A 60,948-nucleotide genomic window follows, 5' to 3' on the forward strand; every position below is an offset into this window, starting at 1 on the left:
TTTTACTTTTCAGTACAAACAATACCCAAGTAGTGGACACAGACTTTTCTTCCTTAACATTTCATTTGCCCCTGGCATGTGGAATTTCATTTTGCCTCTTAGTTGAGTGTCTCCTCATCACTTTCCCTAAGGTGACCCTTAACAACTGCTCTGGACCAGTTCACTACTTCTGTGACTTTCTCAGCCCTGCTTTCCAGTGAGGCACAAAGAGGTGCGCACAGAGGCATTTTTAAGTGTTCAGAGTAGGATAGGAGTCAAGGGCAGGGTGAAGAGTAATGCTGAGGTCAGGTGGTTAACAACTTAGGGAAACCCAATTTCATAGCATAGATCCCACATTTTCCCCAAGTGCCTATAGCTGTGATAGTCTCCTGTATTTCTGCTTCCTGATTCAGGCTAATTTTTCAGCAACTGCACCCAAGCTGCACATTTCATTCATTTTTATCTTCTGTTTGCAAGCATCCAGGTGCCTTCATTTTACTCAGATCAATTGACTTCTGACCTATTCCTCCTTCTAAATCTTCTTGTGTCTCCCAGAGACCCAGGTGCCACTCCTGCATCTGGATGTCTTGGTAATGAGGAAGCTGTGCTGTTCAGTCATTTATTCAGCCATTTGTATTCATAGAAAAGCATAAAAACAATTTTCTTAATTACAGTACTTGATGCTGCAATGTGTCTCCCAGTTTTCTGTGTGCAGTTTCGCCTGTGTAACAGGCACTCTGCATGAATTCAACACCTTTAATTGCTGGGAACTTTCTCCAATAGAGGTAACATGCAAAAAGGGAAATCAGTTTCCAGAATTCCATTTAAAGAATGCTTATTTGCCTCTGGTCTTATTGGGCTCAGGGAGTCTGACTGAGCTGCTGCTTTGTGATTTGCCTGTACAAATCAAGATTAAGCTTCTGGTTTGCACTGTTCATTTGCTAATGAAAATGATGCTGCTTTCTTTCTTTTTTCTTAATTTACCTGCAGGTGAAGAGTTAGACCTCACTGTCTCTTGATGCCACTGTGAAAGAAGGGGATGAATAATTTGATGATCTTCAAAACATGTGGAGAGAATACTTCAGCCTTTCACCATAAAATTGAATTTTGTGAAATCTATGAGCTGATCATTGCAGAGAGTACAGTGTGGACTTTGTGGCCTCCCTCTAAATGCACTGAAAAGGTTCAGCAGCTCTAGATTTGTTGGATAGAATGCTTTAAAATCTCAGTCCAGTCTAAAGAATTTCAAAAGAATGCTGAAAGGCAAAATAAAAACCACTAAAGATATTAACAGATAAATCTCCCTATGTTTTACAATCCTCCTCAGCTTTATCAGATGTCAGTTGATCAAGCAAAGTGGATCTTTTTCTTTGTCATCATTTATGTAACCTAGTGACAGCCAAATATCTTTCCCTGGGCTCTACCTCTCACTCCTGCCACTGGAATGCTCGAGGCTGATGCTGATGTAATGATGTTGTCTGAGTTTGGGGTCTGTGCTTCTTGTTTGGGTAGGGTTGCACTCACATTTGAAGTAAGCTCAAACTCACATTTGAGTTTTTCTTCCTGTAATATTTGTTCTTTCAAGTCCCCCAAAGAAGGAAACCTAACACGTCTACTTTGTTCCTCAACCTGTTTTCAATACAACTGTTATCTTCACTGAACTTCCAGTGGTCTAGAAGACCAGTCTGCTGTTTGAATGGGCCATTGCCCTCCATTATTTACATTCACAAACTGCTTTATGTTAAGGGAGTAAAGATACCAGAGTTGCAAGTTCTGCCATTGAGTGTCCAATGTCAGAGATGGAGGTGACACAGAGAATGGGCCAAGGCTGGATTCCCTGAGAGCTTCTGCTGATGGAAGCTAATAGTCTATTTTCATAGGAATCATTGCCTGCACAGTACAAGTCCATCAGCAGTGGTATATACAGTCAAAATAATGGCACAAGTGATAGGATACTTATCCGAAAGAGGGGGTCACTTTACATGGAGCAGGAAATACATACTGTTCTTTTGGGCAATGGAAAATCTTTGCACATTTTGAAGTCAACAGATTGTGTTGGTTACATATACGTCAAAACTGATCAAATTCCATACTTCAAATTTGTTCATTTTATTGTGCTTCAATTTTACGTCAGAAAAGCTATGGAAAAAAATAAAATAAAATGCCAAACAAACAAACAAAAAAGTCTGGTGTGGGTATACAACAATGAACAACATTAACAACAAAAACCTATGGATTGTTAAAAAAAAAAAAAAGATGATTCCTAGGGCAAAGCTGTATTATTACGGTGGGACAAGAAGCCAGGCAACTGGGAACTGCTATCCTTTGGTAGTTTGGCATCAGTGAGGAGGCTGAGGCACAAAAACAAGACAGGACAAGTCTTGGGCAATGTGATACAGCCCCAAGGTCTGTAAAAAATAATTGAAGGGGAGAATGAGGACCTCTGGTTAGGAAGGGAGGGTTGATCCACCTTGAAATTGTGTATTAACATTAATATGACTTAATTTGTGTCAATAGACTGTCAAAGCTCAGGGGAATCCATTTACATTTGCCTCTATTTCAGACAGTACAAATACATATTTGTGACCTCAGTTTTCAATTGACTTGGAAACAGAGACATTATACTTTTTGCCTTAGGCACTTTGAGTTATTGTCAAATTATTGGCAGATATCACCTTTTTTATTGCATTTCTATTACCTCATATTTGCATCTGATGACTTTTTCTAAAATCTGATGAGAAAGACTTTTCTATTTGTTTTGGGTTATTTCATATGGTTTGCAGAAAGTGGTTTCCCCCTAGGGGTGACAAAAACTAATACAAAACCTATTTTTTTGGCAGAGGATAGTGTGTGGAATGAGTTTGTTACCTAATTTAACAGGGATGAGAGTTGAGAAGGAGGGAGATGGAAGGGTAACAGGAGTTTTGGTGAAACTACTAGGAAGTAAATTGTAGGAGGAAGTGTGCTATGAGTAACCCTAAAAACAATGAGAGAAAGCATCCAAGTAGGCTTTTAGTAACTTAAATATTCAAAGGCCTAACTGACAGTCTATCCATCCATTAATCCTTCTTAAATATATGGTGTCAATCTCTAATAGAATTAAAATCTATGATTCAATCTGTATGTTCAGAAATAGAAAAGTAACTTTATATGTACATTTTTAAAAATTTTTATTGTTGGTTGTTCAAAACATTACATAGTTCTTGACATATCATATTTCATACTTTGATTCAAGTGGGTTATGAACTCCCATTTTTACCCCATATACAGATTGCAGAATCACATCGGTTACACATCCACTGATTTACATATTGCCATACTAGTGTCTGTTGTATTCTGCTGCCTTTCCTATCCTCTACTATCCCCACATCCCTCCCCTCCGCTCCCCTCTTCTCTCTCTATCCCATCTACTGTAATTCATTTCTCCCCCTTGTTTTTTTCCCTTTCCCCTCACTTCCTCTTGTATGTAATTTTGTATAACAATGAGGGTCTCCTTCCATTTCCATGCAATTTCCCTTCTCTCTCCCTTTCCCTCCCACCTCTCATCCCTGTTTAATGTTAATCTTCTTCTCATGCTCTTCTTCCCTACTCTGTTCTTAGTTACTCTCCTTATATCAAAGAAGACATTTAGCATTTGTTTTTTAGGGATTGGCTAGCTTCACTTAGCATAATCTGCTCTAATGCCATCCATATCCCTCCAAATTCTATGATTTTGTCATTTTTTAATGAAGATTAATACTCCATTGTGTATAAATGCCATGTTTTTTTATCCATTCGTCTATTGAAGGGCATCTAGGTTGGTTCCACAGTCTTGCTATTGTGAATTGTGCTGCTATGAACATCGATGTAGCAGTGTCCCTGTAGCATGCTCTTTTTAGGTCTTTAGGGAATAGACTGAGAAGGGGAATAGCTGGGTCCACAGTCTTGCTATTGTGAATTGTGCTGCTATGAACATCGATGTAGCAGTGTCCCTGTAGCATGCTCTTTTTAGGTCTTTAGGGAATAGACTGAGAAGGGGAATAGCTGGGTCAAATGGTGGTTTCATTCCCAGCTTTCCAAGAAATCTCCATACTGCTTTCCAAATTGGCTGCACCAATTTGCAGTCCCACCAACAATGTACAAGAGTACCCTTTTCTCCACATCCTCGCCAGCACTTGTTGTTGTTTGACTTCATCATGGCTGCCAATCTTACTGGAGTGAGATGGTATCTTAGGGTGGTTTTGATTTGCATTTCTCTGACTGCTAGAGATGGTGAGCATTTTTTCATGTACTTGTTGATTGATTGTATGTCCTCCTCTGAGAAGTGTCTGTTCAGGTCCTTGGCGCATTTGTAGATTGGGTTATTTGTTTTCGTATTGTTTAAGTTTTTGAGTTCTTTGTATACTCTGGATATTAGGGCTCTATCTGAAGTGTGAGGAGTAAAGATTTGTTCCCAGGATGTAGGCTCCCTATTTACCTCTCTTATTGTTTCTTTTGCTGAGAAAAAACTTTTTAGTGTGAGTAATTCCCGTTTGTTGACTCTAGTTATTAACTCTTATGCTATGGGTGTCCTATTGAGGAATTTGGAGCCTGACCCCACAGTACGTAGATTGGAGCCAACTTTTTCTTCTATCAGACGCTGTGTCTCTGATTTGATATCAAGCTCCTTGATCCATTTTGAGTTAACTTTTGTGCATGGCGAGAGAAAGGGATTCAGTTTCATTTTGTTGCATATGGATTTCCAGTTTTTCCAACACCATTTGTTGAAGATGCTATCCTTCCTCCATTGCATGCTTTTAGCCCCTTTATCAAATATAAGATAGTTGTAGTTTTGTGGATTGGTTTCTGTGTCCTCTATTCTGTACCATTGGTCTACCCGCCTGTTTTGGTACCAGTACCATGCTGCTTTTGTTATTATTGCTCTGTAGTATAGTTTGAAGTCTGGTATTGCTATACCGCCTGATTCACACTTCCTGCTTAGAGTTGTTTTTGCTATTCTGGGTCTTTTATTTTTCCATATGAAATTCATGATTGCTTTATCTATTTCTACAAGAAATGCTGTTGGGATTTTGATTGGCATTGCATTAAACCTATAGAGAACTTTTGGTAATATCGCCATTTTGATGATGTTGATTCTGCCTATCCGTGAACAGGGTATATTTTTCCATCTTCTAAGATCTTCTTCTATTTCTCTCTTTAGGGTTCTGTAGTTTTCATTGTATAAGTCTTTCGCCTCTTTTATTAGGTTGATTCCCAAGTATTTTATTTTTTTTTTGAGGATATTGTTAATGGAGTGGTTGTCCTCATTTCCATTTCAGAGGATTTGTCGCTGATATACAGAAATGCCTTTGATTTATGCGTGTTGATTTTATATCCTGCCACTTTGCTGAATTCATTTATTAGCTCTAATAGTTTCTTTGTAGACCCTTTTGGGTCTGCTGGGTATAGAATCATGTCATCTGCAAATAATGATAGTTTAAGTTCTTCTTTTCCTATTTTTATGCCTTTAATTTCTTTCGTCTGTCTAATTGCTCTGGCCAGTGTTTCGAGAACTATGTTGAACAGAAGTGGTGAGAGAGGGCATCCCTGTCTTGTTCTAGATTTTAGAGGGAATACCTTCAATTTTTCTCCGTTCAGAATGATGCTAGCTTGAGGCTTAGCATAGATAGCTTTTACAATATTGAGGTATGTTCCTGTTATCCCTAGTTTTTCTAGAGTTTTGAACATGAAGGGATGCTGTACTTTGTCGAATGCTTTTTCTGCATTTATAGAGATGATCATACGGTTCTTATCTTTAAGTCTATTGATGTGGTGAATAACATTTATTGATTTCCATATATTGAACCAGCCTTGCATCCCAGGGATGAATCCTACTTGATCATGGTGCACAATTTTTTTGATATGTTTTTGTATCCGATTCGCCAGAATTTTATTGAGGATTTTTGCATCTAGATTCATTAGAGATATTGGTCTGTAGTTTTCTTTCTTTGAAGTGTCTTTGTCTGCTTTAGGGATCAGGGTGATGTTGGCCTCATAGAATGAATTTGGAAGTTCTCCCTCTTTCTCTATTTCCTGGAATAGCTTTAAAAGTATTAGTATTAGTTCTTCTTTAAAGGTTTTGTAAAACTCTGCTGTATACCCATCCGGTCCTGGGCTTTTCTTAATTGGTAGTCTTTTGATGGCTTCTTCTATTTCCTCGATTGATATTGGTCTGTTTAGGTTGTCTATATCCTCCTGACTCAATCTGGGTAGATCATATGACTTAAGAAATTTATCGATGCCTTCACTATCTTCTATTTTATTGGAGTATAAGGATTCAAAATAATTTCTAATTATCTTCTGTATTTCTGAAGTGTCTGTTGTGATATTGCCTTTTTCATCCCGTATGCTAGTAATTTGAGTTTTCTCTCTTCTTCTCTTCCTTAGCATGGCTAAGGGTCTGTCGATCTTATTTATTTTTTCAAAGAACCAACTTTTAGTTTTGTCAATTTTTTCAATTGTTTCTTTTGTTTCAATTTCATTAATTTCAGCTCTGATTTTAATTATTTCTTGCCTTCTACTTCTTTTGCTGTTGTTTTGCTCTTCTTTTTCTAGGATTTTGAGATGAAGTGTGAGATCATTTATTTGTTGTTTTTTTCTTTTTCTAAGGAATGAACTCCAGGCAATGAATTTTCCTCTTAGAACTGCTTTCATTGTGTCCCATAGATTCCGATATGTTATGTCTGTGTTTTCATTTATCTCTAAGAATTTTTTAATTTCCTCCTTGATGTCTTCTATAACCCATTGATCATTCAGCAACCTATTGTTCATTCTCCAAGTGATGCATGATTTTTCCTTTCTTCTTTTATTGTTGATTTCCAGTTTCATTCCATTATGATCAGATAAGATGCATGGTATTATCTCTACTCCTTTATAATGGCTAAGAGTTGCCCTGTGACATAATATATGATCTATTTTTGAGAAGGATCCATGTGCTGCTGAGAAAAAAGTATAACTGCTTGATGTTGGGTGGTATATTCTATATATGTCAATTAAGTCTAGGTTATTAATTGTATTATTGAGTTCTATAGTTTCTTTATTCAACTTTTGTTTGGAAGATCTGTCCAGTGGTGAGAGAGGTGTGTTGAAGTCTCCCATAATTATTGTATGGTGGTCCATTAGACTCTTGAACTTGAGAAGAGTTTGTTTGATGAACATAGCTGCACCATTGTTTGGAGCATATATATTTATGATTGTTATGTCTTGTTGGTGTATGGTTCCCTTGAGCAGTATGTAGTGTCCCTCTTTATACCTTTTGATTAACTTTGGCTTGAAATCTATTTTATTTGATATGAGTATGGATACTCCTGCTTGTTTCCGAAGTCCATATGAGTGATATGATTTTCCCAACCTTTCACCTTCAGTCTATGTATGTCTTTTCCTATCAAATGCGTCTCCTGTAGGCAGCATATTGTTGGATCTTTTTTTTTTTTTTATCCATTCTACTAGCCTGTGTCTCTTAATTGGTGAGTTTAAGCCATTAACATTTAGGGTTATTATTGAGATATGGATTGTTCTTCCAGCCATAATTGTTTATTTATGTTAATTAACATGGTTTGTTTTTCCTCTTTGATTATTTTTTCCCTTTACTGTACTACCTCCCACTGTTAGTTTTCATTGTTATTTTCCATTTCCTCTTCCTGTAATGTTTTGCTGAGGATGTTTTGAAGAGATGGTTTTCTAGCTGCAAATTCTTATAACTTTTGTTTATTGTGAAAGCTTTTAATTTCATCCTCCAACCTGAAGCTTAATTTCCCTGGATGCACAATTCTTGTTGGAACCCATTTTCTTTCAGCGTTTGAAATATGTTGTTCCAGGATCTTCTAGATTTCAGAGTCTGTGTTGAAAGATCAACATTGGTTTACCCCTAAATGTAATCTGCTTCCTTTCTCTTGAAGCTTTTAAAATTCTCTCCTTATTCTGTATGTTGGGCATCTTCATTATAATGTGTCCAGGTGTGGATCTCTTATGATTTTGCACATTTGGCACCCTGTAGGCTTCTAGGATTTGGGATTCTGTCTCATTCTTCAAGTCTGGGAAGTTTTCTTGTATTATTTCATTGAACAGATTGCTCATTCCTTTGGTTTGGACCTCTATACCTTTCTGTATCCCAATGACTCTTAAGTTTGGTCTCTTTATGTTATCCCAAATTTCTTGGATGTTCTGCTCATGGTTTCTTAACAGTCTCGCTGAGCTGTCTATGTTCTTTTCAAGTTGAAATACTTTGTCTTCATTGTCTGATGTTCTATCTTCTAAGTGTTCTACTCTGCTGGTAATATTCTCATTTGAGTTTTTAAGTTGGTTTATTGCTTCCTGCATTTCTAGGATTTCTGTTTGTTTGTTTTTTATAACCTCTATCTCTCTATATAGTTGATCTTTTGCTTCTTGGATTTGTTTATGTAATTCATTGTCGAAGTGATCTTTCATTGTCTGATTTTGCTATCTAATGTCTTCCTTGAGACTCCAGATCATCTGAAGCATGTGAATCCTGAATTCTTTATCTGACATTCCATCTGCTGCAGCTATTACCTCTTCTAAAGTTGAGTTGACCTGCATTGCTTGTGGTCCTTTCTTTCCTTGTCTTTTCATATTGCTCGCGTTTCTTTCTGCTTGGTGAAACTGTTGTGTTATTGAATTTTCCCCCTATAAATTTATATTGCTCTTGTATAGTTGCAAAGTCTCCCTTGCAGGGGCGGGCGGCGGCTGTGCTCCTCCTCCAATTGGGTGATCTGTCTATCACGCTGGCGGGCTGCTGGGCCCCTTCTCCAGGTCGCCTGGTCTGCCTACCTTGCGGGCAACAGATGGGCCCCTCCTCCAATAGGGATGATTGTCTACCACACTGGTGAGCTTCTGGGCCTGTTCTCCAGGTTGCAGATCTGCCTACCTTGCAGGCACAGGCGGGGGCTGTGCCCCTCCTCCAATTGGGGTGATCTTTCAACTAGGCTTGCATGCCGCTGGGCCCCTTCTCCAGACGCGCGGTCTGCCTACCTTGTGGGCGGCAGCTGGGCCCTTCCTCCAATTGGGGAGATGTGTCTACCATGCCGGCGGGCTGCTTGGCCTGTTCTCCCGGTAGGTCGCAGGTCTGCCTACCTTGCAGGCGCCAGCAGCGGGTCTGCCCCTCCTCCAATTGGGGTGATGTGTCTACTACGCCAGTGGGCCTTTGGGCCTGTTCTGTAGGTTGGTTGCAGGTCTTCCCACCTTGCAGGTGCAGGAGGCGGCTATGCTCCGCCCCTCCTCCAATTGGGGCTATGTGTCTACCACGCCGGCGGCAGGCCACTGGGCCTGCTCTGCTGGTTGGTTGCAGCATATGTACATATTTTCTGATGTTAAAATTGTATACTTAATTTTAGATGTAGTGCTTTTTTATATTTCTTTTCTTTACTTTTTTTTTTCAGGCAAACCAGTGGTAAATTAAATAAACTTTTAGATTCTTTTCTGGGGATTATTCTCTAGCTAAGGAAATATTCCATAATCAAAGCCAGAAGAGTCTCTTTCAAGGACACCTTACCCCCTTCCTGATATTTGCATGTCATGCTTTTAGCCCCATCCTCTTTGAAGGACCAGGGAGAGCATGAAAAGGAAGAAAATGAGATGGAAGGGCTGAAAAAGATGGCAGAGAAGGAGGTAGGGAAGGAGGAAGAGTGAAATGATATGATCATTAAGTGATCGGTAATTGTTATTACCAAGTGATGTTTGAGTTAAATGTTCTCACCCAATCTTGGTGTCTCAACTCCTTGAATTGTACATTGCACATGGGAGGGGATGAAGATGGTTTGTAAGGGAGAAGTGAAACTCAAGGCTGGGAAGAGCAGGAAGGTGACTACCAGCCACTGTTTCTAGACAAAGCGCATAAAAACCAAGAGGGAGATGCTTACTAGTTTGTTAATGTGAAAATGCACAAACAGAAGCCCAAGTCCATCTTGCTACCAGCTGACACCCGAGGTTGCTCAGGCTCTGTCCATACCCACCTCACTGACCTGCGAGGGAGCCAGGGCCCAACGTAAGCTTGGGTCTGTGTTGTTCCCACACACCCCCTACCACCACCTAGGAGCCCAGATCTAACCCACTTCCTTCTTGAGACACTGCAGCCGTCCCCATACATCCCCATAGCCTTCCCCATGCAGTAACTTTGGGACAACAGACAGGGCCAAGAAGCAGCTGCATCTTGGAGCAGGCATCCCGAAGCCAGTATAAGGTCTGCCCTTTCAACCCTATCTCTGAAAGACATTTCATGCATTTTGGGGGAACCTCCAGTGCTATATCGAGTTATCTCCTGTTATTGCTGCCACCTCCTATAGTTGCAGTAGCATCTATCCTGGAACACTGGCAGAGTCTGAAAGCCCAACACCAAGGTGAGTCTGCACAGATACTACAAGATTATAGGGTAGAAACTGTAATACCTCAGATCCACACTGCAAGAAAAGAAGTTATATAAACAACATGAAAAAAGATGGGAGAAAAGTACCCCCCCCCGCAAAACCAGGATACTATAATAACAGAAACTATGGACAGTGTAATTGATGAAATGTCAGAGAAGGAGTTCAGAATTCATAATTACAATGATCTGTGAATTAAAGAATGACCTAAATGAGAAAATACAGGCAAAAATTTATCACTCCAACAAAGAGATAAGAGAGCAAATACAGGCATCCATTGATGACACCAATGAATAGATAAGGGAGCAAATACAGGTAGCAAAAAATTACTTCAAGAAAGAGATAGAGATTCTGAAACAAACAAGCAAAAAACAAACAACAATCAGAAATCCTTGAAATGAAGGAAACAATAAACTAAATAAAAAACTAAATAGAAAGCATCACTAACATATTAGATCACTTGGAAGACAAAATGTCAGATAATGAAGACAAAGTATACTACAGAGCAATAGTAACAAAAACAACATGGTGTTGGAACCAAAATAGACTTGTAGACCAATGGTAGAATAGAGGACACAGAGATTATAGTCATCTTAGACAAAGGCACCAAAAACATACATTGGAGAAAAGATAGCCTCTTCAACAAATGGTGCTGGGAAAATTGGAAATCTGCATGCAACAAAATGAAATTAAACTCCTATCTCTCATCATACACAAAACTTAACTCAAAGTGAATCAAGAACCTAGGAATTAAATCAGAAACACTGCATCTATTAGAAGAATAAGTAGGCCCAAATCTCTATCATGTTGGATTAGGCCTCAATTTTCTTAATAAGACTCCTATAGCACCAGAATTAATATCAAGAATCAGTAAAGGGGATGGATTCAAACTAAAAACCTTCTTCTCAGCACAAGAAACAATCAGCAAAGTGAATAGAGAGCCTATAATTTGGGAACACATGCACATCAGGTAGAGCACTAATCTCTAGGATATATAAAGAACTCAAAAATCTTAACACCAAAAACACAAATAACTCAGTCAATAAATGGGCCAGGGAACTGAAGAGACACTTCTCAGAAGATGATGTACAATCAACAAGTATATGAAAAAATATTCAACATCTTTAGCAATTACAGAATTGCAAATCAAAACTACTCTAAGATTTCATCTTATTCCAGTCAGAATGGTAGCTATTAAAAATACAAACAACAATAAATATTGCTGAGAATGTAAGGAAGAAGGCACACTGATACATTACTGGTGGGATTGCCAATTGGTGCATTCTATATGGAAACCAGTATGGAGAATCCTTGGGAAACTGGGAATGGAACCACCATTTGACCCAGCTATTCCATTCCTGGATCTATACCTAAAGGACTTAAAGACAGCATACTATAGGAACACAGCCACATCAATGATTATATCAGCATAATTCACAATAGCTAAACTGTGGAACCAACATAGATGCCCTTTAGTAGATGAATGGATAAGGAAAATGTGGTATATATACACAATGGAATATTATTCAGCATTAAAAGAGAATAAAATCATGGCATTTGCAGGTAAATGGATGGAGTTGGAGAATATAATGCTAAGTGAAGTTAGCCAATTCCAAAAAAACAAATGCCAGATGTTTTCTCTGATTTAAGGCTGCTGATTCATAATGTAGTGGTAGGGGGGACATGAGAAAATTAGATGAACTCTCGAAAGGGCAAAAGGGAAAAGGGTAGGGAGAGGAAGGGAGGGGGCATGGGTAGGAAAGATGATGAAATGAGGTGGACATCATTACCCTAAGTACATGTATGAAGATACAAATGGTGTGACTCTACTCTGTGTACAACCAGAGATATGAAAAATTTTGCACTATATGTATAATATGAATTGTAATGCATTCTGCTGTCATATATAACAAATTTAAATAAAAAATGAAAACAAAATTCACAAACATATTCAGCAAAGATGCTGTGTGCTGAGGGCCATTGCCAAGTAGGAATGACGCATCAAAATTTCCTTGCCAGTGTACCCCATGTTAAATGGACTTGCCTTGGAAATCCGCTGTGACCTTGCATGTGTGTTTGAGAAAAGTGATCCTGCTCAAGGACCAGCGTGGATCCAGGTTTAAGGTGTATCCTGCAGGTTTGAGGAAGTATCCTGCAGGTTTGAGGAAGTATCCCGCTCCTTGAGTTTAGGGCGTTCCGGGTTTAAGACAAGTTTAAGGTGTTCCCGGTTTAAGACAATGTGGTTTTAGGGAAATTCCAGGTTTAAGTTTATTGCTGCTGGGAATAGGGCGTTCCTGCTGCCTGAGTTTCCGCTGAGTTCTCGTGGAATTGAGAAAGTATTTTGGGACGTGAATTGGCGGGTAGAACTGGGATTTCCCCAGAATGTATGTAGAGGCCGGCGTGAGTTCGGGAATAAAGAATTGCTGTTTGAATCTACAAGGTGTGGTGGCTCGTGATTCTGTGCCCAGCCAAGACATTGGCAGCTGTGTATCCTGAGAGAATTCCCTGGAACTGTAAATGTCTCCATATCACTATCCATTTGTTGCCTTCCATTAATTATGAGGATGCCATTTCCCTGTTGGACAAAATTTCCTCTTTGCTTCCCTAGATAGGTAGACTCTCACCTCAACTTCTTTTGAGTGTTTGCTTTATGCAGGCAGCAATTTTGATACTGAGTCCCTGATCCCTCTTAGTTTTCTAGGTGTCACTCGATATAATTCTATCATGACAATCATGAGACCTAGCAATATTAAGTTTTTATTAAAGTCCCAAATATGTAAGATATGTCTAACAATGTTCGTGACTATGTATAGCAATGTTCAATGACTAACAATGTTCTTAACGATGTTCAGAAGGAGTCCTTCCTCTTGTGTTGAGGCTTTGTGGTGGTGCTTAGAAAAGGAAGAAGTTGTCTTATACCACTCCCAAGAAGAATGAGCATAAGAGAATGAAGGTTAAGTTGGCTGTCCTGAATATTAGAAGATAGATGAAAAGGGCAAAATTAGCCACCAGAGGAGTATGGTGCTGGAGTGTGTACCACCAACCACTTTGACACATATTATTGTGGCAAGTGTTATTTGACTTACTCCCTCAATAAACCAGAAGACAAGTAATGCATATGAGTTAATAAAAGACATGAACTAATAAAAAAATAGGACTTAGAAGGTAAATCAACTAACCAACAAACATCTCAGTTATTGCTCTTGTTGCCTGTTTTCCTTGTCTTCTTCAGCCCAAGCATTAGTCTTCCATAAAACTTGAAAGTTGCCACTACCATGTTACCTACCATATCCAGGACTTACGAAGTGACACATAAGGTGTGTAGCGTGGGGGAAAAGTTGAAATAGCATTTTAATCGTCAATGAAGGAATATCTCTCAAGATAACATGGGAAAGGTAGAATGAAGTCCTTGGAATCAATGATGAGCTTTCAGTAACACATGAAAGTGAGCTTACATTGAAGGTGCATAATACATTTTACCTGGTGAGTAGTTTGTGCTGTGAAGAAAGAAAAATGTTGGTTTACTCTATACTTCTTATATTTCTGAAAATTTTGTAATCAGAGAGAGAGAGCATGCGAGTGCAAGTGCGAGTACACACATTTGGGTTTAAGGTGGACTTTTCTGACTTATGCTTCTACATAACAAGTATGAACTAAATGAGTCCAGTGAGAACGATTCAAAAGATTTTTGCAAAAGAGCCTTGCTGCACTTGAATTATGATTTGACAATTATGAACATGGTTAGTCATTTTGAAGAGAAGATTTGCATAATTTTGTCATTTGACTAATGTTTCCTTAAAAAAAAATAGAGCTATCTTATCTTGGTGCCAAAATAATTTGGAATTTATAGGAGAAACATTTTGGATTATACTGCTTTCCTTCTGGACTTCTATTATCAACATTTGTTATATTATATATATATATATGTACATATATCTGCATATATAAAAATATATGTACATACATAAAAATATATGTACATATATAAAAATATATACATATATAATTTGTATATAATTTGTTTATATATATACACATACACACATATATAATTTTTGAACATATTTTTTGGAATAATTTTAGATTTGCAGAAAATTTGTGAAGATACTACTACTATTATTTTAAACCAGAAAAAGTTCAGAAAATAATGTTTTTATTTTTATTATCATGCTTTCAGGAAAAATTTCTTAGTTTGAAAATAAGACATAGCCCAACTAACTACCATTTTTGAATAAGCACTTTCTGATTTGAGAGTATTATTTTACTCCTGACATTTCATTGTAAACAAGTAGATACCATGGCTATGTATCTTGTCACTGCTTCTAAATGTAATTTAATTTAATTCTCATAGTCCACTCATCATTTAGTTTTCTCTCTCCATTTTAGATGCAATGATTTTATTTGCTAAGAGTCAGATACTCATAAAGTACATAAGAGAGAATGAGGAGAACAAAATTGAATAGAAATGATACAATCCTTTGTGGTTCAGGAATACAGAGAAATAACTTTTTTTCCTTCAATGCATGACATTTGTGCTCTATCAAGAGTGTAATAGCTAACATACATATTCCATATCAATTCTCCAAGATTTCTGAGGGCAATGTCTGATTGGAAATCAAGGAGATTTGTTCTAAGAGTCATTTTCTGATTTTCAATTCTCAAGACAAAAATATATTTCTGACTACCACTTATATGACATTTTGCTTTAAAAAATTGTAGCATTGAGGGTAGCTCAAACATGAAGCAAGGATTTGGGTACAGATGGCACATTTTGTAGGTTACATCAGGAAGTGGAAGTGAAGGAATTTGGACACTAGAACAGGAAGGAAGAAATGTCAATGAAGGGTGTGTATTTGAGCTAGTTTCTGGGATGGAGAATGAAAGCACAGTCATGTGAGGACCCTTTGAAGAGTCATTTTGAAGATACCTCAGAGTTATTACACAAGAAAATGAGAGAGACTAGAACACTTGTCCATTGGTTTCATTCCCCTTTGCTTGAATGTTGTTCCAATATTAACTGCCTTGAAATTCTTGGTTACCTGTGTTTCCACTGAGTGACTTTCCACAGCTTTGGAGAAGATGGTGAGGCAGTAATGCAGTCACTTTGGTTAAAGGACAGGCAGAGTGATGCTATGTGTGGAACTGTCCACCATAGCTGTGCTGAAACCACTGAGCCAAAAGGAGAAGTGGTAGCAGGCACCTAAGTGGCTGCTACTTGTGATTTGCATAGATACATCTACATTATGTCAACTTTTATCAGTAGAATGGGCAGCTTGTGAAGTGGGTACACATTCATGGATCCTCATGTCACAGGGGATATACTTGAATCACGTAGGTATTCTGTCTGTGGAAATAGACAGGGAAGCATTCCCCCCCCCCCCCCCCCCGTGAGCAAGGTGAACAAACTCCAGGAGTGGGGGTGGGGAGCCGTAATGGGTGCCCTGATTCCCACGAATGGAATGCCCAGCTATTCCCTGCTGAGGCTATTAAGATAACTATGCACTACCTGGTTTACATAGTGACATCCTTTGAAGGAGAGAGGCTCTGTGTTTGCATTAACCTGGACCTTATCTCAGTTAGCTAGCACTCAGGGTTAAAGGAATACTGGTCAAAGTGTAATCGCTGGTGGTGGGTAATATGTTAATTTTGGGGTTATTAAAGATGACTGCAGAGAGGGATAGGTATTCCTTTTGTCTGCCATCCTTCTGTCTGTCTGCACCTGCCGTGTGTGTGTGTGTGTGTGTGTGTGTGTGTGTGTGTGTGTGTGTGTCTGTTCTTTGTGCATCTAGTCCACAGTTCCCCCACACAGGTGTTCCTTTACAGAATCATGAAGTGGAAGATATTATAAGGTTAACAGAAATGAGTGGACATCTCGAGGAGACCTAAGATCTCTCAGTGTCTACATGCTATCTATATAACCTTTGTGATTATTATATGTGATATACAGTGCTTCCTGCTTATTAAAGTTAATTCTTTAATAAACCCATTTGTTTGCAATCATTAACAAAGATTTGTGGATGGTCCACTCTGTTCCAGGTACTGTGCTTTGCTGACTGTGATGAGGGGAGAAAAAAGACTCTTATTGATTTTGTAGCATTTTTAGAAATCCTAGAAAAGAGTGATATGCTATTAGATAAAAAATCCCATGAAATTAATTATCAGAGAAAACTGAGAAAAATTTATAGAGCTTGAGGTGCTGCACATTGCAACATAAGAAAAAATTCTTTGGAAGTGTTAGGGATAGGGCTATGCTTGAGGCATTTAAAAGAATCTTCTCCTGTTCCCTGGATGTTACAGTGTCTCAAGTATATTTTATATTTTCCCCATGTCTTCAAGTGTGAAAGAATGGGTTCATTCAAACAAAGCTTGGGATTTACTTAAGCAGGAATCTCCTTAACCAGACCCAAATGAACCTTTTCAAATGAAGTCTACCAGAGCAGTAGCCCAGGGACCAGACAAGTTTGCTTCTACATAGAGCTAAGCTTTATAGTCCAGGCATTTCTATCTCACCTATTCCAGGTAAGTCAAAGATTATTTGGAATTACAAAGGCAGTGGAACAATCTGCTTTACAATAACGCACAAGTATCAGAGTTTAGTATTTGCTGTTATCCAAAAATTGACAGTAAGAGACATTTGAAGCAATTGCTTTGAATAGTGCTGCCCAGCCTTCGACTTCTTGTTACCTCTCATATGAATTTTGCCTTCATTTATATCAACATTAATGAAACTCGGTATGGATTTGATGAGCTAGTCATATTTGTTCTAATACACATTAAATTAATTATAAAAATTTTAAAGTATATTTGTGTATTGCTTATTTTACAAACCCAGGATTCTTGGTATATGCTGGATGGTACTGAATTAAAATGAGATCTTTTGGTCAAATGATTTAGGGTTGAGTATCACCTAAAATGAAACAATTCAGGGGAAGAAGAAAGTGAAAGAGACAAATATTTCAGTTTGATGCTTTATTGTTTGCCATACACATATTGAAGCAGACACACAGTTTCCCATGGTAGAGCACATAATACTGCACTTTCTTAAAAAAGACTGTCCCACAAGGATGCAATGGTTAATAATTCCCAAGTGATAAAGCCAGTCAGCATACAATTTTCTGAAACTGGTAGAAGGAAGCCAAGACATTCAGAGGCACATCATAAGCAACATGCAAGTCAAGGTTGTCACAGTAATCTGAAGCTAACACTATGTGTTTTTCAGTTTCATGTTTATTGTTGAAGTTTAGGTTCACAAAGGGCCTAGGTCCCCAAGCTAGCTCTGATCTCTATATTTGGCATAATCAGATAATTTCAGAGTTGCCAGGGACCTCTGAACAATATACACATATATAAATACTTTTCAATATATGATAACAATATAATATAGAAAAGAGATACATGTGTATTTTTCACTTGGAAAATTAGGACTACAATAATACTTTTAGAATTTAACATTTACAAGACAAATAGTATACTATCTTTACTATAGATAATAGATGAAATTCACAAAGTTCAGGAAATCAACATAGCTTATTTATATACATTTCTACTTTCTACTCTTGGGTGTGAGTGAATATTTTCTCACCAAGTATAGATAGTTTCTTTCCTTCCTTTATTTTTCCTTTCAACTAATTGCCTTCTTTTGTCTATCCCTGTTGAATTGAACTTGCACTGTATGTGATTTATTTGTGTTTCCCTGCCCTTATTTATCTTATTTCTCTTACATGGATTGTCTTTCCTTTAACTATCTAAATCAATCTATCCTTGAAAGAGACCCTAGTTTCTCTAGAAAGTTCTCTTAGCTACTCCAGGCCTCCCTGAAGTCTCCTTCCCTCTGAAGAATTCAGTTGCTTATAGACTGAAATCACAGTTTGGCTTCCAATTATATATTTTGATTTTATTATCTGACTCTGTGTCAGTGTTGCTCTCCCTAAATAGTGATCTTCTTGAAGAGGCAAAGTTTTACTCTCCTTTTTTTCCTCATTATTAAATTAGGTTATGGAAATGAGAGTGCTATTGAAATTGTCCCACATGATTTACGTAAGGGATTGTTCTGACCATCATCTGGCATGCAATGTAGTACCTTTCACTGAGCCAGTAGAACCATTTAAAGAAATAGAAACAAATCCAACAAGGTATTTTGTTGTGAAGATAGATCTCTATGGGCAAATTTGGCATCATCACAATTTTAGAATACATTTCTTGGTTTGGAATTCATTATTTATTCATTTAACAGAATCTTAGGGACATAATCCAAGTTTGGATAATTTGTAGAATTCAAAGATGAAATAGACTTGCCCTCAAGGAGTTTTCTTTATAAATTTTGGGATAACTAAAAGCCTTGGAGGTTCCACATGGGGGCTCAGAAACCAGAGGTTTTTGAGGTGTGCTCAGAGAACTATAGGCATCAAAATCACCGAGTAAGTGAAAATCTCTAGTGTCAGGGACAAAAAGAAAACTTAAAAAAAAAAAGCACATTTTAAGATGAGCTCCCAGCTAATTCTGTGTATCAAAGCAGGGGTGGGTGGTTTATGATCTGGGGCTAGTACGTAAATACTCTGTTTTCTTACTGGGGCATCTTTTTGCTGTTGCAGGAGTATAGAGTATTCTTACAGACATCTGCATTCAGACCTCTTGTCAGGTGGAATTTTACTCTACTGTCATATTGCATCCGTTTTTTCCTTCCTGAAAAGGGTCCATCTTTATCAATCAGCTCTTTTTCAGGGAGTTCGTGTTCTTTTTTGGCAGAGAACAGCTACATGCACAAGAATTAAGGCCATTCTTCTTTGAAGAATGAAATAATCACTCATAGGATTGCAGGAGCTCAAGCTGACTCTATTGTTTATCTCATCCTTTTAACTTTTATAATTTTTAAAGTGCTTGCATTTCCATTATTCCAGTTGAGAGTCTGTAGTGTGGGCTTGACCTAGATGTTCCTCCATGAGGACTTGTAGGCAGTCATTATGTGGATTTGCGGCTTATTGGCCATTAAAACGATCATGTTTTCTTGCTACATTCAGCTTTGAAGGTTCTGGACAATGTGCTATCTTTACTGTACTACTTTATCTGGCCTTTAAAAAAATTTTTTTTTCAAGATGTAATTCCCAAAAGGTAAATTAATCAACTTATATTGAATTTACCATGAATGTGCTTGGCGTGGAAGAATGTAAATAGGCCTGATGATATTGTGTAAAGATATTCATGATTACTTTTGTCAGAAGAGATTATTTGAATATTAAAATAGGAACTATGTAGATTTAGTTTGCATTAGTGAAGTTCATTTGGTGCTAACTATGTTAATAGTCGGAGTTATTTTGTCATCTCAGTAACAAAATTTTCCCCCAAAGTGTAACTCTTGTAATGAGGCTAGGTCCTGAGTGATTTGAGATCATAACTTATAGACCAAACATACAAGGAAAATATTATCAGGTCTTATTTGACTGTGGTCAGTGAAGTTAAAAATTAAAATGGATGGATCTTCTAATTATAGTTTATAAAATAGAATCAGAATATGTAAATGATCTGTATATGATATCATCTTAAGACATTGCCAAATACACTAATAATTGCTTCCTTAAAATGTATTTCTAATATCTCCAACTCATATTCTAATTAGTACCCACAGTTATATCTTTGAGGTGGTATTATATGGGTCTTGTTTCTCTTACTGGATTGTGAGCTTTGTAAGGATGGGAAAAACCTTTTGTTTTCTTCCATAGGTCCCTTTAGCAGTTTACATCTATTGAGGGTTCTGCTGCTGGTTTTTGACTGAAACCTATGAAATGCAAAGCGTGTGCCTAGTTCTCTGTTTAAAAACAAAAAAGGCTATATTAAGCAGCTCAATTCCACCTGAGTCCTATCATGTAAATGAGGACATCATTAATAGAAATTTCAGAAGCACTACTTTTTCCCATAATTTAAAAGTGATTTAGGAAAAAAAAACTTTCATAGAAAGACATTTTCGCATACATAAATAAATTTGAAGAACACTTAAGAGTTTTACTTAATATATTTGATGTCCAGTTGTTTTAGTCTTGAATGAAGTTGGATGAATCTTCCTGCTCCTAGAAAACTGAAGCTCACAGAGGGAGGAGCGTTTGATTGGGAGGGGGAGACAAGGAAAAAATACCCATCACTACAGGGCTCTATAGGACTTCCTCTTTTGTATTATCCTGACAACAAATTTGCTCAGTCAAATCTTGTTTTTGATGACTATTTACTGTAGACAGCTAAAGAAACAGAAAATTAATTGCTAGAGATTTTTATGATGGTGCTCTCCTTCGTAAGGGAACAAATGATTCCAAACATTTGAAAGAATTTTCTTTGAACTTGGGATGAACTCCTGAGTGCTCAGTGATTTACATCTAGTTTCCTTATTTCATACACAAATATTCCACTCCCTCTGTGAATTGCAGTCAAGAGGCAAAAATAATACCGAATATATTTATACAGTTTGTAGAATCACAGGTTACTCATTTAAAATCTTTTCTACTAAAAAGTTAATGTCTTTCTCTTCTATTATGTTTACAGATTTAACAAACTGTAGAATGATGCAACTCTTTCATTTTTTAAGAGCAGTCTCAAACTGTGTAAACCCACGTTTACCAAAACATTGTCCTTATTATTCCAACAGAGTCTGGAAATATAACAATTCAAGTATCCACTAAAGACTCAGTTACACTGTACTAGGTTTTTATAGCTATCGTGTACTGAGACTTCTCTAGTTTAGCTCTAATCAGTCATTTCTTTTTATTGATTATCAAGGTGCTTTGTTCTGTTTATTTAATCTCTTTAAGAGTGATTATAGAGTTTGGACTTTTTCTATTTATTCTTGGCTTTGAGAATATTTGAGTTGTATGTTAAACTTCAGAAATATACTTACAATATTGATGAAGAAATCCAAAGAGGGAATTTATGTTCACTTGCCCTATTCATGATCTTTACCCCATATTCACATATTTCAGGTAGAAGATGTAACCAATGATACTCAGCAATTAATTAATCAAGTTGGAAGTAATAAAATGCCCCAAGGAATTTTATTAAGGGAATCTCTTAATAACATTACTTCATTCCACCAACAGTTTTTTATTTACCACTTTATTTTTCATGCAACAGCATATTGTTTTAATTATTTATGGAAACACTTTGTGATTTAGTTTAGTGTGGTAAAGAATATTTTAGAATGTTATATCTCTTCTGTGTAAATCCAACTCGCTATTGGACATTATACAGGAACATTTAATGTTATAATGGCATTTGCTTAAGAGATAAAACAGCATGAACTGCATTCTTTTGAATTTCCCTTATAGTCTAAAACTAACAGATTATTAGTGAATAACTTTTTAAAAATTAAAATGGAAAATCTGAGCCCATATATTAAATTTCAAAATGTCAGAGGAGTATATTATGTTCTGTATATCAAGTAAAACTGATCATATTTTTTTCAACATTTGATATTATCATTCTTCAAAGATATTATATATATATATATAGATGTGTGTGTGTGTGTGTGTGTGTGTGTGTGTGTGTGTGTGTAATTAGGCCATCAGGTCATAAGAATTTAATTAGTATGTCAGCTTTAAAAAAGAAAACATATTTTCCCCATTTGTCCTCCTTAGTAGCTATACTATTTAGAGAATGAATGCCTGATTCCTGGTCTTATCATCAGAGAAATCACAATTCTAGTGATACTGTGGTGAAAATAATGTTGATTTCAGTACTTACCCTAGCATGCCTAAGACATAGATACTCAATAATATTGGTTCTTTGCCCTAATTAAAAAAATCTGATATATTCCAATCCCCTTTGTTAAGCAATTTATGTACACATGTGTATGTATTTGTATGCATTTGCATATATGCTTGTAAGATTTGGGACTGGGTCACTTTAGTGTTCTATTTATATGATTCCAAGACTAATATTTAATCCAGGATGAAAATTCAGTTAAAGTTGATTATTCAGTGACATGCAGTTAGACTTTAGGGTATTTTCTATAAGTCTTTGTTTGCATTTACTTACTGATACAATGATAGAATATCTTCCTGGAGTAGATGAGGCAAAGTTTCAGAAGCATATTCTGGAATGAGATTCTGGACGACAGACTCTCCATGAAGTAGTATTTTAGCACAGAAGGTGGAGACAGGTAGTCATCATTAGCAATTAGGTTCCAGAAAAATCTCCATGAAATAGGAATATAGGCTGTAGAGCGAAGATGCTAGTCTATGCATTGCTTAAAAGTACAGGTACTTTTAGATCCAGTTATTAAAAAATCAGTGATTACTGAACCATCATCACAAGTAGTTTATACCCTTTGATATGCTGATTGACCAAATCTCAGTAGGTGAGTCATTTAAAAGGTATTAAAGCAGGGCTGACAAATGTCCGGGGAAGAGTCACATATACACTTGTCTAATAATCCCTGGAATAGCAGGTCTAAGTCAAAACTATAAATATAAGATACTGATGATAGGATGATATCAGTTTTAACTCAATTAAAAATAAAATCAATGGACTTTCACGTTGCTTTGATTTAGAATCGGTAAACAAAATGTCACTAGATTTTGAAAAAAAAAAAATCCAAAAACTACTAATGACAAGCAGACAGGAAGAAAAGACAATTTCAGACATGTTAAAATCCATAGACTACAATGCTCAGTGGGAGTCCTTGTCTTGAAGTGTAATAGCCAGATTTTGGCTGACTTGGAATAACAACTATAACTTTGAGAATGTTTCAGACTTTTATGCTTGATTCAGTTAGAAGGATTCTCTTGACATGGCTCAGTAGTTTATACACAAGAATGTTCAGAAAGGATTTTCTTCCTTAAAAGTTTCAGAGAAAAAGTTAAAACCTTATTTTAAATACTTGGTCTTGTGTTGGTTGTTATATGTCAATATTAATTGTATATTAGTTTGTGTGTTCACGGCTATTTAATGTGAATATTGCTCCTGCCCCATCCATCACTTAGGAGCATTAAATAGTTGATAAGAGCTGGTTCATCTCCAAATCAAATCAATATGTCTCCTCAATTTATAATTTTGGTTATTTTGAGGTTTATTTTACATTAAAGTTTAATGATTATTTTACTCTGTAAGATATAAAACTTATTTCCAAATTTTATAAACAACATTTTTAATATAGTCAACATGTTGGTCAGAAATATCATTTTTACTCAATGAATAAATATTTTTTTCTATATTACCCTATACTTTCAGATATTCATGAAATAACTGTACTTTGTTAAAGTAAAATACCTAATGAAAACATTTAAAAATCTGCATGTTGCCAAATTACTGAGTATATAAATAATTTGGAGGGCTCACATTTGGTAACATAATTAGGAATAATTTAATCTTGATGTCTGGATTTTTTTTTTCTTTTTGGTCCTCGGGATTGAACCAGGGGCACTTAACCACTGAGTCACATCCCCAACCCTTTTTGAAATATTTTATTTAGAGACAAGTTCTCTCCGAATTGCTTAGGGTCTCTCTAAATTGGTTAAGCTGGCTTTGAACTCATAATCCTCCTGCCTCAGCCTCTTGAGCCACTGGGATTATAGGTGGGTGCCACTGCACTCAACTTGATGTCTGAATTTTATTGAAACTTTTATACAAAATTGATTTTCCAAATTAAACAAAAGGGGCCACACTGTCAGTTTTCCCCATTTAGCTATTCCACAGATCTGCCCCCATACTTTTGTGATACTAGTTTTGTAAGAAGAAAAATCTGAATCATTCTCATGCTTTAAATGGCCTAGGGCCAGGACTTGGGAGAGCAGTGGAAAGGCTATCTGCTCTCTCTTCACATTTGAGCATTGGCTGTTTTCTGTCTTTTGTGGATAACTGCAGGGATTCTCATTTACTTTGTGGTCCATTTTCATCTAATTCATCAATCAACTTTGGCTAAAGGTTATCTCAGAAGCCAAGCAGGTGTCATCAAAAGACACTTTTGTAGCAGATAAGTAAGTGTCAGTGACAGTGATGTCATCAAGCTCTGTGCTGAAATGGTCTGACTCCTTGATGACACTGTAATTTAGGGCCACACTGTAGTTAGCAGGCTTTTCTGTTGGCTTCTGCTTGCAGTTGCAGAGCTTTCTGAAGGCTGCACGGAATTTCTGGGACATGAGGTTGTAAATCACTGGGTTGATGGCACTGTTGAGATAAATGCAAATTCTGCAAAAGAGCAAGAACCAATTTTCTTGGAAAGGACTGGAGAGAAATGAGTTGACAACCACAAGAGTCCTGTAGGGCATCCATAAAAGGGCAAACAGAATTACAACCACTGCCAGCATCTTGGTGACCTGTGCAGAAAAAGACAAAACGCAGCACAAACATCAATGAGAGCAAAGCCAAACAGTTCTCCCTCTCTCTACCCAAGCTTTGGTTTCCCAAGATGAAGTCTGAGACAAGGACTTAGGTGTAAGTCATTCATTTGGGAGGTGAACTCAGAAAGCAGGATTGAGGATGTAAGAAAAATGTGATAGAAGAGGAAAAGTCAAAATAGGGAAGGCTATTGAGATGGTTTACTCTGTAGGAAAATGCAGCCCACCAAACTCAATGCATTTCAGAACAAATCATGGGTCTGAAAGGAGAGAGTCTGGGGCATTTATCCACTGGCAGTCTTGAAAGGTGCCCAAAGGGATTTGAAACCCTCTGTACTTCCATGACTTTCTTGCTTGGAATTCCTAGGGATGATAGAGAGAAACTTGAGGCAGAGAAGAGGAGATACATAGGGAACAGGGAATGCCTAAAGTGGAATGTTGTCTGTAGACAAGGACCATCCACTATAGCACCGGCTGGGATTAAAGTTGGACTAAGAAGATGTTAGGACAGGATACTGAAAGTGTCAGTGATGAGCCTTAGGAGATAGAGGTCCAAGTCCATCTCTTCTTGCCTTATGTGTGGTCCTAAGAATTTATCTTTCTTATAGCTCATCTGCAAAATGTATTCAATATTGCCTTCCTAAATCAAACAGGGTAACATAATAGTGTGAAAAAGAGAAGGCAAAAATGCAATGGTCATTAAATGTCTACTATGTACCAGATGTTTTATATTTGTTATCACATTCAAAAAGCTTAATTACCCTCCACAATAATAGTGGCCACCATTTTTTTTTTTTAATAATAGAAAACAAGTTGAAAAATTCCTTGGTGAAAGTTGTGGAGTCTTAGAGCTGGAATTGGAATCCATGTCAGCCTGAATCCCAAGCTTTCGCTCCCGTCATTGCTCAGATTCCTTTCAGGTTAGAGGGAGGTGCAGGACAGAGGAAAATTCTGGAATTTTACCCCCCCCGCCCCCCCAAAAAAAGCAAAGCATAAGAGGTGGGACAATAGGTAGAAGAAAGTTAATATCTAATGTCACCAGGGATAAGATTATCAAAGGGCATAATTTAACAGATTCTTCTCTTACCTCAGTTCTCAGTAAAATGTTGGGGATTGGACGGAACTGAGAGTTACATTATCTGGGTCTGACTCCACATGAGGTTTTAATACCTTAAGTCATTAAACAGTGTATTCATTTGTATATCTGCATATTTGCCTGATCATTTCATTTACTTCATAAAGTTTCATTTACTTCATAAGGTTTTTGAGGAATAAAATGAAATAATGAGTGTGTTGGGACTTGAAAACTGTAAAACACCATAGAAATGTTATCCTTTAATTTATGACAATATAAAGGACCATAATACTTCATCTCCATGAGATGCATGAAAATTATGCTACTGATCATCTTTGGTTGCTTTTCCTTAAAAGCAACAATTTATACATTTAAAAATAAATTTTCAATCTCTCACAGAGTTTGAAAGATTTCAGTTTCCTCAGGCCCAACTTCCTAGAGGGGCTGAATGTGAAAACTATCAAAATAGAATGAACCGATCTTTTTCTTCCCTTATTGCTTTTAATTTCAACTACTGCAACAAAGTCCCCACCAGCAGCTACCATTTTGTTCTGGCATTGAGAGGGATTATCCTGCCCTTGTGGCTTTTAAATTTTCTTTAGTGTAGAAATAAACATTTTGCATTTAGAGATTTATTCTGCCATTAATATCTCCTCGGTTCCCACCCTTATATGTAAACCTGGTAATAGAAGCCCTGGTTCCCTACGCTGGGTGTCTGCCTTGCTCCCCCAGCATTCTGAGTCTTATGATCTTGGGCTTTGTCTGACACTTGACTATTCCTCTTGCATCCCATCTAAGAGATCCCCATGAGTTCTGTATTGTGGAACAATGCTACCCTCTTGCTGCTCTCCTTCCTTGATCTTTAGTGATAGCTTGCCTCCTTCCTCGGCTCTCCAGATGGAATTTCCCCCCAGACTTCTCCTATGGGCACACAGACTTCATTCCTTTTTGAATCACTCTTCTTCCTCCTACTTCCCTGCAATGACATTGGTGAGCTATCCATCTAGTCTCAAGGTACAGTGTCTGCTCTGCTTCCAGAGTCACTTTCTCACTGTCTTCCAACTCTTTCTGCTCTCCAGGAATGTGTCCCAGGCCGTCCCATCCCATCTCACTCACTGCTGGCTGAACTTTGTTTCTGACTCAGTGCCTAGAAGATACTAACCATCCATATTTTACCACTGGAATAGAGAAGGTGTTCTTTGGGAAGATGTGATTCACATAACACCAGAAGATACATTCCAGTGATTCGGAGTTCTTTTTGAGTTTGGGAGTATCCACACAGTTTGCAGGCTAACTGGAACCTGATTTTTCTGAAGTAGACTTTTAAGATTGTACATAAATATTTAGTTGGTCCTAGGAAATCCAAGACTCTACTCAGTGACAAATATTCTGAGCTTTGAGGGGAACTATGGTGGTTGTCACCTCATTGTCATTATCACCATAATCTTCAAGGTCACCCACAGCCCTGTCTTTATCCCCTGTCTAGTACTCCAGATCCTCTATAATGGGATCAGCACTTTACTCCCTGCCAGGAACTAAGGATCCTATACTGGAATCCTTGCCTTGCTTTACAATTAGATTGCTATTGTCACATTTGAATCCTTTAAAGATGGCCCAGGTAATCTGATAAGTATTATATAACTAGCATTTATTAAATACGTATAATAACTTCATGGGTAAATTAGTTTTAGCTTTATTTTGCATATAAAGAAGTTTAGAAAGTTGAAGTTTTAGAAAGTTTATGCAACTTCTCTAAAAACACATGTGCAGTATCAGGAGTATTATTCAAACCCAAGTCTATCCAAGTGAAAGGGCATGCTCCTTTCCTTCCTAAATCGCTCCCACCCCTTCATGAAAGTCTTTTGCATTTCAACAAAGAGATTTTTACTGTGTTGTTCCCATTAGGGTCATCGAAACATTTAACTTCTTCTAAGTATAAACCCAACACATTTATTGTACCAAATTTCAGAAGAAAAGTTGAACTTCATCGGCTTTACATTTTTCTCTACAACTGTCAGGTGAAACATTGAATCTGTATGTAACACCTGCCTGCATTTTTTCACTAATATCAATGCAGGGGGCAACTTTCATTGTGTTATAAAAGGACAACCTGTCTCAAGTAGTTTGTCTCCTGTGTGCTTCTGTAGCCTCCCATGCATATTTTGACATCACCACCAAACATTTCATTGCAATGATCTGAATTTGTTCACTTCTCCCAACAAATGGTGAGATTCTTCAGGGCAGAGGTAAATTTATATTCACTTCTCTGCTCTCAGGGATTTAGTACAACATGTGACAGGAAGCAGGCCTCAGAAAAGTTGAATAAATTTGGGCATGGAGGGCATTATTTCAGACTATGTAACCATGATCATTTTCTAAGTTTTAGTACTCCAATGTACTGTGAGAAGAATCTGGCAAAGGTTTTATTTTTTAATATTAAAAAATCTCTCTTAAATGAAGGTTAGATAGTAACATAAAGCCTCGATATATTTAAACTTTTTGTTTGAAATAGAAGAATTTTAAGGAGGTATAAAATGAAGCAGATAACAATGATGCATCTAAGACTAAGAGGAAACTTGTCTCCAGTGAGATGATAGTGAATATATTCAAACACACCCATAATTTTCTTAGTTTATTTCAAATATCTTTGATTAGGTTTAATCATATTCTAAAATGTCCACAAGTCTTAATAGATTTCCTGCTTAGATTTTAACAGCTTTTTCTCAGTATAAGAATAAATACCTAGAAAGAAAATATTCCAGAGATGATTTTTCATGCCAAATTAATTTCACTGTGGTTATTAGGATTTTATTTCTGGTGTTATTCCTTATCCAAAATAAAGTGATGAAAATGTAGGTTTGAAATTGGGCAATTGTTTTTCATTCTCTGTGCTAAGGCTTACAAGTCTTCAGAAACATCATGACAAATTGGGGGAAGGGGGAGTGATCATACAGCTTCTATTTTATTTTAGTTTTGGGTACTGGGGATTGTAGCAGGGGTGCTTAACCAATGAGCCACATCTCAAGCTCTTTTTAAATATTTTATCCACAGACAGGGTCTTGCTGAGTTGCTCAGCAACTCACTAAGTTGCTGAGGCTAGCTTTGAATTCATGATCCTCCTCCTCAGCCTCCTGAGCTACTGGGATTACAGGTGTGCACCACTACAATGTTTTATTTTGTTTTGATTGTGTTTTTGAGATGAAGTCTCTATTGCTGCCTGGGCTGGTCTCAAACTCCTGTCTCAGACTGTAGCTGATACTACAGGCATGCCACCAAGCCTGAAAAAGCTTTTTTTTTTTTTTTTTTTTTTTTTAGTACTGGGGTTGGAACCCAGAATGCCACACATGCTCAGCAAGTGCTTGGCCACAGTTACACCCACAGCTGTTGTAATGATTGAGAAGGAATTTATCCATTTGTTCCATGCATCCCTACTGTGTGTACTAACATGCTGGCTCTTGATGACTCAGCAGTAATCTAGAGAGATATTGCCAATGCCTTTGTGCACCTTAAATCTGGTGGGCAGTTACAATACAGTGTGACAAATGCTCAGACAGCAGGAAGTTTGGGTGCAATGAGAACTACTGGTCTGGATTTGGACTAGAAGCGTGTTTAGCAAAGGACTTTCTTGCCCTTGCCAAAATCTTAAGGTACAGAGAGACAGAAAGTTTGTCTCTGGTGAGATTTGGTGTGTGTAACTATCTGGAAGCATGTGAGTGGGTTGTATCATGGAGCCAAGAAATAACTTAGCATGCAAGTTTCAATTGCAGAACATGTAAAGAAGTGGAGTTCTTTCCCTAGGAAACTGGGAAAACCACTACAAAAGATGTTATATATATATATATATATATATATATATATAATGAGGTGATGAGGAGTATCTAGCCAGAAGTATTAGGGCAGAAGGAGAGACACTGCTGCCAAATGAACTACAGCTGCAGGGCGGAGTGATGAGTCTTGAAAACTCCAGCTCTGTGGAGCCATTTTAGTCAATGTGGAAGCAGGCAGCCATTTGTTCAGAGTACACTGTCTGCAAGCAAATGAGACTGTGAAAATCAATTGATGCAAACATGATATTTAAAGAGGGAGACTCTGCCCTGAGAGATGGTTGAGACAAGCAGGGTGGGCACTGGTGGATCTTGGTGGGATAGACCTCTGTCCTTGACCAACATGGCTAAGGGTTATCTTCTTTGTGAGGATCACCTGGCAATTTTGATGTTAAGCATGGCTGTATGTCTTTTACTCTTTACTGTATTTAAATAATACAATGAATGGCAAGCAATTCTCATAAGAGAATTCAGATTCAGTCCTTCTTTAGCAACTAGATAAAGATTCTATTCTACAATTTCATTTTTAAAGACATGAATTGGATAGATTTCTATCTGATTGCTAAAATTAAGATTACAGTTCCACAAGTGGGCACAAGTACCACTCTTCATGTGTGTGCTCCATGGAAAAACAGTTTGTGTTCTTTATTCTAGTCAGAGGAGGAATCTTGTATTAGTAACTACTATCTGTGTTAATAGTGCTATAATTCTTAATAAAAGGTCTGAAACTATTAACTAACATTTGTATATTGCCTTTTTTAGAAGAGTGTTAGATTAATTAGGATGTTGTAAAAATAATGCAAAGAGTTTCGATATTTCTTACACCAAAGCCCCTGTATTATTAATCTCTTCCTTAGCATGACATGTTTGTCCCATTAATGAACTTGTTGATAGTTTTATATGAAGTTATATAAAGTGAGTTAACTCTGGATCTTACTGGGCTTTTATTAATTTTTCCCCTAGTGTTTGTGTGTGTGTGTGTGTGTGTGTGTGTTTCCTATTCTAAGATTCCTTTCAGGATGCCGCATTATATTTAATTATCATGTGAGATTTTGGAGGATGTCCACAGGAGTGAAGTGCCATTCTCAATAGCACAACAAGGATCCATGCTATGGGCTTGCCTTATGACTGGTTATATATATTACTGTATATTGCTTTACTGAGATATAATTGATAAATAATTAAATTCACCCACTTATAATGCATAATTCAAGAGATTTTGGTATATTCACAGAGTTATTAAACCATCATCACCATCAAATTTTAGATCATTTTCATTATTTGAAAAAGAAACTTAGTACCCATTAATACTGCTCCAACTTCCCCGCCTCCCCCAGATCTAGGCAACTACTAACCTATGTCACATCCATAAATTTGCCTATTTTGAGCATTTTATATGAGTGAAATCATGCAATCTTTTGATTCTACCTGACTTCTTTCACTTAGCATAATGTTTATATGGTGAAGCACATTGTAGCACACATTGATACTTTATTTTTATAGCTGAATAATATTCCAAAGTATGTATATTCACATTTATTTATGCATTTATTTCCACCTTTTACTTATAATGAACAATATTGTTATGTATATCTGTGTGCAATTTTATATGAATGTATGTTTTTTTATTTATCTTGTCTTTTATTTCTTCTTATTTTACTTCATAGGGGTAGAGTTGCTGGTTTGCATATTCCCTTTTAAGATAGAAAGTATCCAAAAATATCAAATACTCCTTTAATTTTAGAAGAAATTTTGAGAGATAATTAGTATTAAAATATCCAGTATAAAATACTAACTGATTTTACAGAGGTATAAGTACTCAGGAAAGGTAGCCTAAAGAAAAAAACAAAACCCCAGGTGGGATGTATTCTTACACTACTCTTGAAAACTGGAAATAACTATCAGACAGAAAAACATGAGTAAGAGGAAATGGGAATTGGGAGATGAAATTATTGTTTGTTTTATGAATAAAAGCTTTATTTGTCAACAAACCTTTTTGGAATGGGTTAAGGAAAGAATGGGAGAAATGAAGATGGTCATTATAAACATATCTTTTAAAAGTTTTGTTAGTAAGGGGAGCAGAGAAATAGAGGGCTTGCCAGAGGGGGACAAAGTGTGTTGGTTAAATTTACATTTTCAGAGATGGAAGACAATACAACTTTTCTGTTTGCACAGGGAACACTTACAGAGATGGACATTTATGATCCAGGAGAAAAACAAAGAAGACAATTGGAAGAGCTAGAGCTGTGTTCTAGAATAGGGTGAGCATCCAGCAAAAGTAGTGGGGTCAGCATCTGCTCAACTGTAGAGGTGGAATTGCTTTTTTTTTTTCTTCCTTTCAGTATCTGCCCTTTCTTTCTTTGCCACATTTATGAGATCAAGACAATGCATGACAAAATGCTACCTTTCTCATCAACCCCTTATGTCCCTAATGGAGTTCAGACAGCAGTTAATTGTTAATTTCTTTTGGAATTTGCAGGGAAAGTACTTCATGTCATTGAAAATTGGAAATGGACACTGAGCTCAGAGAAGTACATATATGAGTAGCAAAGCTAGTTATTGAACTAAGAACTTTTGACTCTAGGTCTTATTTGTTTACAGATAATTATAGATATCAACATATTTATTGAGTTGAAGACTTCTACTTGCTGCGAATATTGTTTATAAACTATTTGGAAGGGATAATATTGTTGCCAAGAATTATTAGTAAGCTTGGAATCCTTTATGTGTTTTTTGCTTCAAATTGGAGTACTGATTAGGGAGGAGGAAAAGTTGTCATAACAGGGCAGTTAGGAGTCCTTTATGCCAATCTCTTTCCTGGAGAAATAAGCAAACAAGAAAATGGAAATTGCAAAAATAATCCAATGAAATAATGGAAAATTCTATTTCTTGGACTATACCCCAATTAATAGCAAGTCATTTATTAGGTTCTGGTTACATGGGAACTGGGGACATTTTAATTAATTGCCAGAGGTCAGCTTATTAGTCATAAGGATTTGATTCATGCCCAGTTCCCTAGGTGATTTGGTTGGAATTCTTGTACTGACTCAGAAGAACATCTGAATTTTGATTCTGTATATGATTCAGATACTTTTGCTATTATTTTTGTCTTGGAGATAAGGCTGTGGCTTCTGAGCATTTTCTATTCTGAACATTTTCTATGTGTTGTTGAGTGACAAAGCTTAGAAGGCAAAGAAGAACGAGTTGGAATTTGCATCCAGTACCTTGATTTCACAGTTCATCTCTGCCTCTGAGGACACTAAGCAGGACACATGGCTTATGTCTGAACCTTGCCTAAATTTCCAGGCAATTTCAAATAGAGTGAAAGAAGCATTTGTGCTAAAAAAGCAAGGTCATGTAACAGGAGGTGACAACCACATCATTAAACTTGTATTTGAAGACTATTTGCCTCTTGTATACTGAATGCTTTTCAAGGGCATCGTAGCAGGTAATTTTAATTTATGAACATCAACATCAATTTTGGATCCTACCCGGTACAATGCCAAAGCTATTTTTGACTTCATGAAGTACGTAAATCAACACCAAACTTCTGTGACATCTCTGATGCAAAAATACTTGGAAGGAGTCCTTAGTACATAAGCCTGCCACATAGTAAGTGCTCAATGCACAGTTGCATTATTATTGAGTAAATACTTAGTTTCGTCAAATGTTAAGATGTAATTGTGGAACTATGTGTGGTTTAGGATTTTTAAATTAGTGAAGTGCTGTAGTTCTTGCATTTCCTCTGGCTGGAATACTTTCATTTTCAGAGTGCATTTCCTTTTGGAAACTTTTTTGGGTTAATGAATATGAAACAGTCCTTAATATTCCAATGCCATCCTTTAAAGGGTAACAATACATTCTGTATTTGGACTCGTTTGTGTTTTCTGGCTTTCTGCATATTAACAAAAGCGTTCAATGACTGGGGATATTTTGCTCTTAGATAGCCCTCAGCAAAGTGATGAATGGCCTTTTGCAATCTGTTGTATTAATTGAGTCCACTGAAAGATAAACTTGACTTGATAATTAAATAAATCTGAAGTTAGCCAAGCTTTCCCACTGATTGGGGGCTTTGGGACTTTCTTCTTGCAGATTGCTCTGCTTTGTTTTGACTTAAGTCTGGACATTCAGTTTTCAAAAGACAGCTATACTCAATGTGGGGCACTTCATACCATTCAGTGAGATCATTGGTGGGGGTTTAAATTTTGAATGATGGGGCCAGAAAGGGGCTTGGAATCAACTCAAAGTCAGTTAAAGTACAATAAAAGTGAATAAAATCCGGGTAGTGATTCATGGTGGAGAGGTCACAGACTGACAGACTCTTTCCTGTGCATTACTTATGGATTTCTTGACAAGAAGCCATCCAGGGATACTAATGCATGGATTCTGGACTCCACCTGTCATTACTAAATCAGAGTGTCCCATTCGGAATAGCCATTCTGGCAAGAATTTTCAAGGGTTTTCTGGGCTCTACTCTGATTAAAAATTACATGAAAATATTAGCAGAGATTCACAGTAGAGAAACATTGGCTGCAGTGGGTAATGCTTCAGCAAGAAGTAGGGCTTAAGGGGGACAATGATGATATAGGATTCTTAAAGTATGAAATTATAAGTGTGGGGCATACAGGGAAATGGATAAAAGCTATTTGCCTCCACCCTTCTAAAGGGTGCTGAGGAAAGCAGGCAGAGCTCTTTCTCAAGAAGAATATTTGAGGGGAGTCTATGCCAGGGGACCTACATGCAAGGTCACAAGTTGGTACTGCCACAGGGAAGACACCAGAGCATAGCTAAGAGTTGAATTAAATGATGATATATTGCTGCACAGTACATGATGTGACCCCCTGTGACACCCAGAGTTCTCCAACAAAACAACTAAGCATATCTAAACAAGTGTGAAAGTATTTCTTTGGGAAACAGGCAGACCTCTGCACTCAAGTCTGATGTCGTATGGCCCTTCTAAGCCTGCACTTTCTTTCAGGAATGAAGTTAGAGATAAAAAGCACACAAAGAGTGGGGGAAAGTGATGGACTTTGAAATGAATCCTCCTAGTGGAACCCGGATTGAATGCTGACATACCAAGATTTCTCAGTGTAAGAGAAACCTCAAGTGATGATAAGCCTTGCTTTCTGAGAAGCTTTGAAAGTGTATGTTGATGGGAATGGTACAGTGTTTTCTTAAGATGTTGCAATCTAGAATGGAATAAATCAGGATGGTAATTGAAGGTATTTTAATTTGGCAACATGAATTAGCAGATGGAAGGGAGGAAGAGAATTATGACATATGAAATATCAACTATGTACCAGGCAAAGTTCTTGGCATTTTCTTCATAGCAGTCCTACTTTTCCTGCATTTTACAAAAGATAAGACTGAGGTCAGAAAGACTAAAAGACTAATGATTGAAAGCCACCCTATCTTTATAGGGTGTATTTGTATGTGTATTTGACTCCCATGTTTTCTTTTGCTCTTTGCCAAATAACTTGACTATGGGGAGGAAATTATTTTCCTGATGCTTGCAAAACCTAAAGCAAAATTGGGGCTTAAGGTTTGGAATTGGTGGAAGCTATATGTGGGAGGGGAACAGGGACAATAAAAACTAATTTTAAAGTCCACACAAGGGTTTATGTGGAAAGCACTTAACAAAGATACTTGAATTCAGGTTTTTTTTTTTTTTTTCTGCTAATAGTGGGAAATTGCTAAGAGCTTGTACTCAGTCTTCAGATTCCATGTAAAAGTTGCTGCAATATCGGCAACTATTGTAGCGTGGAGGCTACAGTATCGATTATGGAGTCTGATAATTCCGCATGATGAAAGGCTGGCTTCTCTCCTGTGGCTTAGATGTTTTCTTGTGCACAGGAGGTAGATATTTGGAAACATGCTGAGAAAAGAGAAACTCAGCTGGCAGAATTAGGATTCAAATGACAATAACATGCGAATTTTGAAAATAAAATGTCATTCTGAATATTTTAGGAGTCATGCTGAAAGAATGGTACAGTTCGTCTGCTGGAGGTTGGGTTCACTATTTAGCCTTTTCTAAGTGTTTTCTCTTCCAGGTGAATTACTGGTAAAGAGCCAAGCATGAGGAAAAGCCTGCTGTAATACATCTGGCTTTAGTTTCTTATTTTTGCTCTCTGGGGCATGGTTACTGCTCCTCCTGGTCATTTTTCTGTTAGAAACCAGACCTTAGAAATTCTAAATGAGGCATCTTGGCAACTCTGAGCTGAGACTCCAGCTAGTAGCTGTAACAATTCTCTGAAGATACTGATCTTTTTCTAGGGTGATATTTTCTCTATCCCTTTTTATTCCTCTGTGCTTCTCTGGCTATGAGATCCAGGAAGGGTGATACTGCAGACTGAGATACAAATGAACCCCCCTGCCCCCCAGGTACTAACACAGTGGGATCTGAGAAATCAGAGCCGGTATTTTTAAAATATAAACTGTGAATGATGGAGAGGACAGAAGGTGATGGTGATTCCTAACTAGAAGTAAAACTCTCAGTGTGTCAAATATTCTGTGGGCATTTAGTTGTCTTGCTACTAACACTTTTGGACAAAGGCCCTTGTCCGAGGATCTGAGATTACCTGGGAAGCGGCCAACTCCTTCTGCACCTGTGTCTCTCCCAGGGGAGACAGCGTGTACCATGGCTTGGGCCTGTCTGGAGTTAGAGAGCTGATTTCTTAGCTGTCTTTTAAAGAACTCCTGGAGATAGCCAAAAGGAGGGAGGTATGCTTCTTGCCTTCAGCAAACCATAAATTCAGTCTTTTTTCACTGACTTTAGCTTTTTGATGAGCTACAAATGTGATTCAAAATCAAAACTCTTGGTTTTAACCAAGTTTTGCCTTTATTACCCATTGTCCTCCAGAAGGTTCTGCATTTAACATGTGAGAAGATATCCCACATATGTATGAGGATTAACTGAAAGCAGAACAAGAAAACACATTGTAACATGTGCTATACCTTTCTAAAATGAGGGGCTGTTGTGTTCTTTATCCTGTCTTGAAATCTACCTCCTCAGTAAGGAGTGACAGCTTTATCACTTTTATCACTTTGTTTATCACTTGTATCACTTTGTTCATCTGACAGAATGAAGCTTGTCTTATCTGCTTCTTACTCTTTTGACTAGGAAACCACTGGCCTCTACAAAGTACATGAAGCAAATCAGCAGGTGCTGACAAATTATTAGTATGAATGATATGGACTCATCTGCTTTGTGGTACTGTTCAGTGGTTAAGGCTCCAAAGGCAGACATGTGTGGCTTCTCATTCTAGTTCTGCTGCTTACTGTTTGTATGAAACCAGGCAAGACAGTTCATTCTTCTAAATCGCAGTATATTCATGAAGTATGAGTAGGTGTGAAAAATAAGTGAGGAAATTTATGCAAAGCATAGAGCATAGTCCTCAATAAATGATAATTAATTTTTTTTGTAATTTAATGTGGGGGGGTAGATTTCTTACCATTGGGGAAACGTGAAGGATGTAGTCAAATAACATAACACTTTTTGATAATAATAATAATAATAATATTTTTTAGAACACTTAATATATCTTAACCATAGCACCAGGGACCTCATTGAAATATTTAATCTTTATAAATTTATAGGTTAGGGATTTTCTTCCTGTTGATAGATAGATAGATAGATAGATAGATAGATGATAGATAGATAGATAGATATAGAGAGGTCCAAATAAGTTAATATTTCTAGAGAGAGTCGGGGATACTGATCCTTCCCTGAGCTATTCTCCCTCACGTCTCCCTCTTTATTCCGCTTGTGCTCAGAGTCACAGTCTGGACAGGTGTACCTGTGCATTGTCTCTTTCCCCGCTAGAGTGATGACTCCTTGGGAATCCCTACACTACTCTGCCTGGGAGGAGCAATGTGAGGGTCTGGCATGTGATAGGAGCAATAAATATTCAGGAAATTAATGAATAGATGAATGAGGAAATCATTCACCAATGCCCTTCTAAGCACTACTGACTCCATGGAGTCCCTGGAGGCTGTTAATGTCATTATTATCTCCTGTCTTCTTTCTTTTTTGTTACATAAAATCTTGTTAGCAGGAGTAACGTTTAATACATATTTTTATCTATAGCCCCAAATCAGGGTTTAGCGTTAAAAAAAATGCTTGCCGTTAAAAATTAAAAATCGATATGTGAAGATTCTTTCTCAAAAGAGACATGACAGATCAGGCAAATTATGGCAAAGACCATTTTTCTGAGGGACAGTCTGTTATTCTGTAAAAATAAAAAATTGTTGGCTATATTGTTGTAAAGAACTTAGGAAAATTAAATAGCCAAGGAGATTCTAACTCAATATGATTTATGCTGAGTTCATTTCCCGTTACTAGATGTTGATTGATACTGTGTTAATATATACTAAAGTGAAATGGGATTTGCCTCCAAAAGGTACAAATCTCATTCTGACAGGTATTTTTGTTCTGTCTTATCTGCCTGCTGTCACATTCAATCATTTGTGGTTTCTCTTTGCAGAAAGTTATTTCTTTTGATGTCATTCTGCATCTATAGATTATAAATTTGTCTCTTAGAGCCTGTTGATTTCAAGGATTCTCAAATGTAATGGGAAAAGCATTTTCTCTAGGGGATACAGAGTTAAGATGAAGGAAGGGATATATTAGTTGCTAATTTAGGCTGCTTGTGATAAGCTTGCCATTTGCTCTTTTGGTTTTATTTATTTAATATGTTTATGCCATTTATTTACTGAGCACTTCTCATGCATCAGTACCTGTACTAGGTGTACATTTTCACAAGTGAACTCTGAAACAGGAATAGTTCAGGAGTCAGCAAACTTTTGCTGTAAAGGGCCTGGTAGTAAATATTTTGGCCTCTGTGACATTCAGTCACATCATACTAATCAGGTCTGCCATTGTGGTAAGAAAACAAACAACACATAAATATGTAGACATGGCCATTTAAGTTCTGTCAACTCTTTATTTAGAAAAACAAGCAGTGGAGCTGCAGGTCCATGGCCATAGTTTGTCAACCAATGGAAAATTTGAACATTTAATAAATCAGAACAATGACATATGACCTATTTCAAACTACTACTGTGATTTATGGCTATTTTTTTCCAAGTTGTCTATCTAATTACCAATGAATCCATGAGAAATTTGAACCAAATAATTGTGGTTCTCAACTCTTGGACCAAAGTTTCGATTTAAAATTTGATTTTTCTCATGACAAAATCATCATTAGCATTTCTACTCCACTAACTCCTAAAAATATCATGGTAGCACCGTGCTTTTAATAATCTTGGTGTCTACTTTTCCAGAAGATGAGGACCTTCAAGAATGACAAAATCAGAGTTCATGTAGAAGCCAGCAGGGAAGGCTCTAGGAGAGGGCCCATCTACGGATTACAGCAGGTGGCCTCATGGCCCTGCAGAAACCATTCCCTTGGCTTCTCTATCACACTCTTCTCATTACAGTGGGAAAGGCTTTCCTTTTCTCTTCCAGCCACTTTGGGCTGTTGTCCTGGCTACAACACTTACAGGTTGTTAAACCTGGGGCTGTCACCATTTCTAAGTCACAGTGTTTCCTTATGCAAAATGGGGACATAAATTTTACCTATTTCATAGGGTTGTCGCATGGATTACATTCTGTGCTATAAGGGCTCATGCCAGTGCATGGAACACAGTGAATTCCAGAGAAATGAAAGCTATTTTTTTAAACTAATAACAGAAAACACTCATTGCTCATTTTGACTATTGTGTTAGCAAGAAGGTACTATCATTATCTCCATTATAAATGAAGAAACTCATCCCACTCACAAATGGTAAACTGGGATTTGAATCAATCAGAATAGTGTCTCATCCTATCTCTTCCTCAAAAGTTCATAGATGAGGACTGGGTAGAGATTTCATTCTTTCTCTTTTGGAAATGAAGAGAGCTAACCTAATATTTAGGTAAAGGAACATTTATCACAAACTTTTCTTGACTGCTGACCTACCTAACAGACCTTATTCCAGCACTGGGGAATGTTTCAGTTCTGAACTAGAACACAGAATGCATTTTCTTTTAGAATGAATGTTAGAAAAGTTTATGAAATGTAATTGAATAGTATCATTAAAAATATACTTCCTGTGCATTAAAGCCAAATGACCTCTGTAGGTCAACCTGGTGATTTAGCATTGCCTCAATCAAAAAAAACTTGGTTGAGTTTCAAGCATTAATTTATAAATGACATTCGTCAGTGCCTGCTTTGGTATAGTTTTGATATAGGATCAAAACACCACCATACTTTGAAAACAGGCCATTGAATATCTCTAACTGCCCCATTTAAAATGATTCCTTTCCTACTTCAACATCTCCTTATCCCCCTGTTTTCCTGTTTTATCTCCACAATCTTATGTGCTATGATTCAATATAATATGTGCATTCATTTTTTGATATCCTTTCTCTTTCCTTCCTCTTAGAAAGTCAGCTCCATGAGACAGAGATCTTTGTCTTATTTGTTCATTGTTGTTTCCCAAGCCCTAAGGCACTGCCTGCAACATTCAAGCAAGTTTCAACACATTTTTGTGGAAAGAAAGAATGAATTTAGCTGTCATGCATATAAGGAAAAGTTCCCTTTTCTTGGGCAGATAGAGCCCACTCTGTAACCCATTCTGAGATATTAGTACTAAGGGTAAGTGTGTGAGGATGTAGAATAAAATGTTGCTGTCGGAGGCTTTGAATTAGAGGCTAAGCTTAGATTCTTTGCTCTTCAGTTTTTCTTGAATGAGTGACTTTGAGCTCAATGTTGTCAAATCTCAGGCCCCTCATTTTTAAAACTGAGAAGATAAATTATGCCTGTGTCTTAGATGCAAATGAGATAATGTGTGAAAATTCTTTAACATCATGCCTGGCACATAGTAAGGCCTGAATAATAAAAGTTAATCCAGACTGGAGCCTATTCAAATGAGACAGTCTGTTTCCAAGGTTGCATTGCTAGAAGACCATCAGAAAAGTCTGGTGCATATTAATGGAAGAATCTAAGTGAGAATGTTTACACTGTGGTTCTTGAACGTGGGTGAGAAAGTTTTAAAGAGGCTTGTAAGACTCATTTGGGGACATTTTCAAGAGTCTCCATGCTCTAGAGAGTCTACAATGTTGGATGCATCTTAAGAATTAATGTTGTGATGTGACTCTGCTGCCGAGAGGGGAAAAGGTCTGTGCCTCTATGGTTTTGGGGTGAAATAAATGTTGATAACAATGTATAATACATTGTAAAGATATTAAATGCTCATCTTTTCATGGTGCCCGTAAACATGACAAGCACACGACATATTGGCTAGATATGACACAAGGAAATGACTACTCCTTTCAAAAGCTTTTTTCATACAGCATTTCTCCCAATGCTCCAAAGGAATAGTTTTCCAGGAGATTTTACTTCTGAATGAAGACACTTCTATTTTAGGGAAAATGGTTTCTTGAATTTTATGCTTGCTAATCATCATTCTTCAAGTTGTCTTTGTGACAAATTGTTGGTGTTTTTCAAAGAATACTTTACATTTCTCAATGTTACCAAATAACCTGGCTCTCTACCCTCAATATTGGAGATCATGTGGGGTCAGTTTGGCTGAGGCAGAAAGGTGACCTTGCCAAATGAACAGAATTCTAACGATAAAAGCTTTTTTTTTTTTTCCAGTAACTCTTTAAAAGACAGCAGAATTATCTGACAGTGGGCTTACATGCAGGTGGCAGTTTGCAAAAATTAATGGATCTTCCTTTATGCTACCATGACCTTCTTAATGACCTCTAAAAGTTACTTGAAATAATTCATTTTATCAATGCCCAGAAGTTTATATTTTTTGACTATAGGAGCCTAATAAGTACATGAGATTTCTTCTGGTGCTGCATTATTCATGATTTAAAAAATAATAATAAAAAAAATCAAAACTGCTTTCTCTATTTGTAGCATGCATATACGTGGATATCAATGTGATTTAATAACGTCTTTTAGTTAATTATTCTGAGGACAAGGGTGAAGTTGAGGAGGATCCAGGAACAGAAACTGTTATTCATTAGCTTAAAAGCCACGGTCGATAACAGCAGTTTTCCACCTGTCTGGATTTTGGGTCTGCATTGGATTTTGAGTGGCTGACACAGACTCCTTGAGATTGGAGAGCACCCCTCGGGAATAAACAAACATCCCGTGATGCAGAGGTGAGACCAGTGCATGGAGAGAGAGCTCCTTTCTGCCTTTTGCCTTTAGTGCTCTCAAAGGTTTTGGTGAAGCACAAAGAAACCAACATGCTTGCTTATGTAGGAGGCTTCAAGCACTCTTGAGCTTGCTGATCCCTATTTATTAAAAGAATCTGGACCCCATGATGCCACATTCCTTTGAGGTAAAGTCAATAGCAAAGTGAAGTCAAGAACTGTGGGCAAAATGGAGTGTGTTGCTTTTTCCCCAAGACTAATTGCTTCTAAGTGTACTTCCAGAATTCTCCAAAGATAAAGTGGAAAAAAAAAAAAAAACCAAGGTATTAGAGCAGAAGGAAGAAACAGATTGTGCACATCAGACGTATCTTCTGGGAATGCTGATAAAGGAGGGACCTGGCTCAAAATTGTGGAAAAGAATTACCGCTTGTGAGCTGGTACTGCTCACAGTGTTTTTGAGTAAGTTTTATTGAGGCACAAAGCTTAGATTAATCTGGAGTCATGACTTCAGGCTGAACTTTTTAGCAAATTAAATAAATAAATAAATAAATAAATAAATAAATAAATAAATAAATAAATAAACAAACAAACCACCCTGCTGTAATCCATCCATTCTGACCCAGTCTGGACCTCTCTCAGAAGATTCTTGTCTCAGTGAAGGGGAAGAAAGCGTTACTTGTGAAATGCTGCTTTGTGTGAATGTGTCATTCACTGCTGCAGAAAGGAAACAATCTTAGTTAGGGACAATGCCAGCTAGTTTTTGGTCAGTGAAATGGTTCATCTCAATATGGTTTATTGAGAATGAGTCCCAGAACAGACCCACTGAGAGGTGTTTAGAGACCACTAAGAAATTTGGGTAACCTATCACTTACTACTACCTCATCAGTTCTTTTTTTTTTTTTTTTCTAAACAGCCATGGGACTTAGCCTGTTTATCCACGTATCTATCACTTCCTACAATGAACACTCAGGCCTCTCCCAATGCCCCCTCTTCTTGCCATCACCCTCAGTACCCTTAATTGAGGACTCTCCATTTAACCAGTGTGTAAGAACTCGCCACTTTCTGACCCATAATCTAAGATTGATCTGCAACCAGGATCATCTTTATCTCTTTTCCTGTTGTATTCATGCTTTTTTATTGACTTGTTTATCTTTTTACTTAATGACACACATTTATTTCACATATACTTCCATGTGTAAGACACTGTGTGGGTCTGCAGACGGCTCAATGAATCAGACACAGCTCCTACTGAGGAGGAGTTGTATCCCTTTCACCTCCTCAGGAAACACACCTCATCAATACTGAGTCTTCCTCGTGTATCCACAGAGAATTCTTCCCACTCCACTATCTCTTTCTCATCAAGATGTAAAAGGATAAGATTTTACTATCTTAAGTGAATCAAAATAAAACAATCAAGAATGCCTGCCCTTATTTCTCTGCGGCTTGTCTACAGTTACTCTTCCCAGTTTCTCCCCATTCATTATTTGTCAGCTGTATGAAATTTGATTTATTTCCCCCAACACTTTAAAGACACTGCACCCACAGAGGTCACCAGTGCCCCCTTGGATGGTTTTTAGTCCTTATCATTACTATTTTCTAATGATCATTGCTGAGATAGTCTCTTCCTTGGGTTTCTGTGACTCTGCTTTCTTCTTTCCTGGTTTTCTTGCATTTTCTGTGGCTATTTCTTTTCTCTATTTGAACAGGCTCTTCACCCCATTCTAGCTACTCCAAGGTTTCTGTACCACAAAACCTTCTTCAGTGATAGCATCTAATCTGGTGTTATCCACAAACCAACTGTATACGAATTGTTTGGAGATCTGTAACTCCAACCTTTTCTTTTTTCTGTGCTATGAATCTATAACTGGATCCTGGTGACTACAGACATTTAAAATACAACACAGGCAAAACTAAACATGTCCATTCCATTGAAATCTATTTTCCTCTCCTTATTGTCCATGTGTAGCTAAGTTATAGTATTCAATTAAGAAGAGCTGTAGCTAACATTTACTATTACCATGTTCTAGGTACTGTGAGATGTACTTTATATAGGTTTGTGCATCAAGTCCTAAAAACCTGTCATTTTTTTTTTACAGATATGCAAACTGGGGCTCAAGGTTATAAATTCATTGGCCACATTATACAGTCAGGGGCCAACTCTGGCTCTGACCCCAAGGAACTAGATTTCAGAATTCAATCTCTCCAGTGTCACACTACTTTCTATCATTGGCTCCAGTGTCACCTTTGACTCTTTTCTCTTTACATCTGCTCACAGGAACTCTATTGATTCTGTTCCAATGCATTGGTGTCTTTCTTTCTATCCTCACTGTGGCTTACTTTATTGTATTTTGCCTTTGCAGGATGATCCACATGATCTTGCTTGTGTGTGTATGTGTGTGTGTGTTGCGGTCCTCTCCTAACTAACGTTGAGTCAATTCTTTGTCTACATTGAAGAAAGAATGATCTTCCCCAAACTTGGATTGGATTATGACACATTTGCCTTGCCTTCTCTCAATGACTTTTCATTGCCTTTAGAATCTTCTCAAAATCTTATACCATAGAAAAATCTATTTCCTGCTTCTCCTTATTTTATTCTTCTCCTTTTTTGCTGCCTAGACTTAAGGGGCTGCTGGCAGTTCTCGGAACTGACTGTATTCTTTCTAGACTTCTGGTCTTCATCCATAGAGTTCCATTGTAGAAACCATTTTCCTTCCCTTCTTCATCTACAAAATAACTATTAATTCACAAGGCTGAGCTTAGGAGTCCTAGTTTCTCAAATATTTTTCTGTTGCCTACCTCTCACCAAGCCATCTAGGTCCAGAGCCATTAATGTATGTTTTTTACTATAATACCACTTATTCTTCTAAGGCTTTATCACTTTACTTTTCCATGTTTTTTTTGTTCTACTAAACTGCAATCTTCTCCTGAGCAGAAACTTTCTGATTTTTTTTTTATACTAGTGCCTACCACAATACCTGGCCTATAATAGATTTTCAATTAAATCAGAGGTGAGGAAATGCAAATGTGTCCTGAATTTATTCCCTGCTCCTTCTTTCCCTGTGTCACCATCTCAGGTGACAATGCCCTCCAAGGGAAAGTAACAAGTTAACCAGACCAAGCTTGATCCAGGATAGCACCTCCATCATGCACTGTGGTGGGTCTATACAGAAGAATTGATGTGATTGCTCTTAACTTATGGAGAGAGATGCCTAACTGATTCCTAAAGAAATCCCTGGAGGTCCATCCTAGTACTTTATAATCTCTAGTGAAATATTTCTCTTATGCATTGGTCCCGAATCTAAACCCCATTCTATCTTTTGTGATAGAACGCAAATGTTTAAGTGCATTCCTTTTTCTCACCCACTGTCACCCAAATTTTATGTCTGCATAACTTTTCAAACGTTTGCCAAATAGAATCAGTCACATTGTGGAGCTCCTATCAGAGGAAGCATGGCAGGATGTCAGTCCCACGCACTGGCAGTGGCAGGATCACTTGACGTTACAAATGATCTTTTAAAATTCATGGAGTGCTCTGCATTCGCCTGGCCTCTGTCGCCTCTCCTCTCACAGTGGTGCCACCTCTCTCACTGAATCACTTCCTTGTTTTCTAAGCTAAGCACTGCTGCCTGCAGAAAATACACCAAATTCTCCCAATATCGTAAATCCCCATAAAACACAAGCAGCAATGGCTCTGAATGGAAGGGCACAGCATGCTTCATTCACTTGCAGAAACTCTACAGTTACGTTCAAGATGATTCATCCAAGGGCCACCGACAAAAGTCATCAGGGCTCTTTATGAAGGGTTACAATATTTTCTTTTCCAAAATATTATCTATTTGTATTCAATTAAACATGGCTGTCAGTGTTCAAATTATTCATTCTATTCCTTGTGTATATGGATTTTGGTCTTGTCTAATTTTCAGAGTTAATTCAACTCTGAATTTATTCGAGTTCTTCTCACATGCCACCAGACCGCTCTGAAATGTGGTGTTTGACCCCAGTGGCCAGGCCACCAGTTCTGGTTCATATACATCTATTTATTTTTTTAAACTGCATCTTCCTTTACTTCTTGGCTCCTTTTTTTTCTTCACTGTACTTCTCAACAGGAAACATCCACTAAAACTCTGTCCTTACCCCACTGGCTATGTTCTGAGGGGAACCAGTCTTCATTTTTACTTGTCTTCTATCCTCTTTTAGCCTCTTAAGTCTTAAATTTTTCTAGACTGCAGTTTTTGTTACTTTGGCCTTCCCTCTTTCTGAATTCAATCCTAGTCATGCCTTCTTTCCATTATCTTAATGATTCCCAAATCCACGTCTCCAATGCTGGCCACTCACAATCTAATATTTCCAGCTCCCACATGTGATGCCTTATCTTAAATGAATATTTCTGACAGTGCTTTAAACTCTCTTCTTCAACATTTTGTCAATAATTCCACCATTTTCAGTCCCCTGGAAAAAAATCTTTAGGGTCCTATTTGATCCTTTCATTTTCTTTATATTTTACACCCAGGCTTTACTAGTTTAGTCACTTAATATTATGTTCATAAGCAGCATGAAAACCATCATGGACACAAAATGGATGGGATAATGTTTCTGCCACTGTGGAAGGTAGAATCTGGTAGGAGATGTAGATATTTGATCAATTTTTTTTTAACAGCAACGTGACCATACATATGAAAGTATAAAGTGCTACAAATCCAAGAAAGAAAGCCCAAATCCTGCCAGTTGCAGGTCAGAAAAACCTGTTTTGAGAAGTGACCTATTAGTAGATTGGAAGTCCAAGGAGCTACAGAATGTTAAGATTAGGGAGTAAACACACTGGCTTGGAAGCATGATAGAGTATATCAATGAAGGAATTGCCTGCAGAGGATAGGGGAATGGGTTTGGGAAATTAATTAGGATCATAAATGTATGAGTATGCCATGATAATGACTTGGAATTCAGTGGTTAAGAAATAAGAGGGCTGGGGATGTGGCTCAAGCGGTAGCGCGCTTGCCTGGCATGCGTGCAGCCCGGGTTCTATCCTCAGCACCACATACCAACAAATATGTTTTGTCTTCCGAGAACTAGAAAATAAATATTTAAAAAAATTCTCTCTCTCTCTCTCTCTCTCTCTCTCTCTCTCTCTTTCAAATACTATTGTGATGGTATGGCTTGCATTTTAGATAATTCTGGCAGCACTCTGGGAGATGAGTTGGAAGACGGGATTAAAAGTCAGGGAGATTAGTTAGGGAGCTTCCACAAGTTTGGCAAGGAAACTTTGTACTGTACAACTTTGTACTCTGCTTACAGTACAGAGGAAAAAACAAGGAGTCTGGGATTAAGGCAGTAGTAATAGAAAGGAGAGGTTGGCTGTGAGAGGGATTTCAGAAGAAAGAATTCCAAGTAAAATGATTTGAGGAGAGTAGGTATATTTGAAATTGACACTTAAGAAATGAAAAGAGGGAACTGATTATGGTTCTGCAAATAGATAGCACAGATAGTGAAGACTCATTTGGAATAGAAGCTTCAACAGTGAAGTGTCACATTTTATTGAATGTGAATTTCTCTGACAGTGCCCAATGGCATTATGAAGGAACCAAGAAGGTGGGTGTTGATGGTGACTTGGTTTTATTGATCCAATCTCAGCATGTATATCCTCTGAATTTACTTCCTATTTTTTCTTAAAATAAACATTGACTTATATCCACCACCTTTCCTTAGATAGAATATACTTATTTTAATTCTGAGATTTTTTTTCCTGTTGAAATGATTCTTCCCTTTCCCCCTTTATTTGAAATGACCTCTCTTCTTTCACTTTTTAAAATCATTTCCATCTCTACACTTATTTCATGTTACCATCTCTAAGAAATTTACTTTAACCTCCACCAATCTCATTTAAAAATATTTATTTTTTAGTTATAGTTATGAATACTTTTATTTTATTTATTTATTTTTATGTGGTGCTGAGGATCAAACCCAAGACCTCGCATGTGCTAGGTGAGTGCTCTAACACTGAACCACAACCGCAGCCCCACCGATCTCATTTTTATTGACTTGTTTTTGCCCTCCAGGTTGAAATTATAAAAGGTTTGTAACAGGAGTGCTGGGTTAAAATCTTTTTTTTTTTTTAAAACCATCTAGTTTAAAAAAATAAACATCTATTTAAACTACTAGTCAATGATATTTAGCTGCTGTTATGAGTGTGACTTCTTATTGTAGATTTTGAGCTATTTTGAGCACATGATAGGAGCTCAAAAGCTACCTCTGTTATAACCTCCATACCAGTATATATTTTTGATATTTCATGAATAAGGAATGAATAAATAGTACTTAAAATATAGTATGTAATTTACATGTAGTAAGTATGAATTTTTTAGTGTTTAAGTATCTCCTCATAGCAACCCTATAGATATTATTAGTATCCCATTTTACCTATGAACAAACTAAAGAATCAAGAAATAAAATAACTTACCCAAAGATATAGAGATTGTATTATAGTTTGTATGTGAGATGTTCCCCTAAGGCTCATGTGTTGAAGGCTTGTTTGCCAATATGGCAATGTCCAGAGATAGGGCTTTGGGAAGTGTTTGGATCATCAATAGATCAATCCACTGATGGAGTCATAATTGAACGAACTGTTGGGAAGTGGTAGAAATTGTAGGAGGTGGAGCCTAATTGGAAGGAGTAGATCACTGGGGGTATGCCTCTTTAGGGCATATACTGTTTTCCCCCACTTAACCCCACCCCCCGCCCTGAGGTTCATGGTCACTATGAGAAGCTGTGCTTGGCCATACCCCTCTGTCATGTTCTGTCACACCAGAAGTCCTGGAGCTCAGACTCTGACTCTAGAGCTCATGCTCAGCTGACCTCCAGTGTATGTCCAATGCTTGGAACCTCTTGATCTAACTGCAGGCTGAGCTTGAAAGCTTAACTGAATATTTTAGAAAAGTATGAAAGTGTCAAGAGTGGGGAAGGCTTTAAGAGGAGAGAGAAATTACATGAGCAAAGTCACAAGGTACAAATGAGCTTGGAGATTCTTGGTGATATGTTTGATTTTGGAGAAAGAAATGAAATTAGGTAAGACCATTCTTCCACTTGTATTCTGTGCCATAATTAATAATACCACTGCCTACCCCAGTTCAGAATCCAGAATGCCCTTTAGGAAAATCTCTTTTCTTTATCTATCAAATTAATCATTAAACCCTACTGAATTTGCCACCTTAATATTTCTCATCTGTCTTCCTTCCTAACCATCTCTACCTACCCCCTAACTCAAGCCTTCCTTGCTTTTTGCCTAGATTACAATAGCTTCATCCCTGTTTCTCTGGTTCTGGGCTGGCTCCATCAAACAATTTTAAGAGCAAAGTTCCCAAGAGTCAAGTTGCATTTGTCATTGTGAGTATGAAAGGCTTTCAGTGGTTGCCAGGTACCTAAAAACCAAGTTTAGATGCCTTCAGATGACTTGCAGGGCCTTTCATGGTCTCACTCTGTGCTCAACTTGGTTTTGTGAATGACTACTTACTGGTGTGAAGGTCTTGGTTTTGTATGCTGGCTTGGAAAACACCGACTTATTCTTCAAGAGTGGGAGTGAGTCTTGCTCCATAGGAGGCGTGCTGTCCATCCTGAGGTTATGGTCATCCACACTATTGTTGCCTCTTCCATACACTTTACAAACTAACTTCAGGCTTCCCGCTTACTTTTTCATGTCAATCTTTTGTATATCACTGTAAGTTCCACAAGATAGTGACTATCATTTGGTTCTCCAGAATAGTGCTTAGCATGAAACTGGCACTTAAAAAATGTTTATTAAATTAAACAGATAAAGAGTAAGCAAAGCCAGAATAATGATAAAGGGTAATATTTTATAGGACTTTGAAAAGCCAGAGAGAATTGGAGATTTAAAAAAATAAAATGATGTGTGCAAATCATTTTAGGAAAATTAGTCACATGGGACACTCAAATAAATTTATTATCATCTTTAAACCTGTGCTCATATTGTTTTCCTTCCCTGGGTTGCCTCTGCTCTGCCTCATAATCCCTCTGGCCAATACTGTCTCACAAGAAAGACAGAATGATTTTTTTTTTTATAACAAAGAGAATTATTATCTGAGTCTGCCATGTTTCTAAGTCAGCCTGACCTGTTTGGTGGGAGAAATCTTCCTAAAAGTTCCTATCTACTCACTTAATCACTATCACACAGGTTAGTTGCACTTTGGTTAGTTTGTAATGCAAAAAGGACTTGTTAAAAGACAGGACTGAGCAGATTATGCTAAGTGAAGCTAGCCAATCCCTAAAAAACAAATGCCAAATGTCTTCTTTGATATAATGAGAGCAATTAAGAACAGAGCAGGGAAGAAGAGCAGGAGGAAAAGATTAACATTAAACAGAAACATGAGTTGGGAGGGAAACGGAGAGAAAAGGGAAATTGCATGGAAATGGAAGGAGACCCTCATTGTTATACAAAATTATATATAAGAGGTTGTGAGGGGAGTGGGAAAAAAAACAAGGAGAGAAATGAATTACAGTAGATGGGGTAGAGAGAGAAGATGGGAGGGGAGTGGAAGGGGGATAATAGAGGATAGAAAAGGTAGCAGAATACAGCAGTCACTAATATGGCATTATGTAAAAATGTGGATGTGTAACCAATGTGATTCTGCAATCTGTATATGGGGTAAAAATGGGAGTTCATAACCCACTTGAATCTAATGTATGAAATATGATATGTCAAGAGCTTTGTAATGTTTTGAACAACCAATAAAAAAAAAGAAACAAAAAAATAAAAGTACTGATGGAAAGGGAAAATAACAACAACAACAACAACAACAAAACAAAACAAAAAAGACAGGACTGGATAAGGATAAGGATATTGCCCAAATAAATAGCACTTTTCTCAGGAAGCAAAACAGTTTTGACTTGACCAAGCCTCCAAGTATGCAGGCATTTATCTTTCATTTATTATATGTAAATGATGACTTGTTTGAGATATAACCACACAAAGAGGAGTGTGCTGGTAAATATTTAACAATCATCTCTCCACAAAAAAACGAGGGCTGGCTGGATCATTACATTTACCGGTTTCTGTAGTGTAAATAATCCAACCACAGCCAACCTGAAGCAAGCATCATGATGGCACTGACTGCAGAGTTGGGAAGGAAGACTAACAACCTGTTCTTGCAAAGCCTGTACTCCCTGACTGGGTATGTACATGTTGGGGATCCAAGTGTATACCAAATTCAGTGCAGTAGGTACTGGGAACACAAGACCTTACTCTTAAGGATGCTAGTGGGTATAGGGAAGACAAGACAGGCTAATAACTATGAGACGTAAGAATTACTAAACCAGAAACATATGCAAACTACAATGAGTGCATAGGAAGAACACCTAACTTATATAGTTTGAGTTAGGGATTTAGCTATATAAACCTGCTTGAGAAATTCGGGGAAGTCTTGATGGGGTGCAATGGGGCATAATTTGAATTGAGACTTGAAAGATAATTTGGAGTTTGCCAGATAAAGGGTGTTCCAGCTGAGAGAGCATAGCATGTTCAGAGAACTACCAATCATTCAATGTTACTGGAGCATAAAGTGTAAGTTGAGAGAGCCATGAAAGATAAAGCTGAAAATGTAGGGAATGGCCAAGATCTTCTTTGTGATGGGAAGTTTAAACTCTAGGTCTCAGGGGACTCTAAAGATTATTTTGATAATATATATCTGTGTTGGAGAGATTCCCTCAATCTGCATCATGCAGAATGACTTGTGGGGAGAGAGGAACTAGAGTTGGAGGGGCTGGAAAGTTGTGTGCTGAAATGGGGTGGTGAGAGGTGGTGAACTGGGGCACTGGCAGTGTGGGTGGAGAAGCAGGTCAGCTACCAACATTATCAGCCAGAACGACCAGAACTGCCTATTGCTTAGATTTGAGTGAGGGGTAATGGGAAAAAAAAGGCCTTTATTTTTTTTATTATTATTATTTTTTATGGTTATACAAAATCACACATAAGAGGTTGTGAGGGGAACGGGTAAATAAACAAGGAGAGAAATGAAATACAGTAGATGGGGTAGAGAGAGAAGATGGGAGGGGAGGGGAGGGGGGATAGTAGAGGATAGGAAAGGTAGCAGAATACAACAGTTACTAATAGGGCATTATGTAAAAAAAAGGCCTTTAGAAGGACTCCCAGGTTTCTGGCTTGAGAATGTAAAATAAGAAAGAAAGAGATAGAGGTCTATGGATTTGATGTTATTACGTGACATCCAAAAGGTAATTGCATATGAAGACCAGGCGATGTGTTTTCTAGAACTATGTCCTGGGGACTCATAGGTGGTTGATGTCAACATGTGTATAGAAGAAGTATGAAGAATGTACAGGTAGGGCTAGGAGGGGGCAGGCATGCGCACAGCAGGGGCCACAGCATAGCTCAGATTTCTCTCCCCAGATAATCCCCTACCATAATCTACTCCAACCATATGAAGACCATTCTGAACATACCCAGTCATCTCCCATCTACTCCTCCTCCTTTCTGTTGAATTGTTTTCCTCTCTTTGCTCCCTATCTCCTTATTACCATTTTCCAACATTTAGCCCTTTTCTACAGGTGCAGCTCAAATCAGGTGCTCCATGAAGCTGTCTCCCGTTTCACTTCTCCCCTCACTGTGCATGTTCTCTTTTGTGAAAAGAGATTACTAGTAGATACAGCCAGCATGGATTCCTTGCAGGGGAAGAGTTTGTCTTCATATCACAACCTGCATATCTCGGGCAGGGCAGGTGCCCTTGGAGTTATGAGTGTTTAATAAAATTGCAGAGGACATTAAATGACCTACTGTGAAATTTTACATAATGCCAACCCAACTCCAGCTTTACACCTTTCACCTTTCCCTCAGCTTATTTATAAAAGAGCAAAGGAGGCTAAAATGTTAGTTACAGCCCAGGCTTTTCCTGTCGGGAATTTGGGGTATCTGCATTTTGAAGAATTCATGAGATGCTTTATAAAATAGTTTCTCATTTTCAAGGTCAACTGGTTTTCAGATATATTTTTATGTGGCCAAATTGAGAATTCTGTAAGAGTGCAGGTTTTCTTTTTCTGTAGCCATGTAAGAAAATTTATTTTTCTCTACCAGTAGAATTATGGTGCAAAGCTGAAAATCTAAAATTGGGAATAAACAAGATCTGTTCAGCTAAGACAAAAGACCCGAAGCACATTACTGCAAAGGATTATCATTTAGTCAATTTATGGGATATGTGAGGAGTCTTTCCTTATACAAGATGTGAATTGGAAAGTGGAAAGCCAAGTTTTATAAATGAAAATAAAATGGCATGTTTTGCTACCTGTGTGCTAAGTGACAACACTGTACTTTTTTTCCCAACTTCGTATAGATCTTTATGCTATTAAGGATATAGTTGAAGCCAGACAATCTGAACAAATAAAACAGTTAAAAATGAAAGATGGGCCCTTAAACTCGGGTAGGCTCTGATTTAGGGCCAATGCTGCAGACTCCAGTCTTTCTGCCTTGAAAAGTTCATCACTGGTTAAGCTGCCTGGAGGGCAAGGAGCAGGAGTTCCCTAGGATGGAGGTGGAGTTGGCTGCTGTGTAAGTCACACAGCCTAAAGGATTTTGTACTCCCAAATACCAGCTCTGCTGCCTGACAGTCCACCAGCCTGGCTCTTTTCCTTTGTGTCCAAAGGAATTTTCCTTGTTTAAGATTTTAAGAAGTTAAGTAGCACTGTAGTCAGAAATTAGAGGGAGATGAAAAGGGAGGACAAATCCAAGCCATTTCATTATTTCAGCATTCTTCAAGCATAGCCTGTGAACGGGGATGGCTTAAGAGAGGGTCATGAAGGCACGAGATGGGGTCATTGAGGATCACAGGCAGGAGAGACGAGGATCTAACTAAACAGGAAGAGAGCAAGTATGAGTTTTTTCTGATACGTCTTATTTGATCTCAGCAGTAACTCTGCGAGGTAAGAGGTAATTGTTTTGCCCATTTTAATGACGAGAAACCTGAGGTTTAGAGTAATGGACCTAATCAGTTTCTTTTACCCTGTGTGTGTTCTCTTTGAGAATAATAATCCCATCATGTTGTATGACAAAGCAGGAAGCAAGTGTATCTATATTCTGACTATCACAATCTAAAAAATGATCCGACGAAAACAGGAAGAGGCACGACAATGTGGTAATGATTTTGGTCTTTGAGAGGAGGGGTAAGGGATGCCTTTTTTTTGTTTTTTTTTTCTCCTTTTCCCTAGTTTTCTGTTTTCTATACACATGATTAATTTAATATCATCACCAAAAAGGCATATATTGCTTTAAAAAGGGAAGTTTTTGTTTCTTGGGCTATCAACCTTCTTTCTAGTTGGGTAGAAATCTTTAAAGCATTTTATAGGAATAAAAATCGCTACTTATAAGGATTGATTTGTCAAATAAAGCCACTAATAAACTTTTTGCCATAAGTTCTTGGACCCTCTATTGGACTGCTCTTGTTTCCCTACAGTTATACTATAAGAAAAGAAAAAAGACACCAGAGATTCCACTGAAAATAAAAATTGGAAACCTGATCTCTAAGACAGTCTGAGTACATATCCCTGCATCCTGTGGAAACAAATATTCAAATTGAAGTAAGTATTCACATTATAGTCTTTTACCAAGAGGTTCCGGTGTTTTGTGCTTTCCTAATACCAAAAGAACCAACCAATTAAATAGACATATACAGTCAATGATAGAGATCTTTTATCTACATAATGCTCACGGAGCTAAGGGATCTTTCAGCATTGAATACATAGAGCTGGAATATAACAAATGTGGTCATTTAAACTGTGTCCCTTCAAAATCAAAACGTCCAATTATAACGCAAAATATTTAATCAGTCAGATAATTCTTTTTTCTACTCATTTTAAAATCATAAATTTGAGTAATTTACTTTATTGATTTTACCTGATATTAAGGTGGTTTCCTAAAATATAACTGAATCTCTAAAAAAGAGGAAGAAAGAGATTTCTGGCCTGGGTTTGCTATGTGAGGGATGTGAGTTAAAAATAAATAAGCAAACAAAAACTCTTATTTGTCCTTTACAGATAAATGCTCTCTTATTTCCTTTTAAAATTGTAGCTCCTTTAGGCTATGCATATTAGACTTTAATAACTTGGTTAGAAAGACCTGGCCCAGAATAGTATTTATTAAAATGTAAATTAAACTTGCCTCAAAGAAAATATGTAGAAAAAAATATTAAAATTCCTTGGGTTATAGAAGTTAGAGGTTTGAAACTTACAAAAATTTAAGAAAAGAACTGTTTCAGAAAAGGGAAAATGCACATCATGGGTCACTCCTTTTGGCCCAAACTAACTTCCCTTCCTAGCTTACGTTCCCATTCACAAAGGGTGACACCGTTCTTCCAAATGTGGAACTCTGGTGTCATATTGAATTGCCTTCTCTTCATCCTTTGTGTCTAAGGTTTTCATAGTCCACTCATTCTTTCTTTGAAATGCCTCTTGGGTTACATCTGAATTTAAATTCTCCTGATAGAGGATCTTACTACGTTAAACCTGCATCACTACTAATAGCCTCCATAGAGGTCTTTCTGCCACCAGCCTGTAGGCCTTCAGAACTGCCTTTGCCTGTAGCTGTCAGATATCTCACATTCAGACACAACTTTCATCTTTGCTGCTCCCTGCTCAGTACTCACATCTTTTGTTGCTTCTGCATAAGATTCAGATTCCTCTGTGTGTGTGTCATGGTTGGGTCTTCCAGGTCTCTCTTTCTCTCTCATAGATATTTCTATCAATTCAATCTTATTTTTACTGTCTCCTCAAACACTTTATTCATTTAAAGTCAACCAAGTTGACCCTACTTTTTGTGCCCCTTCTTGTCCCCTTTTCGAACCTATACCGTTTCTAATCCAGCCACCATGTCGTGTCTCTTTTGCATGGAGTGCTCTCCCTCTCACTTTTGCTTTTCAAATGCCACGTCTTCCATGTAGACTTCTATGATCCCTGCCACCCTATCCAAACTCCCATCCCATCTATAATCAAGATTGAATTACATGACACACTTAAACACACTCCTATTGATTTATATGTCATCCCGTGTTTCTCAACCTGGGTGTTATTGGTATTTATAATGGTCCACTTCATCATGGTGCAGGGCTGTCTTACACATGGTGTGACATTTGGCATCCCTCACTCCTAGTTGCTGACACTGATGTTATGGTGACAACCCCCAATGTTCTGAATACATCTCCAAATGCTCCGAAAAGTTCTTTAGAGAAGTTACTATATCATTTATGTATTGGCTCAACAAATACTCTTTAACAGTGAATGCATATTTTAAAGAACAAATCATAGTTCCCATAGAGTTGCACAAGATATTTTAAAAGGTAGAAAGGAACATAATTAGCACTGAGGTGTTAATCATTATTCCACTTTAGGTGTGTTTATAAGATAATTCACTGGACCCTCACACAGATCCTGATGTTGCTATTGTGAAGAAACAAGCTCAGAGAGTCCCATTTTTCTAAGGTCATACAGGTTGACTGGGATTCTGGCATTTAAGCCTGGAGTTGTTTGGAGCCAAATCTTTACCTTTTTCTTCTATCACACAGCCTCTATAAAGATAGCTTTGAAATAACACTGTGAACATGTAACCTAATTAGCAATTTAAAGTGCATTATTAATGCTGATAGGTACTAATGACTGTAATTGAAAGAAAGGACGTTAGACCAGACAAACGTTTTCTTTTCTAGAATTTATAACAAGAGTATAAATTGGAGTCTAATGAATGAATTTTCTCACTGACTGTCTTTGCTGCAAATGTTAACCCATGTTTGGTTTCTAATTGAGATGCACATATTCTTTACTCTCTTATTACATTCTTAATATTTGTCTGAGCAGATGATCAACAGATATTTCTACATTTTAATTATTCAAATTTGGGGTAGTAAAGGGCTAAATACACCTATTAGGTAACATTGCTAGATCCAAAGCAACGGGAATCTAAGAACTAGAAATAATTGCTCAGGTCTTCTATTATCTGGGTGGCTTTAATAATAAATGTTATCTGAATCAAGAATTGCAGTATCATTTATAATGTTGCATAAGGTTTTTTTGTTATAGTTTATTAATTATTTTGTGTCTATCTAAATGTCTAAAGCATCTACATTTCAGTAGTGTGTATTTATATATGTATATATATATGTGTATGCATATATATTCAGTTACAATTCTTCATATATTAGCTAGCCTAGAACTTAAGAAGTCATAGTGTGAATGATCCATATTTGTACTTTAAAAAGTACACTCAGGTTCTATCTATGCACACTGTATTCCTTGCAGGAGAAAGAGAGAGAGAAAGGGGCAGCGGCAGGTGGGGTGGGGTGGGGTGGGGTGGGATTCAAGGCACTTGAAAGAACTAGTATTTTTCATTTCATGTTTTCTCTTTTAGCAATGACAATACATGTTTATCATTTGTTTATTATGTTCAACAAAGAAGGAAAGGATCTAAAAGCTAAGTTTCTAAGTGCTTAGAACCATTGTGTAAATATGTATAAATGTGTGCATAATGTAAAAACATTTTATTCTTATATTGTCTTATAAATAGTATCTACTGTAATGAAGTTACACCTCATTTGCTAACAAAACCACGTTCAGTCATAAGAAAATGGGCATTCTGGTTATCTGAAAGAATAAAGGGGTTTTTAATTAAGCTTGGTCAGAAAAACAAACATTTAAGAAAATTTTACTTCTTTATAATGAATTCAGCTTAATGTTGGCCCTTTTGTTAGAACATTTCCTGAACAAAATGCTTTTTTAGCTTCTGCAACCTGGGACACCTTGGAGGGATCTAGAGGAAAAGGTAAGAGAATACACCCCCAGCAAGATGAACAAAATTATGTCCAGATGACTCAGTTATGTATCTCAGTTGTGGGTAACTATAGAATAGCAAGAAAAGTTTCATTATTTTGACTCAATTACTCTCTAAACTTTCTTGTTAACTTTGTGGTGCAATAGAATTCTTAAAGTTAATCCTTTGTCATGCAATAGAATTTTTTCCTATAGAAACCAGAAATAGCCCAAATATTCTGCTAACATTTCCATAGAGGCACAAATATTTTATAGGTGGATTTCAAGAGTTTCTATTCACAGTTCCTTATATCTTAATAGTACCTGAACTGATATCTACTGGTGTGCTATTGAATTTTCCCCCATCTATTTTTAGATCTCCAGTTGCTTTAGAGATGGATTTAATATGTAAAGTAGAGGCTTACACTGTGAAACATTTGCATGATTGCATTTTGGTTTCCCATCAGCTAAGTAGGGCAAAGTTGATCCCATCTCACAAGGAACTTTATTCCACATTTCCTCTATTGACTTGGAGGTTCAGCTTTGCTTACCTGCTTCCTTGAAGATACTGTGCTGTTGAAACATCTGTTAGAGGTATTTAAACTCAAATTCTTGTTCTGATGGGTTGAGTCATTTTTCCATGTCTTCGAGTTTTCTTTAGGATCAGAAGGAATGGGATTTAAGAATAGGATTCTTGCTATGAATCCATAGAGAACAGTGGCCAGGATCATTGGCACCACATAAAAGACACCAAAGTCCATTAGGTAAATAGGTGAGTAGTAATTCCTGGAGATCTTGTAGCCACAGGACACCACAATAGCATCTTTGTAGGTGCTAATGTTGAGATCCAGCAAGAAAAACCAGAGCATGCAGTAGATGGAGGTGAAAGCCCAGACAAAGATGATGATCTTTTTGGCTCTGGAAAATGTGCAGAGAAACTGGGCTTTGATGGGGTGACAGATTGCTATGTACCTTTCAATGGTAAAGGCTGTGATCGAGCAGGAGGATGCATTAATTCCCAAGTACTGGAGGTAAGTAATGCAGAGGCATCCGACATAGCCATAGACCCAGGAACCATAGATACTGTCTGTTATGTTGGGGAGGCCGGCAGCCACCAGGACCATGAGATCGGCCACTGCCAGACTCACGAGGTAGCAGTTTGTGGGGGTCCTCATGTGCTTGGTTCTCATGACCACCAAGACCACCATGATGTTTCCCACGATGCCCAGACCACAAATAATGAGCACAAGTAAGATGGTGACCACTTGGTATTCTAGGGCCACCACGGCTTGTGGTTGAAGCTGGGTTTGGTTCAGTTCACTTACTGTTTCATTCTCCATCTTTCGTGCCTTGAAGTTTCTCTGAAGCACTTCTTAAAACATCTTTCAGGGTCCGCCTTTATGGCAGTGGTTCTAGCCCCTGTGAAAGGTTATGTACATATTCATTCACAGGCAACTCTCCCTCCCTCTCCTTTCACCTTGTTTTCCCACAGTCACAGGGTTCCTATGCACTTTGGAAAACTTCTTTTATTGCAACTAGTGTAGGATCAGTTTCCTCTTCATCAAGGAAAATGCTTAAGAAAAAGGAAACAGAGAAAGCTCCCGGATTTGAAATAGTGCCCAAGTGAAAAACTAAACAATATATGCTAGCTAAAAATAAATACAACGAAACCTCTCACATCCTTGGGAAAAGTATAATAAAGAAGAAAGGGTAAGGGGTGCGTGAAGGCAAGAAGCTCCAGGGTCAAGCTCGGTAGGAATTTAGCTGTGGTCTCCCTTGCTCTCAGAGGTTAAGATCTCTTTGGTATACAACAGTAAGGCTTCAAAACTACAATTTCCCATGTCCCCCGTCCCCCACACTCAACAGGGAATAATTTCTTTTCTTACCTTTTCCTCTCTCGCACTGCCTGCTTTTCCGGGTAGATGAAGTGGTAATAGGTCCAAGTTTCTAATCCTGCAGAAAATCTCCTCTACACTGACAGGGAGACCACTTAGCAGCGTTCAGCCTTCAGAGCTGCAGTTCCTCTCAACCCTCGCAGCCCTTTTCAACTCATGACAGACCATGCAGACGCAGTAGCAGCAGAAGCAGCAGCAGGAGCAGCCGCCAGGCTGTCAAATCATAGATCGTCCCCTAATGAGAGCTCACACGCGCTCTGGCTCAAACACACATATGAGCGCGCACGCACACGCGCTCACACACACACACACACACACTCTCACTTGTGCCTGTCAGTTCTGGCTGATTTATAATCTTCTCCTCTTGAAGGATTTACTTTTAAGTGTTTTGATAATACAGTTCTCAATGGGAAAGGCTGAAATCACAGGCAAGGGGTCCGGAAGCAGCTTGTCTTGTAGTTGCTGATCCTCTAAGTTCTGCAGAAACTCCAGTACCTGAGCTGTCCTGAAATATCATCCCATTCCTTGCCTGACAGGATTTTGGGGGGGGGGTAGCAAAACCTGTTCAGTCTAGACACAGCCCTTGAAGTTTGAAATATCTGTCTGCACTGAAATCAGCTTCTTTCTCTACTATAGAAACTCTGAGAATGTTTCTCCATGGAATCAGTAAAATCAGCTCTCTCTTCTAATAGTGTATGAATGGAAAATGAGTTAAAATTGATTTCAAACCATTCCCACTGTAATCTTCTGAGGATTATAAAATTATAATTAAAAAAAAATGATTCAAGCTAAAAGCATCGATTGAAACCTGCACATGATGTGTTGAATTTGGCTTTCAGCTCTGGCTCTACCTGCTCTGGGTGCCTTTCCCCTTTCTTCGATCCTCAGGACTACCAAGCACATGAATACCTGGCCATGGTTTGTCTTGATTTAATTCTCGGTGGAAAATCATCTAATAGAATTCCAGCCCAGTGTCACTCTGTTACCACATGTCTGAAATGGAACTTTATAGATCCATTTTTTAAAGAATAGTGTAATTTGGCTGTGTTTTTATTTCTCTAAAGTAGCCCATGGGCAAATCTGTACCTTTTCATGAAGCACAGAAAACATGTCTTTTTTCTTCAGACACCAGCTGAATGCACCAAATATTAATGTTCATTTACTTTTATCTTAACTCACAATGAAAATATCCCTTAGCAAGATTTCCTGTGTGGTGAACTGATTATTTTTAAAAAGTTCAGATGCTCTTCCCTCTAGAAGATGTCAGTAGAAGAGTCCATTTTGAGTAGATAGGACTCTAACAATATAAAAAAAAATATCTCAAGTCAGATAGTAAAGAGAGAAGGTGACGTTCTGGATCATATCAAGTGACTCCTACCCTCTGAACTACACAGTAATCGTTGGGTACCCACGTCTCCTTCCATATTATCTGTAGGTATAAATTAATGACCCATAAGTCACATTCAGACATGTAATGTTTGGCCTGCACAAGACAGGCTCAATATGATTTA

The 60,948-nt window shown here is 37.6% G+C and overlaps 1 protein-coding gene across 1 annotated transcript; it reads right to left on the bottom strand.

The window, feature by feature from the left end:
- Positions 1–17,582: 17,582 nt before the first annotated feature.
- Trhr (thyrotropin releasing hormone receptor) lies at positions 17,583–59,912 on the bottom strand. Its single transcript, XM_005316245.4, has 3 exons — positions 59,429–59,912; positions 58,094–58,961; positions 17,583–24,667 (listed from the first exon to the last, which is right to left on the bottom strand). Exons 2-3 carry the CDS (start codon positions 58,880–58,882, stop codon positions 24,260–24,262), a joined length of 1,197 nt encoding a protein of 398 aa, XP_005316302.1. The 5' UTR covers positions 58,883–58,961; positions 59,429–59,912; the 3' UTR covers positions 17,583–24,259.
- Positions 59,913–60,948: the final 1,036 nt, after the last annotated feature.

The sequence above is a fragment of the Ictidomys tridecemlineatus genome, chromosome 7 (genome assembly GCF_052094955.1).
Source record: "Ictidomys tridecemlineatus isolate mIctTri1 chromosome 7, mIctTri1.hap1, whole genome shotgun sequence".
NCBI classification, from domain to species: domain Eukaryota; kingdom Metazoa; phylum Chordata; class Mammalia; order Rodentia; family Sciuridae; genus Ictidomys; species Ictidomys tridecemlineatus.

Bases quoted from the DNA above. Each gene is read 5' to 3' on its own strand.
- Trhr (XM_005316245.4), bottom strand. From the start codon at position 58,882: ATGGAGAATGAAACAGTAAGTGAACTGAACCAAACCCAGCTTCAACCA. The intron at 24,668-58,093 runs GTAAGCAAAGCT...TTTTCTGCACAG, and splicing joins CAGTATCTTCAAGGAAGCAG to GTCACCAAGATGCTGGCAGT.